At 41.3% G+C, this 72089-nt stretch overlaps 1 protein-coding gene across 2 annotated transcripts; it reads right to left on the bottom strand.

Annotated features, from left to right (window-relative positions):
• Positions 1-25981: 25981 nt before the first annotated feature.
• Positions 25982-70302, bottom strand: flrt2 (fibronectin leucine rich transmembrane protein 2). 2 transcript variants are annotated; one of them, XM_056405834.1, is made up of 2 exons: positions 69359-70302; positions 25982-32969 (listed from the first exon to the last, which is right to left on the bottom strand). In XM_056405834.1, the coding sequence occupies exon 2, from the start codon at positions 32523-32525 to the stop codon at positions 30543-30545; it is 1983 nt and encodes a 660-aa protein (XP_056261809.1). In that variant the 5' UTR covers positions 32526-32969; positions 69359-70302; the 3' UTR covers positions 25982-30542. The 2 variants fall into 2 exon arrangements, with proteins under 2 accessions (XP_056261809.1, XP_056261808.1); XM_056405833.1 differs by lacking the exon at positions 69359-70302 and adding an exon at positions 35333-35970.
• Positions 70303-72089: the final 1787 nt, after the last annotated feature.

Genomic DNA, 72089 nt, shown 5'->3' with positions numbered 1-72089 from the left:
AACATGCTGACGCACACAAAAATCATACCAAGCACATACACACACACACACACACACACACATACACACGCATACGTGTGCTGTATCTGGATGAGCCCATGCTCTTTGTGTATTGTGTCACCTGAATTGACTGTATCCAACTGGATTTTGCAAGGTGTTGTATATTTTCTTTTTAGCCCTTGCAAAACCAAAATCAGAAGAGCAGTAGTGGATTAAACAGTGCTTAAATGCCCAGCACCCTTGTGCTTATATGACTCACAATAAAACACCACCTTTACTGCTTCTTGAATATACACCAGATAATCCTCAAGTATCTCTGTTATGGAGGCCATATGGGATGAAATTGACTAACCATATGTTTTGAAACTGTATACCAATATATCTGATGATTATTTCTGAAAAAAATAAAAATCACTGACAGTGTGCAGCCTAATACAGTAATCATCATGGAACAGCACCAGCTGAACTGTAATAAATCTCAGCTGCGGCATTGAGAGGGCATAGGATGTAGTTGCAGTATTTGTGCCAAAGCAGAAATTAATGGGACCCACATTCTCTGCTGAGTACAAAGTAATTACTGTCTTTTTTAGAAATGTTACCCTTTGGTGGAAAAAAAATGAAGGCCACATTAAAGCACAGATGGGTGATATTTGCATGCAGATAATTACAGAGCATCAGATCTGGGCAGAATGACTCTATCTTCCACTTGTTCCAGTGGTACGGTAAATATCAACCCACTTCTATTCTCATTGGTATCACAATACCACTGAGTATTCTTCAAAGATCGTTGCCATTATCTTCTTTATACAAAAGTTTAAAAATTAAAAATGTAGTTTTATTCATAACAAAAATGAATATGATAGGATGTGCTAATGTCCTTTTTTTTTTGTTTCCCCCGGACAATTCTGTTGATAACTTTAGGATGATATTGGACTCTATTAGTAGAGATGCGGGAGTTTGCACCAAAGCTACCTGCTGCCGTCAGAGATCTTTCATCATGTGTCACAGCGATGTCCCTTCTTTGTTTTCACTCCACTGGTGTCTCCTGGTTGGTATTAGATTTTGCTCATTTAGCTTTTTAAGACAACAATCGTGCAGACATGGTGGGATTTAACAAGTGAGGGTGACAAACCCAGACAAAAATCAGGACGGCAATATGTTTTTTTTTTTTATCATGAAGATGCTGAGACATTCATTATGAAAGCCTTCAGCCGTGATGCACAATACCGCCATCACTCCATCGCGGCAAAGGTGAAACTTAATCCGATTGTAGAGATTACTCAAACATATTTTTATCCTCATCATTCTTGTCAAAGCACCACAGGGCTTGTCAGACGACAAGACCCTTGTCATTTCCAGCATCTCTGATTTATCTGCAGTTCTTAGCCTTTCGTGACACCCCCCTGTTTGAAGCCAGGGGATAAGGTCACCTCAGCAGCGAGGTGTTTGCAGTCTGTGTGTAGTGGGCCCAGGAGGCACAGGGCTTCTGAGGGCTGTGCTCACCCTGTAGGGTTACATGAAATACTCAAGATGTACAGGGTCCCACAGCTGTCAAAACTAGTGTGCCGTGAAACTCAGAAAAAAAAGAAACCTCCGTGTGTTTGTCAGATCTAGACCTTCTGCATGTACTGTATGCCTATACTTGTTATATCACGAGTCAGACAAAGCCAAACTGCACTTGAATTTGAGACACTCTCAGTTCAATTTTTGTTTGATGTGAAACTTAATTCCAAGAGAATTGGACCCTCTGATATAGCTTTATATTTGAAATGAATAAATGAGATGTCATCAGCTGTGAGTGCCACATTTCTGCAGTAACCCCATTGTGGAAGTTAATTAAGAATCAAAATAGTAATAATTAGATATGGGATGTAATTTGGTCAGAATTGTGCCCTCAGCTCTTTCTGCCTTATAAGTGTCTATTAATCCATGTGAAGGGTTTCTTCACTGTCGGAGATGTTGCATGTGTTTACAGTAAGCACAGTAAATCTAATAGTTATTGATTACCAATAGTTCTGTTATGGACAACTTTCGGAATGGTGGTTTTGATGAATAAATGGGGAACTTGCAGTTTGGTTCATTTGGTTGGACCAAGGAAAAATAAACATGATGTTGCCTAAGTCACATCATATGGTCATGATGAGGTAATTCACTGATTGGTACATATATGTCAGGAAATCATATTTTGGTGACTGACAGTCAGTCATGCAATACTTTATTTCAGAGGTTGGCAAGTAAGTTTAGCCTTTTTCTAATCCATTAGATGGCAGGCCAGAGCATAATCAAAGACTAATTTAAGAAATTGATGGATAAAATTGCAACATGCAATTGGAATTTGCTTTGTTACTGTTGACATGTGATGCTGTGGCCCTCAGTCACATTATACGTTTGACTGATTTACTGTGTTATTTTTTACATATCACACATCAAATCTCCACTATTGCAGAGGTTTGTCAAGCAAGCAACAGAACCTTTGGAACTTCCTATTGGGACATTTCAGAATAAAAGCTTACAATAGATTGAAATAAAGCAAAAAACGAACTTTCTTGCGCTTTGATTTTGTAGGTAAAAACATTAAAGAGGAAGGGATTCTGTGGGTAACTTGCTGCTGTGACGGAGATCTATTTTAGCACCAGGCGCTGTGTACTGACAGTGCAGCCTGATGCATGACTGTTTGTGTCATTCACTCTCAACATGGTTAAAACTATAATAAGCATTCATCAGGTGGCGGTAAAATCAGATTATTAAAATAATATGGGGGGCCAGATATGATTGCTGCACCGCCATTTACCAACCCCTGCTTTATTTCTTCTAATGTGTTTACTGGTGTTCCCTGGTGGTCACAAACATCTCACACAGAGATGACAATCTCCACATGCATATGTGTTACCTGGGTTACGGAATGATTTTGTATAAATATAGGCTATATATCATTTGTACGGATCAGGAGATTGCTTTCTTAACAGTTCACAATCATCAGATGGATTCAGTAGCTGTTTAATCACATATAAATCCATGAAAATCCACGGCCCATGAAAGAAGTGAGAAGTGGCCACACGAGAACTTTCTTTGTAACAATATGGTTCTAATGCCTCTTTTCTGTCCTCCCTTTCTGTCTGCTTGACACAATTTATGATAAATGAGCTCTAGTTGCGTTCTCACGATCAAAAGTTCTTTAGATAAATAAACACATACTGTATGGTGCAGTGCTACATGACCTGCTGTTAGTCACTGGAAATTGATTTCCCCATGTGGGTCCATGTGGCACTGATGATGCAGGATGACATCATCAAAACTGTCAAATCAATGACTTCATGTTTATAGCTCTTGATTTGTAAATAAGAAACCAGCATGGACAGGAAGTGGACCAGGACTAGAATGCAACAATGGATCTTAGTGATAGCTCTGCCTTCATTCATGCTTTAATAGTTGACCCAACTTTGTCTATAGAGCCTCATCACAAGTTTTCCCAGCAAATGAAAAAACTAATATTTTTTTTGGCAACTGCTGAATGCGATCAACATACTGTTGATCTTAGCATTCTGTAGACAATATTGCTATAAACTGCAACTAAAATAAGCAATGTAATTACTACATGATCACAGTGCTGGGTAATTACACGTTTTGAGTGTTTGTTTCCAAACTGACACAAGTTAGTTAGTGAGCTCTCTGCCTTTGCTCACTTTTCCAGATCAATGCACCTTCAAAGGGGCATTTGAAGGATTCTTCAAAGACCTCCTTCGGATGATTCTTCACATGACCCTTCTTTCATTCATTTAATATAATATGACAAATGACCACAAGGTACAATGGCCAAAAACACTGCATAGGAAGTCTGTGTAGTTCTGAGCTCCCTGTAAATGAGAGCAAGCGAATATAGCCTCAAGAAATCAGTGGTACTTTTTCTGTTGATTTGAACCCAGGAACCTTACAAAAAAACACACACCCACCATCTGAAGTATCTTTTTTAAATAGATAAATCCCATGTTCTTACCAAGTTATTTTGGTAATTACTGTAGAAAGCTTGCCAAACAGAAACAGAGACATTTAGAAGAACCTGAACGTAGCCAGATCTGTTGAATACAGATCTTTGAAAGGAAAGTTAAAGGCAACACTTTTCTGACCAAACTCTTTAAAAATGGCACACTTTACTTGAAAAGCTGAATAATGCACCACCTCAAAGGCAGCATTGAGAGACATTTTGGAACAATATTTTGTCTGCAGTTCACTTACCACTTTCAATCGGTACTCAGCCTTATCTTTGAAGCCACTTAATTATTTCTGCAAAACAGCAGAAAATGCCAAGGACATGGGCATGTCACATGGTTGCCCAGGACACGATTGTTGTCTTAACCTTATACAACAGGGACTTAAATCAGACTGAAGTGGAAGAGATGCTGTCTCAAGCCATATTCACGTCTTCAGGCTCTCCCATATAAATATGTATATTTATTACTTTATTAACATTAAGCTGAGAAAAAAACAATCTATATACATGCACAATATACAGTTAAGGCTTACAAATAGTGTACAGGAAAATATTGGACAAATTTAAATTTGAACGTAGGCATGACTAAAGGTAAGTCTGCACCAAATTTAAGGAAAATCTATCCAGTAACTGTAGAGATATTTATACTAAAAACCAATCTCAGTCAGGGGATCGCCCAAGTTATTGGGATTCTTCCTCTGAGGGCCATGAATGTCTGTATGAAATTTCATAGTAGTTGTTGAAATATTTTAATCTGGACCAAAGTGTCGAACCAACTAACATGGCCATTTCTACAAAACTGCTGCTGGAGTGGCTATAATGTCTTAAAGTCTTAATGCAAGGTGACTCTGTCGACAGAGAGGAGTCAAGGAGCCCCAACCAGTACTGATCAGCAACAGGCCAGAATCCAACTATTAGATCACACCAGCTGAAGTCGTAGCAACCGTACTAATGAGAGTTGATGATGGTCCATGAACCCAAACATTGCAATTTTAAAAAACTAAGTGATTGTCACTGTGTGGGATTCTATGCTTTTCTGTAACTTTATATCTAAGAATGACAACGGCTTTGTGGAAAGGTCAGGAAAAATGTCCCTAATACATTAGGTGATAAACTAGTCGAACTAATCACAGTGCAGCCCTTACATTGAGTGAAAGGAGGGAAAGCAGGTGGTTGTATCTGCTGATCCCAGGTCTCTCCCCAGTGAACTCACATTGAACTTTCAGCTCATTGGCCAGCTAGTGTTCACTTAACTGATGGATTCTGGGGATTAGCACTTGAGATGACCTTTCTAGTATAGTAGTGGTTCACTGAATACTTGTCACGTCTGTTGAGACAAATCTTGTTGACAGCCCTTTGACCTATTGTAGGAAGTCAGCTTTTGCCTATCAAAATTGCATATAAACAAATTACAGTTACTTCCATGTGACCATACATTGGATTTGTCAATTTTTCTAGCTCCACCTCAGACAGGAGCTTCATCAAATTGGTCAGTCAAACAAGTAAAAACTATTAAAGATGGGTGAAATCACCTAAAGAAGACTTAAAGTTTCAAAAAACTGGTAACGTCTAGGTTCTATGAATACTTCAAAATTGTGCCTGCACAATTTGTACTACTTGGGCCAGCAAAGCTAAGTGTAGCCTAAAAGCAGATTCCCCTTCCAGTCTCGGTATAAGTTTCATCTGTGTGACGGAAACCTTTCTTGATGAGGTTCTTATTGATTAAGGGTGGCCATCACCCTTCTGGGCTCCATCTTAAACCAGGGCCTTGCAGATTTATGTGCTTTTCACAGAGGTTTATCTTTGCCTTAATGCCTCTTTGTTCAGCACTGTATTGGTGTTTCTGTCACGTTGTTAAAATCTATGGTGCAATATCACTCGCTTGGAATGGGCTCATCGAAGTGTCAGCCCTTGCAGATCTATGGCCCAATATGGCAGGGAGAGGAAAAAGGGAGAAAGAAGGATGGTAAACTTATAAACCTATATCTTTATTCTGATTGATGGTGTTCAGTGTCCCTTTACAAAATAGGCAAAAGAGATAAAGAGATAACACACACAAACAGCAGACATTGTGTTGAATAAATCCCCGACATGCTCTATAAAATTATTCCACAGTTTTTTGATGAATGTGATGAGTGTTTCCATTTCCGTTTACCCTGGACAATTTCCTCTGACATCTCAGTTCATCCACGGCTCATGATTGCATGTGAAAGCACTCAGAAGAGTGATTGATATGTGGATGGGTGTCTGCAGTGTTTTTATCTTCTCTGAGTAAATCTTTTTCTGTTGCTGCATTCAGAGACACGCCAGCTGTTCTAACCTGCTAACCGTTTTGGTCAAGCTTCTGAGTCAGCTCCTCTCACTGATTGAGATGCGCTCACTGTGATTATGGCAATCATCGACCCACTCGTGCTGTGCAGTTATACTTCCTCCAGCTGGCCTGTCTGGTCCCGTTCCATGTTGCTGTGGAATTGCAACAAGGTGCTGGTTCTGAAAAGCACTTCCTCCAAATGACCAGGTTCATTATGTGAAATATCATGTTATCTCTGATAACTCAAAGTACAGTCTGTAATTTAGAATTCAGTAATTACGTTTCAGTTAAAGCTTCTTTACTTTGATAAGTTGGAGTTCGGCTTGTTCGCTTTCTTAGTGGGAGTTGGATGGTGGAATAACATTAGCCACTGATAAGTGGCTTCTTCAGAGTTGGAGGGTGTATGAACTTCGCTGCATCACTGTCAGGACAAGATCTTTCTTAAGGTTAAGCTAACATTAAGCTAGCAGTTGGCTGTCTATAAATATTTCTGAACTATATTGTCTTGCTACTTGGTGGGAGCTATTTGTAAGTTTTGCTATTGCTACATAGCTAACATTAGCATTAGCAGCTGTTCACTTACCAGTTGAGAAAAAATATTGTGAGTTCAGTCCAGTGGTCGAAAGCAAAGCCAACAATAACTGTTGTCTCTATCACATCTTCTCTTTTAATGAAGTTAGCATGCTAACCAGCTAGCCCCGGCCCGTATCATCACGTTCCAATAGTGACTCACTATAGCCTCCAATCTGCCCTGAAGACATAGGCGCTGCTCAGGAGGCAAATTATAACCCCTCTTGTATTATAAAGACAACAATGGTGGAAGCTCTTGTCAAGAGACAATCACCACTAGCTGCTCCCAGCAAGTAACCATGTTCAGTAGCAGAGAAAACTTACAAATAGCCCTTTTAAACCAATATCTTGTTTTGTATTTTTAAATACCCAATGTGGGTGTGGAGGCTTTGGGGTGGTTGAAAGGCACCTTTAATAGAGCTGTCCGTAACAAAAGTAAAGTAGCTTATGATAAATATGACTGTTATTTTAGCTTTTGAATAATTAGTAAAGTGATACTAGGTGTGAATGCTAATGTAATCTTTTTCAATCAGCAAAATTCACATATAACAATGAATTAATGAATGAATTGATTGCATCTTGGAGGGTAACCTGCTGAACATCAGTGAGTACATGTCCATTTTTTAGATAAAACTTACCCAAATGCATGAATTCACCTACACAAACAACACCAGCTGTGAATGACTCTTCTTAATCTGCCAATGTTAACCTTGCATCACCAGTTCCTTTTTTCTTCCTGGCACCCACAACAGCTCAAATTGCCCAGAGGAATGCTTATTTTCAGGCATCAGAGCACAGGCCAGACAATGTCTGTCCTTTTCAAAGGGTATCAGGGATTGGCAGGGCCATGATCTCCTCTACTTGCAGGTCTTTTGTGATTCCCTGGAGGGGCTGAGGCCAGGCGAGCTCCCTGGCGCCATTCTGCTCTTTCACCCAGTCAGCCTTCATTAGCCTCCACCGTAACATTCCTTTTGCTGTAGATCCAGAATCCTTGATGGGTTGATTCAATGCAACTTACACTAGAACAAGTTACACAAAATCCTCATCCCCAGCAAGAATGTGTAAAGCATAGTTAAGTAAACTGCTAATTAATGGATATCTCCTGCTAATTAAGGAATACCACTCAGCTACTCATGAGTTAAGTATAAGCTCTATTTTACCAGAGGGATGCAAAAGAATCTGTAACATAAGTAGGCTAAGAAATTACTATTAATATATTTAACCGGAATCTAGGAGGTAATGTAACAATCATATGTCATATGTCTTTGATCAAACTTTAACGTAAACATACCACCTACATTTTAACAGCGGTATAAATACTTCCTGGCATCTTAGAAATTAATAAATGTACGTGTCACATAAAAGGTGCAACATCTCATTTATATAACTTGGTTCCCTGATTCAAAGTATAACTAACACTGACAGCTGTTTGGAGTATCTGATGAATTATTATGTGTTGGAGTGGTGCTTTTGCCCCAAGGCCATCATTTTAGAATGTCATACTGCAGCTGCATTGTCAGAAATTAGACTTTGAGGAAAGGCAATGTGTATTTGATTGCATGCTCTGTACTGAACCTGCACAGTTGAATACTCTCTGTGTGCGCATTTAATGTAAAGGGGTTTTTATTATTTGTAATATGCAAACAACAAAAGAAGTAAATGGAGGTAAATTGGCGAAGATGTTGAGGTATAAGCAGCAGATTTCACCACAGTATCCTGAGGGAGTTTGTTCATATTGCAGTCACATGGCGATTTATGTCCAGTTAGTTAAGTGCCAATGCAGGAAAGTGTTGGTGAGAAGGTTGGGGTAATGGGGTGTGGTGTGTGTGTGTGTGTGTGTGTGTGTGTGTGTGTGTGTGTGTGTGTGTGTGTGTGTGTGTGTGTGTGTGTGTGTGTGTGTGTGTGTGTGTGTGTGTGTGTGTGTGTGTGTTAATCTCATGCAGGTAACTGGAATTTGCATTTCATAACAGACCTGCAGTTCATGTTTGGCTTTTTATTAACCATAACAACCATCTTTACTTAACCTTAACCATTGCTGTCATGTGCAGATATTATAGGAAGTAAGAATTAGAAACACCAAACATTGCCACTGGATATAACAAGGCTGTAAGGCTTACATAATCATCTAATACCACCAATTCCTCTCTGGCAATGGGGTTGCACTAGCACTGTCTGCATGTTTTAACATACACATAGACTAATCTGCTTGACCTTTTCAGTGCCCCCTTCCTTTAATAAAGCCCTAATTAAGTGTTCCCAAATCAGTATCTAAGCCTCTGCCAATGAATGGAGTCTTAAATACAAAGATTTAGGCCATTGAAATTAAGAATCATGAGAGGTAAATCACTACAGAGAAAAAAAAGGGGCTCACTAAAGTAGTTAGGTACTGGCACAAACTGAGAATAACAGCCCTGGCAGACATGCAGCATGTAAAAAACATATTGCAGACAGTTGATTTTAAGGCAAATATCCAACATCGTCTGGTGCTTCAGCAGAGCGATTACCACAACTTTTAATTCACTCCTACCTTAGTTCTTTTCAAATTCACTAATTGTTCAATTTTTTTATTGGAATTTAAAATGAGCACCACGACAATACCTTTCAGTTATCTTTTAGCCTCGTCATTATCTCTGATAACAATAAATACACTTATAAAACTCATCAAGCGTCACAATGACTCTGTAAGGCATTGTGCTGCTGAAGTGAGATCAATACCAGTCAATGCAATGCATCAATAGTTTGTGCTAGTTCAGCACAGAGGCACACTGTACTGACAGGAGAGGACCTCTGAACCTTTAATACAAGCTGTGCTAGCCATGTCAGAGAGTGAGACTGATCATTGCACCGTGGTGCTGTCAGGCGGAGCTCCGCCGTGGGGCTCACATTCAGAAGATTTTGAACTACCAACAGTCATCTGTGCTGCAGGCCATACTTTACACAGAGCCCATCGGTTCATGTTCCTGTGAATCTGGTGATGCCCCTGTTATTAGTGTGTGTCATGAATACCCAGCTATCCTCTGATGCATAAGTTATTAAAGCCCACGGATAGCTGTCTTTCAACACTTTGTGCTATAAGGCTGTAATTAAAGGTTAACTTGGCCCTCTACACAGCAGTTGAGGTGGTCTGAAGCTATTATATGTTGACTGACACAGGACGAAAGTGAAAAATTAAGATGATCATATTGAAGTTTTGTGGTATCAAAGATATATCAAAAAAGATGAATGGAAAGCCATGGGAGTAAAGCAGGACATGGTGGAGCATTTGTTTATCGGCCTCTCAGATGTGGAAAAATACTCCTCTGCATGACTTGAATTATCTACATGCATACTTTTTTTTCTCACTATTATCTGTATAGGAAAGGAGAAGCAGAAAGAATGAGGCTTCCAATTGTTAAACCCTTAAAATTGAAGTATGTTGTTATCTGTCAATGGGATTTCAAGAGGGCTGAAGATAAAAGGTTTCTGTGAGCAAATGTGTGTTGTTGCTTTCAGCTCCTCTTTACTTCCAAGCTTTGAAATGCAGTTCTAAATAAAATGTACGGTATGTGATGTTTTCTCCACAATACCCTGTTGCCAGACTTACCTACTGATTTAATAACTTGCAGAAAATGACTTGACATAAGCTTCCTTTTACTTCAATATCTTTGATTTCTTGCTAAAATGTAAAAACAGAATACATTAATAAGTATTTTAAACCAGAACTTATATGACCCCTTTAAAACCCCTTTTACAGGGTTCTTGTTTTAAGTCATTTTCAATCAACTCATGGAGCTAACAATAGCTGAATTGGCTCCAGCCAAAACAATCTGCTGGCAACTGTTGTGATTTCAGCCAGTAAAACTAAAGAAATGAGAAGCCTGCTTTTGTCTGCTTTGGTCTAAAATCAAGCATTGATTCAAAAGTTTTGCCCATATTTTGTGAGCATTAATTTTAATTTGAATGTAAGATTATATATATAAAGCTATAAAGGCAAAAAAGGGATGTCCAGCCTTGTGTTACCAGGATATCGCTCCACTGCAGAAAGCTATTGATCCAGCTGGTACAAAGAATTTGTTGGCATGGGCATAACTATTGGCTTCACCTTAATTCACTTGTTGGGGAGGTATTTTCATGGTTTGACTGCAAGAACATCTGTCAGCCAACACACACACACATATACAAGAACGATACAAACAGATTCAACTCCCTCGCAGACAGGCACAGGTTGTCTCCACCGAGAAAGAAACACACCCAATACTAATCAAATGAATCAGTTTAAGTGCATTTCTGCTCCCCTATTTATCAGCCGGCCCTGTCTAAACAGCAGCTGATAATGCTGTGCGGTGCACATTGAGGCAGAGGCTAGCATTGACACACAGTGGGCGCCCATTTCACGCCTGCCCAGTTCAGGGGCTAATGAGTGCAGTTAGCATCTCACAAGTGGGCTAGCACAGTAATCGAACATCATTAATTCCAGCGCGATTCATTTTGTAACCAAATCACTGATCAAAGTCCATTTGAGCGAGCCCTAATAGCTCAGATGGAAAAAAAATAGATACCTTGATGATGGGGTCTCTGCATCTCATGCAGTAAACAAATTATGTGCATTCCATGTGTGTCTGCGTCCCTTGATTAAATGCAATGATTATATGTTACATTCAATATTATCTTTCGTTTGTAAATCTAATTATTTTTCTCATTCTATGACTGGCTTAAAGCAACCGCATGTAATGGTTTCACCTTTTCAAATGCACATACTGGAATGCCAAAGTATTGCAGAGCCTGTTGTTGTTTGCTCATATTATTTAACAGCTGCACACCAGCTTGTGCTAAAACCAGTGATAAAAGTAATACCAAACCTGTGCTAATCTCTTTTCACAGGTTAGATCGCTGTATCACATTGCACCCAATGTAACTCATTGTACCTATGATGTACTGGCAGTTACAGCTAAATACAAAGGGCACCTTATGGGATGTTGGTTTACACAGTTATGTTCATACTCATCAAAATACATTACACTTGCATTGCTTGTATCCATATTTGTTTTCTCACAGCCTTTCTTTCATTACAATTATCACCTACTGTCATTAGGTGAAATATTGTGCCTTGCGTGCACTATGCATTTGCATTACCACCTTCTGCAGTTGGCAGGAATGTGTGTTGCGTCACCCTCATGCATTACACAGTCACAGTCACAGTCATTACGAAAGGAACGGCTGTAAAAAAACAAGTATCATTTTTCTTTACATTGCAAATAACCGAAAATATACTATCAGAATTTGAGGCAACCAAATTTCTCAGATTCCAATCAGTTATTTATTTCATCCATGAATGTGGGAGCCAACACGAAGTCAGCCAGCTCAGACAGAGGAAGAACAGTATGTAATGTGCATGTGCTCATCCTGCTCAGCCAGAGAATGACTAATGTGTCTGCTCTATTTGCCCAAATATGTGGAAATCCAAAGAAGCCTGCAAAACTTTTTTCAGCATATTCAGCCACAGTAGGAACAATTTCTCTGGTGTCTTGATGCGCATGCTAGTGGAGCAGGGACCCGCCTCATCAAAACACTAGTGGTCAAGAAATGACACAGGGCAACTTTTAAGAGATCCAATTTATAACAATTTAATTGTAGTGCCTCACATCCACATTCAGAACCCAGAATGTACCAGTAAAAATGCCTTTGATCAAAATTGACCCAAATGAGTTAAAAAAAAAAAAAAAAGCATAGTTACTTCATTAGGCCAATTCTAAATGCTAATAAACACTGAAATGCATTATCTCTCCATCCTCCACGTCTGAGGAGCAGATGGACAGGCACAAATATAAATCATCCAAAAAAAAGAAGAAATTTCTGCTGCAACAAGGACAACAAAAGAAGAAGGCCATCACAGTGCTAAATAGCAAATTTGGCTTAATAATCACAAAGACATGCAATTACACGTGCCCCTCAGAAGCAGAAGATTAATATTAGAAGAATGCAGCCTTAACATTCTTTGGGTCTCGTACAATGGCTGCGTGTGTTCGTCCTGGTCCCGGCCTCATGCATTTTCCAAGTGCATTGATGTGTACGTCCTGTTGCCTGCCTAAGATGACAGAGATGGCACGGTGCCCGAAGACCCCGCGCTGCATTCCAATGGCCATTAATTGAGTACCTGCCCGTCATCTCGTCCCTGATTGATGACATAATTAGAGACGGGCCCGTTTGATGGAGATGCCTGGCAAACTCCTCTGTCTGTTGGCCTTTGTGTGGATGTGAGGCCGAGGTCCCTGGAGCTTTGGTCTGTCGCTAACCTTGCCTCAGCGCAAGGAGGAGTATACCTTCATGTGCCGTCGCCTGTGTGTGTGTGTGTGTGTGTGTGTGTGTGTGTGTGTGTGTGTGTGTGTACATGTGTGGATAGCGATCCCTGGTCCTGCTCGCCTTAACAATGAGCACAGCTTCAAGCTTGGGGAAGCTGATTAAATTAAAGTGCCTCACAGGCAATCATGCCAAGGTCAAAGAGATGCTGTGCAAACTGCTTTTGGCACCAACTTTCCTCGGTGTGTGGATACGCTTATCAGCAGATGTGTGTGGTTTAGGCTCAGGAGTGGCTGAACAGTCATGGAAGGTGGAAAATTGAATTGTCACTGTTGATTTTGCCGCCTGCATATCAGGGAGAAAATGTACTTTCAACAATAGCACAATATGAGGTCCTGGTCTGTGTCTTGTACAACAAAGATCCCATGTAGCCTGAGAGAACGAGATCGCTGCCTGTCCATCTCTGTCACCGAGATTCAGTGAGATCGGCTTTTTTCAGAAGAGCAGAAATTCTTTTGATTAGAATCTCAGCCATATTAATGATTTATATCATATCATTTACATTATTTAATGAGTACAGATGCACTCAGGGGTCACTGACTGGTTTAATGAGGGTAAACTGATGTGAATGGAACAGCGTGTTAGACGGCGCTCTCCAACACCATCATCAAAACACCAAATGAGGTTTGAAATGATGTTGTGTCAACCCTGCAAAGTTCCCAAGACTGTTTGTATGAATAAAAACACAATCATTTTTTTTTCTTTTTACTATTTAGGGTTTTTATTTTTTTAATTACCTTTCTATAGAGTAGTTGTCATTCTTAGTGGTGAGATCTCCTTCCAACACTCAACATGTTATCAAGCTTTACTTTTGGCATTTTCATGTCATTGATTACTGTTTACTGTTACCAAGCTGAGTCACTTTCAGGACCTCACAAAGCTCCTTTCAGAGCCACAGGAGACATTATCAACTGATGTGGGCAGCTCATCCTCAGCTCCTCCTGTCTGGGTCCCTGTGCGAGACGATGAACCCGATGCTGCTCCTGACGGCAGGCGAGCACCTTGCATGGCAGCTCCACTGCCATCGGTGTGTGTGTGACTTGTAGTGTAAGTCGCTTTGAGTGGTCGATCATAATGGAAAAGCTTGATGTAAATGCAGTCCATTTATTCCATTTGCTCTTCAGTGGAGTGCCCCGTTAAGGATAATAAGTTTAATTACAAATATAAAAAATCAAAGACACTGAGTGGATGAGTATTTGCTCCTTTTAGTACAAGTAGTAAATTGAATGTGATCAGCCGTGTGTGAGAGATTTTCGGTTAAATACACCTATCTAGAGGGTCAAACAACTGGTTGGTCTTTTTTTTTTTTTTTTTGTGAGTGTGAATAAGTGTATGCTTGAGAATGACACAAAAAAGTCTGATGGCGGTGACATGGGAGAGACTGCATAGTATAACCAGGGCCTTGACCATTTGCAGCTTTTATTGTGGCAAAGAGACAAAGCTCATATGACAGACCCTTTTATGGTCCAACGAAACATCCAACAATACTAAATGCTCAGTCTGGTGTCAGCGAAAGCACCATCCCCACCATGAAGTCTGGCGGTTGCAGCCCCATGCTACGGGGATGCTTCTCTGTAGAAGGCCCTGGGTGGCTTGTGAAGGAAAAGATCAATTGAATTCAGCAAAATACAGAGAGAAATCATGTGCCGCGAGTTGGCAGGAGACCTTCTGAGAAGATAAACAAAGAGCCAAAGCCACAAAAGAACCGTTTCAAGCATTAAAGCTGCCGTCCTGAAGTAGCTAAGTCAGAGCCCAGACCTCAATCAAATCCAGAACTTGTGGCTGGACCTCATGCAGCTTGACAGAGCTTCAGCAGTTTGGCAAAGAGAAATGGGGAACATTTGCAGTGTCCAGACATGCAGACTGAATCACACCTATCCATACAGATTCAACTGCAGCCAGAAGGTGCCTCGACTAAATATTGACTCAATGTGGGTGAATTATGCCATCAGCTGTTTAGTATTTCATCCTTGGTTTCAAATTAGATCAATTTGTAGAGATTTTCCTTTTCACTTTGAGTTTTGTTTTTTTTTGTTTGTTTTTTTAGCTTTCATCAGAAAAAGCTTAATCACACACAGGGGCAGTCAATAATGAAAACAGGGCTGGGGCCAGAGTGGTGGCCAGGTGGCAGGAGCCTCCTTCTGGAGTCTGATTGGCTCACCAGGTGCCCGATGCCTGATGCCGGAGTCAGAGGGTGATGGGTGGCTGGCTTATTTGTGTTATGGGTGTATTAGGTTACAGGACTACCAGGTAAAGCCTCTGTATGAAGTGACCATGAGCATCTCAAGCACAGAGAGAAGGGAAATGACTACAAACAACACAGCCACATCGTTAGGTAGCTGGCTAATTAGTATCAAGGCCACAAAGACTATGTTGTAGTACAGTTTAAGTATAAATGTATATGTCGACAGTGATGCTACAAATAAAGAAGGGAGAATAAATAAAATCAAAACCAATAATTATTCTAGTCTTTTGAAAGACACCAAATTACCACAAAAAGGCGTAAAACGACCACAAAGAGATGCAAATCAAATGTCTCAAGGTGTCATTTATAGGCGTTTTTGCATTTCTTTCAGGTCAAGTGTCTTCCTCCTCTGTAGGAGCAGTGCAGGGACTTTTTCATGTCTGCGTCAAGGGGCCCATTGCATCTGTTTATAGTCTTTGAAGTTACTAATAACAGCTATTTATTATTTCATGTTAGAATATTTAAAATTGTTTGTTTGGCATTCATTTATTAACTATTAATATTCTACAGTTTATTACTGTGAAGCACCAGGCTTTAAATTTTAACACATTTATACTCAAATGTGCCTCCTCGTCTTTAAAATCATGTCCCAAATGTTTCCAAACTCAGCCCTGATTGTAAAACCATAGAACATGAGAAGCTCAGAAAGGGGATGAATGTATTTATATATGTATATATATGTGTGTGTATATACAGCGCAGTGCTTATAAAAAGTGAGGTATTTTAATAACTGTGGAATTCCTTCCACTTCAGTAATAACACTTTACCAACTTAATGCCACTTTAATAACAAGCCATTCCTCAGCTGCTTGCCACTTCCACAGAATAATTGAAGTGCTAAAGCGCTGGAGTATAGTTTGTTTACTTGTTCACAGGCAAACAACATCATCACCAAGTGTTAGACTAAACAGATGAATGGCGAACAGAGAGACAGTGGTGCTCCGAACAAAACAATAAAACATCGGCAGAGGATGGAGCTGAATGACTGATATCCAATCAGCAGCTGCTTATACTCCTCAGTGGTTTTCAGGGATGTCTGTGGCTAATGACTCACCATTGGAGTGCCTCCACGTCCCATGAAGAGATTCAGATCTGCAGGCCAAGCTTGAACGCTATCAGATGGTTGTGTCTGAACACCAGTGGCGTCTGCAGCATATGCTTAATTGGCAGTTTGAGCCTCTGCTCTGCTGTCTGTGTTCCAAGTCATTAACATGTAATGTGCACTCCGGACCCGGGGCTCGTAAGAACCATTCCAACTCGCCATAACATTTAAACAGCTTTGAGCCACACTTTTCCCCAGCTGCGAGACAAAGGGCTTCTGCTTTTTGTCTCGGATGGACTCCTCTCCTGTGTGAACTGTCACCGCCCCTCCACGGCAGGCCCCTTCTCTCGACGCTTTCTCGTGGGATCTCACTCCCCGTTCAGGCCGCGGCTGGCTTTTGTCTCCGCTACTTACGGTGAGGACGGCAGAGAAAGAGGGAGAGCGGGATAGTGAGAGTTGTTAACAGCTTGTTAAACATGTCTGTTTAATTCAACACCATTCTCACCCCTCTGCTGATCTCAAATGCAACGTTCATCTCCTCTAATGCTAATGCACTCGGCTTTTATCGTCCAGATATAGAGAAAATCAATTCATAATGTCTCGCTTTTCTGTGCTCTCAGCGGTTGTGTGAGACTCTAATGAGCTCCCAATTTAGACTGAAATGTTTGTTTGGGACTGAAAGATTTTGTTCCTTCGGAGAGAAAGCATTAGAGGTTCAGTGAGAAGACATGAAACTGGAAAAGGGAGTTCAAGAGACAATTAAAAAATAAAAAAAAGTCTCGAAAACAAGAGTTTTAGGTTGTCAGCAGGAGAGTAGCAGAAACAGCAATAACATATTTCCTGTTTATATCCTGCAGCCAAGGACGGAACTAAAAGACTAATAATTTTGTGCTAAAAACACTTACTTTAGCGATCATGCACACACACACGCACACACACACACACACACACACACACACACACACACACACATCCCTGCTGTTCTATGATTCTATTAAATCATATAGAGTTTAGAGCTCATTTGAAAATATTGCAAACTCCGGGAGAAAAAAAATAACAATTACATGTCAGAAAATGAACAAAGCTAATATTGTTTAATCGGCATCCAGAAATTACGCTGCTCTTGCAGTTGATATGTGGGAATAATAATTGTTCACATGATTTAGAACCAACATAATTATAAACATGGGAGTTGGAATTAAAATCAACAAAATATTGACACAAGTGTCAACAAACGTCTCTAACATTGTGTTCATGAATTAAGTCAGTCGGAAAAAAAAAACAAATCTCCTCACTGATTGTTTAAGGAAATGTAAGCTTTAATTGTGTTGCTGCTATTGCGCACATTGTTGAGTTTCTCATAAGAGGATAAAACGAATTTACTTGTGGAGACGCTGTCAAAGCTTCATGCTAGCAGGTGCGCTGTAACTAGCAAGTGAAGCTTACTAGCTTCCAACCAGGAAAGTGGAAGACAGTTGTAACGTTTTAGAAAAAAATGTCAACAGCAAAAATGCTTTCAGGCAAAATTATATCTACATTATACTGAATACATTCACTAAGAAGTAAAAAGTGTTTTGGTATGTACGGTGTTTGTATTAGCATAGATAAAAGGTGAACCTAGTTAGCCTCCACTTGGAATGTGGACGTTTAGCCATGCTAGGAATGATTAGCGATAGCTGGTCTCTCTTTCATGGATCCAATTGTGGCAAATGACCAGACCAAACTCACAGGGAGACGCAGAAACCTGTAACTACAACTTAATTAAATTCACAGCAAGTTGCTAACATGCAGAATTGCAAAGTAATATTGGAGGGCTCAAGTCAGCAATGGGAAAAAGCAGCGGCTAACAACATCTGCTGACAGCTGGTTAACTGCCTGTGTGTGGCCGTTGGAAGTGAAGTGATATAAGGAACTATTTTTAGTGCCCCTGACACAGATATTGCACTAATCAAATTATGTGCACCAATATTGTCAGTCACAGTCCACAGCCCTCAGAGAACAGGAATGTAAGGAGCACATATGGTGGAAAAATAAATTATCCTTAAATTTCTTCTTTTCGGTAACAACATCAAAATAACTACCAATGATATATTCCCTGATTTCTTAGCAAAAATGAATTCTAATTTCAGTCTGACTATAAATGAGTGCACATCAAAAGCTATTTTCCAGTGTTACATCAGCTGGCGATGTTTGCCAGGCAACAAACAAACATTCAGCATGTCTTTCCATCACAAATGGGAGAATGTGTTTTGCTCATAAAAAGCCCCGTTTCTGGGCCTGCAGCACCACATATTCTACTTTCACTGAAGTTTGTGTTTTTGACTTCAGCCCAGAGAGTGCAGCTGTGAACGAGGAGTTCATGACTCATGGAGACTTAATGACTCAGGACAGTCCTCACTCTGCTCTAAGATTTCGGTTGCACAGTTTCTCATATGAGGCAGAAGAGATTTTTGAAACAATGGAACAATGTTGAAACTTGAGCTGAAAGCATTCCTTGACCTACATCACCTTACTGCACTGTAAAAATGAAAAACGTTCAGAACAAACTCAAACTTTCAAGGCAAAGACAAACTCAATTTCATTTTAGAATGGATAATTTAAGTGGATATCCACGGCTTTGTCTTTCTTATAAAATATCCACTCATTATTTAGGATATAATGTAATCTTATATTGTCACATATTTTTGTTTGTTTATAAGAAAACTGTGCTGGGCACCTTTAACAAAAATGAACAATCATGTTTGTATTCACAGTTTCTCAACACAGCTCACTGTGTGCATTCTTGAGTTCTGACAATTGGCTTTCCAAACAAAACATTCGGAAAGCTAATTTAAAAAAAAACAATCATTTTAATAAACAAAACAACCATGTAAACCTTCAGAGACATATGCATAAAGCCATAAATAACAAGCCTCCAACATGCAACTTCTGTATGAATTAGAAAAAAGATAAGGATTTCAAGTGATTTTTTTTTTTTTACACTAATTAGCTAACAATGGTGTTTAGTCATTTAATCTGATGAGTAAGTCAACTGAACGTGTTGTCAGCTTCTGATAAGAAGATCTACACAAAGTTGAACTGAGCTGAAATGCATCCAATGACACTGAAACTTTTACAGTGTAGAGGAGTCAGAAAGTGAACACAGAGTCGACTTTCCTGTTTTCCACAGCTGACAACACAAGCCAGGCCTGTGAGGGTAACTTCAGCTTCCTCTTGAAATGCTGAATTTTTTTTATTTTTTATGTCTAAGTCATAACCACCTACTTATTTACGCCAGAGAATATAAAGTGGCAGTTTTACAGTGTGCAGACTTCATTGTCTCTTGTCAAGGTTCCTCATAACTCACATTTGGAAAACTTGACCCTCAATGAGCAAGTCATTGTCGGTGTCATAAATACATCCCATGAGGCCTTGTTGTGACAGGAATTTGTTTTGACTGACATACCAAATAATTGCATTATGTATTCAGGAGGTTCAATTTGAAACTTTTTTGTCATGTTTTGGCGAGCTTGTTGCCATCTAGTTTTTATCTTTTTACTCTCCAGCTTTTTGAAAATGTTTTCATTTGGACAAAAAAGCACCGAAAAAATCAAATTATATAATCTTAAGACTTGAAATTTTCTCTTTTTTTCCCTTAAAAATAAATTTGAATTTGGTAAAAAAAAAACCTGATTAGCCCTGAGAGTAACCTCCTTCTCTTCCTGCTTGTGCCTCTGCAGAGTTTTTGTTATATTTCTGGGCTGAAGCTTTGCACACTTTGAAAGTGTTTTGAACATAAGAAAAGGAGAAACCATTTTCTCAGTTTCCTCCTGGTCACCTCCAGAAAGCCGTGAGCCTTTTGCCTTCACTATTCATCACCGTCTTCATTCATTACGGGCCTTACCAGACGGCGAGTCTCGCTCAAGGTCACAGCTGCTCTGTCCCACCTGGAATTGAGACTCCTCTGACCCACTGGCCGGGCATATGGAGGTGCTGCCGTGCTCCATGTGGTCCAGGGGAGAAAGTTAAACTTTAATCTAGCCAGCTACTGGGGAATTAACTCTAAGTTTCCCTGACAGGTGGTGTTTTAATTATTGAAAATGCTCGGTTCATATTTAGTTTAGCCACGAAAGAGTTTTTCATCAAGAACAACTTGCAGTCGGAGCCATACTGCAAGTGTGCTGTAATTTTGAGCGTTTCTGCCTTTTTCCCTATTGTGCTGTTATGTTCTGTGCGTGCATAAACATCCTCCCTATTAAGCATCTCATCCAGCTCGCCCCTCCACAACATTAATATTGTATATGTTTGAAAATTCAAGTGCCTGTTGGTGGAAGCACGTTTCCTTTCAATCAAGGAAAACAGACAATGAGGAAGTGATGTTTAGATCCATACCAATTATTTGTCTGTATTGATGTGCTTGGAGAAATCACCTTGCGCATGATAACAACCTCTCTGAGGCACCCAACACTGCAATATGCCAATTAACATACACAAGGATGCACAAACTTCTCTTTGTGCAGTGTCATGTGCAAACAACTCAATCTGGATTTTACACCAAAGAAAGAAATGTGTCAGAGACAGTGACGATGTGCAAGTTCGAAACTTTTTTGACGTTTGATAGTTTATGAACCGGGTCTGCTCAGCCACAGTATGACTCAGTTATGGATCCATATAATTAAAGCCCTATACAGATGAGGGAAATTATGCAATATTATATTGCATTGTTACAATTACAGCTTGATTTCCACACACTGTAACAGTCCTGCTCTGTTATCTCTCAGGCATGACAAGCACCACACACATTTATAATAACAGGAATTCATAATGCATATTTAAAGCTGACCATATGGTTGTGTATTTAGAACAATGTTTTTTTTGTTTTTTTAAGGGAATCACTGTATTTCTTGTAAAGCAGATTGTTTTGACTGTATAATGTTCTCGCTACACTCCAGTGGAAACCAACTTGGTACATTTGCTTGAATAGGCTTTTTGAGGTGCTTGCAGTTTACTTGAGTGTTTTCATTTTATGCTAATTCCCACTAAACTCCAGAGGGACTATGTTGTACTTTTTACCCCACCACATTTATCTGGCAACTGAGGTTACAGCTTATTTGGCAGATTGAGATTTTAACAGCATGTTAAGTAGTTAAGATTAGCCTCATCTTCACCAACTAGAAAAAAAAATACTTAAAATACTTTTTTACACATGAATGAATCAGTATTAACAATCCAACAATTGATAACTATAAAGCACTGGAGCAATTTTCCATTTACTTTTACTTGCATTTTGAAAACATTAAAATCATAATACATCTGTACTTTTACCTAAGTAAGATTTTGAATGCAGGACTTGAGTGTTTATAGAATCATATTATTCTTTTCACTTAAGTAAAAGATCTGACTATGTACTTCCACCAGTGCTTCACTTCAATTTATTATCTCAGTCTGTATCTATACTTCAGGAAGTGGAGAGTCTATTGTTAAGACTAGGCCAGCAGGTTCATTCACACACAGGCTTCTTAAAGCAGAAATCTTACACAAATACGTCTGGAGGATAATAAATGTATTTACCTGACTGAGCTTCTTAACGTATTGGCATAATGTAGTTTGTCAAAAGTGAAGTTAGGTGATTAAAATACAGTGAGTGGATAAAATGAACCTGCGCAATCTATTGCAAGATGCTGATTCAGCTCTATTTGATTACATGATATTAAAAAGGGCACAAATTCTTTCGTAAATATTAGGTTCACCTTAGGTTTTCAAACCGTGTGGTGACCTCAGCTGGAAGCGGAGGGAGGAAACTGCACAAGGTGAAGGGAACAGGTTCATGCCGGTGACTTTAAAAGAACAGGAAGTTAGTCATTGTCGTTGTGTCCTGCACCAGCACAGTGAGCAGCAGCACTTTAAAAACCCCTCGCCCCACAATTGCAATTGCAGCAATTTCCATCCTAATTCCAGTCAGAACTCAGTCGAATCTGAACACACCACTATGATACACATATTTTCAATTACACTTTGTGAATAAATGTCCATAAATCAGCTTAGAAAAAGACAGAAAGGGGGTTCTATTTATAACTCCAGAGCTTTCCTGAGGATTTTTAAGTTTTCCAGTGTCAAAGTAAAACAGTGGGGGGCGGGGGGTTTAGTCTGAGGTGAGACCACAGGGTACACTGCAATCCAGACAGTTGTATGAGAGCCTCCAGGACACAGCGACACACACTGACCACCGCACGCTTCACTGTGGTCGTAATCGTTGCAGGACCGTGTTAGCGGCTTGCATCATACTGTAAACAGCAAGGTTGCTTTTATTGCGCAGACACCTGTAATTGCCTCTGGGGCCTGAGAGGATTTCGGGCAGTTAGGCAGCAGTTTTCAGTGTAAAACTCAACTCATTTTGTCACCAATTAGGAAATCTGTACAGCTGGCAAGTCACTTCTCATAAGTTGTAAAGGGGGAGAAAACTGTGTGTGTTGTGTACATTTTTTTTTAAATAAAGTGCTGTGGTTTTGCTGTTTGAAGAGCGGACACTAAAGACTTGTCAGGCAGGATTCAGAGTATTCATTTTGGTAGAGAAAATATCTTGCTTATGTCAAATTTTCTCTGCTGCTGAAACAGAAAAACAGACAATAATTCAGTTTGCATTTTCCTCTCACATGTGTAATCGTTGGCTCAGTCATCTAAAAATGGGAGGACAAATTTAATTTGCATCTCAAGCCAGTCCCCTCATCGATGCCTGCTTAAAATATCCTGTGTTCAATGTTGTAAATGCTGTCGGGGGGATTTCTATACAGCCTGTGTTTTGGTCTCTTTTAAGTCATAACATCAAATTTTAATGACTGGTATCAAATAGAGTAAGCACCTTCAGTAAACAGCAGCGCTCCAGAAAAGAGAAAAGAGAACCTACAAGGCTGTTTTCTTTCACCCATCACACAGGAATAAAAGCAGAGCATGCTGCTCGTTTTGACCAATTTTCAATTCTTTTAGTTTTTCATATAATCAAGCAGATCAAGCAGAGGAAGAGGCTCCTAAATGGATTTAGTTGGCTTTAACTTAATGTTCAGGGCTTTCACTCTTTGCAGCAAATGGGCAGAAATCCAGTGACCCATCCTGACACACATTAACCTGACGTACTGTGAAGGAGGCAAAGGCCTCACCTGCATTCAGGCTTTAATTAAAGGCTACTGAGGGCAATGAAAGATGGGAATAACAACAGAACGCAGCTTTAAACCTGCCAGTTCAATGTTAAGTCTACCAGATGTCGATGTTTGTAATACCTGGAATAAGATTGCTTTAAATTGCATCCTTTAATGACTTCTCCTCCATATTGTGGCTGATTAGAAGGCGCTTAAATGAAAATCACAAAGTGAAGCTGTTAGAGAATATGTAACCAGAAGAGAATTGAATGTTCTTTTGGCAGAGAAAGATAAAAAAATAAAATAAAAAAAAAAAAGCTAACACCTGTTCAGTGAACATTTCAAAGGCAGAAATCCACATTTCATTAGCTCCTGGCATACGGAATATGACAAACACAGCCACTTTCTTTTAGATGAATCGCAACATCCACAAAAGTGAACATAAAATGTGATAGAAAACAGCAGTGCACTGCAACTGCAGATTCTGTTCTTCAGCGTGATTACAATTTACTTAGTGTCCTGAAGCCAACTGCAATAGTTTGAAGTTAAAAATCTGCCTCGTTATAACTTCATTGTTTATGCAATAAACATCATTAATTTAAAACTGGTTGCACCGAACCAATTTGCACTTATATAGAAATATGTAAGAAATATTACCTGATCCCTTACAGAAAAATAAAATAAAAGTAGCAATACCACACCATCACTAAAGTAGTACTAAGTAGAAGTATATACTATATGGAGCAAAATGTACTTAAAGCATCAAAAAGAAAAGCACTTATAATGCAGAATGTTTTACAGTTATATTAATGGATTATCATTACTGCTGTAGATTATGTAAGAGACATTTCACTTTTACGTGTAGCTAGTTTTTTTTTTTTACTATTTGGAAGTTTAATCTATCCCAGTGCATCCATGTTTTGTATGTAAAAATGCAATTTGTTATGACTAACTATGGCTGTTAAAGAAATACAGTGGAGTAGATGTAAACAGTTCAGAAAGTCCAGGTACTTTCCACCACTGGTTGTTTGCAGACTGCTGTGTCAATGACTAATGTAACTGACAAAACAAACATTAGCTTGCTAACATGACGCATTAAATTAAACAATTAAAGGGCTCATATAAATTATGGTTGACAAATCTGACCTGACATTTGATGAAATGCTGATATGATATAAACTGCAAATATTTTGTTTAAATTTCACAACAACAAAAAAAACAACTAAGAATTAGTTCATAATTTAATCTAGGTTATCTTAATGAGATATTTTCCACTCTTTCCAAACTGAAAAAGTCTGAAACACACATTTCTCCAGCTATGCATTTACAAATAAAGCCTACATTTACTACATTGGTAGGTAAAATGTTTAATATATATATATATATATATTTCCCCCTTTTGGAAGTTACAAGTAAGCTACAGTTTGTGCTGCTACACTGGCTTCCTGTTTACATCCGTGTTTAAGATATTTCCTATCCACAAATTAAACCCAGTAAGACATTTCACAAGTTTTAATGGTGCACAAAAGCTGAGTGGATCATTGTGAAGAAGGTTTACACACAAACTAAGTGATGGAGTTACAGCCCAAACCTGATGAATGCACATGGGTGAGATCACATTCTGAATCTTTCATGGTAGCTACTGGTTACACAACACACAAGGAGCAGGGAATAGCAGAGTAGCTGATTTCTTAGTGCCAAAGCCTCATTTCACCTCATTCCCTCTGGCCTGCCCCAGAAAGCCCTACAATTCTGCAATAACAAATTCACATTTTGACATTTGGGTTTTTTGAGAAAAATACCAATTTCCTGCTCAAAATACCAGAATGGAAACACCCTCTTGTGTTTCAGTTGAATACATGTGGTTAATTGTCATAGTGAATTAAGTTTGGGCCAGTGAGGGTTATTTAGCGGGCTGGAGGTTGCAAAGGCAACATTGGGATGTGGTCATGAGGAGGCAAAAAAAGTTGGACTTTGGTAGAACACAGGGATTTAGAGAAGGAACCCATTCTGGGATTTAGTTGTGCCATACACGTTGAATGAAAGAGTATCCTGGATTTTCCCCAGCCGAGCACTAAGCTGTGGTGGCTACGCTAAGATGTCTCAAGCTTCCCATATAGAAGTAAGAGGATAACTTGGAACGGTGTGGCGCAGCACAAATCTTTGACCCAGAATTACCAGTGTCTGACCCAAAAATAGATTTAGCTAGGCCCGTGTTTCTGGACAAACTCTCCCCTTAGATAGCTTGACGGCTCACGCCAGCACACAAAACTACTTTTAAACACAAGGAATGTCGAATCGTTCATCTGAGAAAACAGAAGTACAAACTTTCATTTCTTTGTTAAGGGATTTTTCTTTAAATGAAAAGGAGTGATCGCTCAAATCCAATGGCTCTTTTATTTTCAAAAAGCTTCACTTAAGTATTTACAGTTTGTGCAAAAACATTTAAAGGTTTCAAGGACTTTACATTGTAAGTTCAACCTCAAGGCACATACATGGAACAACATCAATATTTCATCATGAGAACAGAAATTTAACTTTGGTTCCTAAGAAAACGTCCTGGTGTGGATGGCTAATGTAACACTGCGAGGTGTCTCAATGGAGGAGCCAGAATGGCAAAGTATCCCGACACAGCTGTTTTACATGCACTGTAAATTTCCTGCCTACTTCCTCTAAACCAAATGAGAACCTTTCTGCCATGGTTGCTCATACTGTATCTCAACCACCACATGGGGCGATTGCCTGGGAAAAAAAGAGTACGTTAAAGTCCAAAACCTGGTGTGAAAAAAAAAAAAAAAAAAGAAAAAAAAAAGGCTACTAAGCTAAATACAGTACATGCAAAAAACCTTGAATGAGTGTCACTGGCTAAGAGCTATTTGCCGTGAAGGTTTTGCCTACAGGAAGAAAAGATGACTTTTAAACGTATTCAGTTTCAACCTCTCGTTCGTGTGTTTTTGTCTGAAGTGGATCTCAGTGATTAAACATAATTATTTCAATAGGAATCAATGAGCTTTAAGGGAAATTACTTCTCTGCACCCTGAAACAGTAATAAACTGACGCTAGCAGTCTGTAATACATTTTGTGTAATTCCATTGGTCACGGCGCTGCAGCCGCATTCTTTCATCAAGCAAGTAGAAAATTAAGAGTAATGTACGCTGCAAAGCTCCTTCCCCAGTCTTGGTTGAATCATTATCCGTGCACCTCTTAAAGTCTGGCACCATGGATGAACAGTCTCTCATTAGCTACTGTGTGTCATGCTTAGTGTTGTTCTCCCTGTTAATACTGTTATTGTTGCCGCCATGGCTGCAATCTGTTGGAGATATGTGCTTTCTGTTCTGCTGTCTCCTTGTGTCTCGTCTTCTCACTGCTGCTCCTCCTCCTCCTCCTCCTCCTCCTCCTCACTAGATAATCATTCAGTCCAGCATAAAAGGTAAGGCAAATATCTGTCTCCGTTACACATTCACAGACAGGGGAGATACTATATGTTGCAATAGTTTTGACCTGACTTGTCAGCATGTGACCTAAAGATAGGGCTTTTTCATCTATAGCAAAAAAAAAAAAACAAAGTCTAAACAATATCTGATGTAAATGTTCAAGTGTTTCGGCGTGGGGTTTGGGGGGAGGGGTCATGGTCAGCTGGTGCAGCATGTAGCAAACCACACACATGATGAACTGTCGGTAGGTTATAGATGCTCAATCAGTCGGCTTCATGATTGTTAAGCAGGGTAGATCAAAGCGCAGGTCAGGGCAGCCTGGTGCATCTGTGAGTAGTGGGTGTGCTGATATGTGGATATTAGTAGAATAAAAAAAGTGGAGATGCTTTGATAACCACAGAGGATCTCAGTACTGATAAAACCCAACATGAAAAAATTCTATCCAAACAAGTCATGTAATAAAGTGTTTAGTCTTAAAACCTTCTTTTGCTTCAAACAAATGTTCATAATTTACTAGGGGAATGAGATCATTAATTTTGTTGCAATGCAAATTAATTTATTTTAGGATTTTGTTTTTCTCTTCAAGAAACAGTTTGACATTTTGCAAAAAAAAAAAAAAAAAACCCAGACACATTCTCTTTCTTGCCAAGAGTTGAGAGAAAAGTGATTCAACTCTTATGTGTGTATGGTAAATATGAAGCTGTTAGCCATGAGACAGCTAGTTTAGCTAACCAGGCTCTGTCCAAAGGAAACAACATCTACCGACCAGCATTTTTAAAACTGACAAAGCCATACAAAAACCAAAGTGTAAAGCTGACACATGGTTTTACAGAGAGTTTTCTTACCCTTTAAAGCAGAGCCAGCCTAGCTGCTTCCTTCTATTTCCAGCCTTTATGCTAAGATACCTGGCTGGCTATATTAAGCATACAGACATGAGAGTGGTATCCATTTGCTCATCTTCTCAGTAAGAAAGTGAATGAAAGCATTAACTAAAAATGACAAACTATTGCTTTAAAAGTTTCCTGGATAACAGAGATTTTGTGTTTTTTTTTGATATACTGCCATTTAAATAAATCCATCTCCAAAAACTGGGTGAAAAAAAATATGTCAGTTGTCTTATTAGAAACAAGATTTTAAGACATAAAATTACAGTTAAGACAGAAGATTTCACTAATTCACTGTTTGTTGGCTTGTTTAATCGTTTAAACGTCGGGGCTGAGGACGTCTCTGCATCCCTTTCAAATTAAAGTCCATGTGGTCGTGAGCTGAGCTATTGCTGGAATTACAGTAAGTGCAGTTACTTCTGAGATACTCCACGGTACCTCAAAAGTAGAGGTAAATCCTCTCAAGAGATAATCTCGACACTCTGGAATAACTCAAGTACAAGCCCTTACAAATCGTTTGACTGTAAATGTTCGGCCTTTGCTGCGTATGTCCCAGCAGCTGAAACCTGCACGCCTCACAAAGAGTTAACACACTCTCCTTCCCAGCGTGAGCTCCACGCAGCCAAGTGAAAATAAGGACTACATATTTTTCTCCCTTTTTTGGTCGAGGATTATGAAGAGAGGGGGGAAAAGAAAAAAGGGGGAGCGGAGGGGTCGGCGGTGGGAATTCTTTAAGCCTGGCCCCTCAAAATAAAATCTTGTCAAATCAAATAAAGTCTCCTTAAGAAGTGCATAATGAAGACCTCTCACTGGCACCTCACATGCAAAGAGCTGCCACCACGGCCCGTGAGCTGAAGGGCAGGAAAAGTGTTTTAATTGAGCCCATGCAGGGATCAAGAGGTGCAGGGACAGACAGGGAGACGGTGAGACGGAAAAGGAGAGAAAGGGACAGAAAAGACACCGAAAGCGAGGAGAGCGGGGTGAGGATCATCGCCGCGGAAACTAATGTCGCGAAGTGAGCAGGCGCATTATTCAGGTGCGCAAACGGTAAATGAGGGAGACGGCGTGGTAAACGTAGACAAAAGGATAAATGATGAGATGCGAGATGAGCTGCTCAGTCACGACTGTGCACGGCGAGGATCATGGGCGGAGCGCGATCTTATTGTTGTAATTTCCTAATTTATCAAAAAAGCCTAATGAACGCTGGGACAAGGCTGAAATAAGTGGGTGTATAATTAGCATAATGTGTGTGTCTTCTCAAAATTCATCATGCTCTCAACACACACACACACACACACACACACACACACACACAGAGGAGCAGAGACCTCCCGCCATGATAGACCACAGTGGTGAAAAATCCATACAATTTAGCCACCAAACACAGAAAAACACCGTTAGTTTTAAATGATTCCACATCGTCAGGTTGGTCGATGAGCAATAATACTCTAAAACAATGCTGCTTGGGCATGAGTAATGTCGTCTGGGTAATAGACTCCAGGGGAATGGTGGTGGTAAAGTGATCTCTCTGTCTTGCCCTCTGTTCCTCTGTCCCACACATGACGCTGAGGGAAACTGCCCCCTTGTGGCCTCACTCGCCAAAACAGGGAAAACAGGCAAAAAAAAAAAAAAAAAAAAAGGCAAAAGAAGCAGAACAAATTAGGGAATTTCTTCCAAAAGGATCTGCATGTGTCAGCACATCCACGCGCCTCATTAGGGACAATAATCCTTTGTTGCTTTTCAGGCTCATGTTAATAATTGCACCTCATCACTACAGAAAACAAGTGTGGTGAAAATGACATATCCTTTTTTCCAGAGTTTTCCAAAAGCGTCTCTTGACTAAGCCCACCTTTGTTCCACTGTAAACAACAGAACAAAGGTGCTTTTAGTGTTAAGGCACTTTTGGGAAATCTCAGCCAACGACATTCCCCCTACACAACCGGCCGCAATCCCTCGCACGTGATCACCACCTCTGTTCATTTCCTGCCTTGCTTCCATTAATAAGAAAGTGCACTTCAATTCTTTTTTTTACAACATGCCACCAGTGAAGCAGTGCTTTATTTCCACAGCGCTCTAATCAGCAGTGTTTGGATTTCCCCTGTGCTGTGTTGTCTTTACCACTGTTCTGTTGTACTGGGGAGTGTTTGCAGTGTGTCAAAAAAGGCCATATTTTTGCTTCTGTGGTTAGCAAAGGATCCCAGCCCTCTAAGCGCCCCAACGTTTCCAAGGCTGACAGCGTTCGTCAGAAGCTACACCCAGGGTGCCGTGATTGTACAAATCCATGTTCATGTACAGTACTGACCATTAAAACAACTTTCAAAACCCTGCTGAATATAAAAAAAGAAACACTTGTATCTCTTTTTCCTAAGAATAAAAAAGATAGCAGAGAATCCCACATTATTATCCACAGTATAAATTACATTGTAGACAGAACTTGGAAATATATATAGTACAGTTATATTTCACTAGAATTTTTATGTTTTTTGTTGTCTACACAAACAGTGTATGTGTGTGTATTTATGCTTGTATTGTGTCTGGTGTGTGTGTGTGTGTGTGTGTGTGTGTGTGTGTGTGTGTATGTGTGTGTATGTATAAATGCCGCTGTACTGTTTGCTGCTGCATCACGTGTGGCAGAACTCTGTACTGGGCACGTTGCTGCTCTTGCAGTAGGCTATACTGTTGTTACTGAGGTGACAGTCTCTAAATCCAATGCCCCCGTTGGGCGTGTAGATGGGCTGAATGCGGAAATCTCCCTTGAGCAGCTGCTCATTGTTCAGCGCCACTATCTGGAAACTGGTCTCAGTCATCTCCAGAATGGAGTTATCCTTCTTGGTTCCAGCCTCACAGTAGTCGTCTTTTCTCCTGCCCCGGTTGTATTTCCACTTTGTCGAAGACGACCGGCTCTTCCTGTGCATGTGCCAGCAGAACAAGCTGAGCAGCGTTACCAGGATGAGAAGAACTGCCCCACCTATGATCCCAGCCATGAGCAGTGTGGAGTTGATGCTCTCCTGAGGAGCTTGGTCTCTGCCGGGGGGCTTAGTAGACAAGGCAGGCTTGGTCCTGGCCTCGGAGCATATAGTATCCTCTCCGGGCCTGTAGGAGTTAAGGGTGTCCAGAACGTGCACGCAGATCCGATACACGGACCGGGGCTCCAGGTTGGTGAGGCTGATGTGCCGCCGGCCACCGCTCACCGTCCGCTCCCGCATTCCTTCGTTTATTTGGGTTTGGCCCCTTTTGACCCAAGTGACCTTGTAAGCTGTGACGGTGAAATAGGAATCCCAGCTCACCTCGATGTTGGTGGAGTTGACCACGTTGAAGGAGATCTGAAGGGGGTCCTCGTATGGAGGCAGGGGCCCAGGAGGGTTGTTATGGATTGGGGGTAAGGGAGGGGAGGGTGAGTCAAAGTAGTAAGGGATGGATGTGGTGATGACGGTGGAGATCATGGTGGTGACGGGGGTAGTGGTGGGCGGGGGAGGGGGTGTAGAGCGGAGGGTGGGCCAGGGCGGCTGATCGACATCAACCGGGCACTCGATAATATCCAGCGTGAGCTCTCTGATTGCCATGCCACGCACCTTGTCTGGACTCAGGCACACGAAGCCTCGGGCGTTGATGGAGGAAGGCAGAGACTTGAGCCACACCACCACCCACTTCACCGCACAGTCACAGCGCCACGGGTTATTGCGCACCATGAGATGCTTTAGGCTCGACAGGCCGTCGAACACACCCTGTGTCAGAGTCTGAAGCTGGTTGCTTGAGATATCCAGTTTTTCCAGCCTGTTTAGGCCGGCGAAGGCGGCCACAGGGATCTGGTCGATCTGGTTCTCCTGCAGGCTGAGTTTGACCAGCGACTGGCTGGGCAGGAGGGGAGGGGGGAAGGTGAGCGAATTGCGGGCCAGGGCCAGCTCACGGAGGTTGACAAGGTCCTGGAAGGTCCCTGGCGCAATGCCCTCATCCGTCAGCAGGTTCCCGTCCAGCAGGAGGCGCTGCAGACGTGTCACATTCTGAAAGGCCTCCTCTGCAATGACAGCGATGCGGTTCTCATCCAACCGCAGCTCCTTCAGGTCCTCGGGAAGACCAATGGGAACGCTGCTTAAGTGGTTCTTGGTGAGGAAGAGGAGTTTGAGGCTTACTGCCTCCCTAAAGGCCCCTTCCTCCACCCCCACTGTGGAGATGGAGTTATCATCAAGGTGCAGCTCCTCTAATTGAGTCAGCTGGGCCAGGGCTGCCTTGGAGATCGTTTGGATATTGTTCTCCTGAAGATGCAGGACCCTGGTGTTTTTGGGCAGATTAACGGGGAACTCGTCCAGCTGGTTGCCATAGAGAAAGACCGTCTCCACAGAGGCCAGATTGTGAAGTTCCATAGGGAAGCCAGCACTGTTGATCTGGTTGTTATGTAGGTAGAGGACCTTGTAGCCCTCCTCTATCCCCAGAGGCACTGATGTCAGGCTGCGTTCATTGCAGTACACAAACGATTTGTCACAACGACACTCTTCCGGGCAAGAGGCACCCGGGCTGAATTGCATTTGGAGGCTTAGGATGACAGTCAACCAAAATTGCAAGAATGAAGCCCAATCTTTATTCCAAGGTCCAGCCAGAAACTCCATAGTGGAAAAGCAAAACGGGAAAATGGAAACCAACAATAAAAAAAACTGGGTTGGGAAAAAACAAATATGAAAATCAGAAAGGCAATGACGTAATATATCCACAAAAAACTAGACTCATGAAAAGTCCACCTAGGGGAGTTCAGAAATGATGCAGTTAGCTGGGAAAAGAGCAGGAAACCGTGGGAGTAATCCTGTAAATGCTAGTCCTCAGCTGAAGCGCGATGGTCTCATTAGTGGTGGCCAGTCCTCTGACTGACTCCATCCATGCTGAGACATCAGACCATAGCAGGACTCTTCACTCGTAGCTCCATGCAGCGCTCAGCCAGGGCCAATTTGAAGCCACACAGTAGAGAGCCACCACAGGCTCCACTCGCCTGTCCGTCACACACTGCTGGTCCCCGACCGGGGCAGAGTCCAAGGGGGGTGACATTTGGATCCAGAGACCTGTGGGAAAACAAAGAAATGCTAGATTAGTGTTTTCGGGGGTGGCCTGTTCTCGGAAAAAAAGGGCCTCTCTTTCCCCGTCTCCTCTGTCTCTTTATTTGACATACAAACATCCTCACACACACACACACACACACTGTCTTTCCCTCTCTCTCACTCTTTCCTTCTCTCCCAAACAGAAAGACAGTCACAAAACATACCGTTCACTGCCGATTTCACATTATGCGCTGGCTATTTAAAAAAAGAGTCAAACCATCTGATAAATATTCAGAACAGCTCTCTGCACATCCGGTTTCACAGACATAAAGGAGGCTTTTATCCCTTCCGCTCTATCAAAAGAGGGAATGGACCACTGCAAGGACACACACTCATAGATTCTCAGAGGTTCTGAGCAACATCAGTGTTTCTTAATGGAAAACATGCTAAAAAAGAGATAAGACTAATAAGACATCAGCTCTTTGTGTGGCAACGTGGGCGCATAAGATATTTCCTGGAGGAAAAAAAAAAAAAGAAAAAAACAGAACAGAGAACAAGTTACAACTGTCTTGTGGGCAGAGGTGCACGAGTAAACACGCAAGTGCTTACAGTAAACACAGCCAATTGTCTTGCTGGTGGCCCAAGGAGGAGTTCGTTATTACGTGCCGGCTTGAACACACCGCATCATCAAACTCAAAGATTTAAAGAGTGGAATTAGAAAACAAAGGAGGAGGCAGTCGAGGAACAGACACCCCTGCGTTATCAGCTCCTCCTCTCTCTAGAGCGACACACTCAAGATGTCAAATGAGATGGGATTGGAAAATAATTTAGTTCCTCCACCTGCGATAAATGATCAATACAAGTCCATTTTTCAGCGTGGAGAGGCTCGTAGTAAAGCACAAGGCCACTGGATTACAGTAGACCCCCCCCCCCAATCCATTATTCCAAGTTTTATGATCCATCAAACATTTTTTCCCCTACCTCTTCCCCTACATGATTGAAAGATAGCGGTTGTCATCGGTAGCTTTTAGCTTAACTGAAGCTGGGAACGATGGGTGGAATGGAAGCGTGGATTAAGGTGTCCTGCAGGGTTTGCCAGGAGCAGGAGAAGCCACGTAATTCCAGAAAATACATCCAATTCTTGTTATTTCTAGTCCTTTTTCTTAAGCTAAATTTCAAATGTGTAATGTCAGGCAACCATGGCAGGCTATATTTTGTGAAGAAAAGAACAAGATACTAAATTAAGAAAGTTATTATAAAACAAAAATCTATCTACCTGCCTACCCTGTTTGTTGAGGAGATGGATCCTGCATGCATGGGCTCTTTGTGGCAGAGATGGAGAAACAATCCTTTGACACACATCTGTGATCTACTTTTCTAAATTGAAAGAGCTAAATTTAATCAAATAAGCTAAGGGGGGGGGTAAGCAACCACATGAGGCAATAAAATGTGCTGCCACAGCAGCAGAATCAACAGCAGAAGGCAGTAGCATCAAGATTATTATTGCTGCATAAATAAATAAAAAAAATCACTGAGAATCCAAATAATAAGCGAACCTCAAAAAGAAGCACGATATCAAGTCGGTCTGCACTTGTCAGCACTGATAAACTGTGGACATGGATAGATCAAGGAGGGAAAACTGATGGAAAGACTTTTTTTTTTTCCTCTTTTCTTTTGATTTAATTTCCAGCCGAGGGAGCACAGTTTCTCACCAGCAGATGAAGGCTGTGATATGTGGCCAGGACAATCCGATTAGAACTGGATTTAGCGACAGAAACGCAATTAAAAGTTTAAAATGGATAGGGTATTTAAGAGGCGATAAGAGGCGGATCAGGTATACTTCAAAGCCTGCCCAGTGAGCGGTGTTCATTTGAATGAATTATTTCAAAGGGGGGAATTGAAAACCGTGCAGTGCATTGAGAGTGAAAGCCCCTCTGAGAGAGAGAAAGAAAAAAAAAAAGTCAGGCTTTCTCCAAAATGTGGAGCGTTGCGCTTTGTGGTGCTGTATTCTTAAACAGGATGAAACGCCTATCTGATTAACCTACAAATAAACTGGCCAACAATTTTAATTCATCTTTAAAAGTCAGTGGGAATTGGAGAATCAGTGTCAGTTTATGACTGTTTTTGCCTGCAGACGGCTCGGGGCTGTAATAGATGAAAACATATTAGTAGATCTGACTTGTGTTAAGAAAAGGTGCATATTTTATATATATATTTAATATATATATGTGTGTGTATATATATATATATATATATATATATAAAATCATCCTCATTTAATGAGAAAAGTAGTCGATTGATATACAACTTAGGCCTGAGCTAAACCTTGAATTTTTCCTTATTTCTCTCCAAGTCTGTCCAGGGTTATTAAGAAACATCCACTGTACCTTTGTCGAGCCTTTATCCATTACAAAACCCGTTACCGCGTTCAACTTTTCCCCTTTCTTCACGCCTCCGTTCAGGCGGTCCTGCTGTATGACCGTGCGTAAAGGTCCGCTCGGTAACGCTGATGCGATTCGGTTCCGATCAGCAGCGTGAACCCGGTGAGTCTACAGAACAGCATATTTGCCTGCATGGGTTTCCCCCCCCCCTCCGGTTGTGTGCTGAGCGTCCGTCCGCACCGCTGTCCGCACTTTTTTAAATTTTCTTTTTTTGTGTTTTCCAGCTCCCGGGCGCTTCACAACGCAGCCCCACCGCTTGAACTCAACACCGTCTGCAGCGCATGAGGAGCGAAGAAAGCGGCGGCAGGGTGATCGCAGCGTCCACTTCTCCCCTTCCACACTCTGCCCGAACGCTGAGGACGCACTCGCACCCGAAGTGTCCGCTGCCTGTTCCGCCACGGGCCATGACGGCCAGCTGCGTCCGTCCTGCGCGCTCTTTAGTGGGGAGCTCAAACTTGCCTTTAGTGTCTGCGCAGCTCAGACCCGGACTCCCTGCGAGTTGTTTTCTTAGATGGATTCAGTTGATAGTGCTACGTGTGTGCTCTGCTCACCTCTCTCTCTCTCCTTCTCTCTCTCTCTCTCCCCTCCTGTCCCTCCTCCCCTCCTCAGAATAAAGAATGCATCTCCTCCAGCAGCTCCGTGATGGCTGTAAGCCACAGATCCTCCCTGCTGCCCTCACACTGCAGAAAATAGTTTGTCTCTCAACACACTTTGCCCGTGCATACATGCTATTTGCCGGGCCTGTTTTTTACCCCGCGACGACGTCTGAGCTTCCATTTGCATTTTAATCACAAAATCCAGCAGCAGCATTCTCAATGAAAAATCACCACAGGGCACATTCCTTTAATATCCCCAGAGTTAGTTACTGTGGGACTAGCTGGAGTCTATCCTCGGGGTCACAACGTGTCTATGAAGGGTTTTATCAGCTGTGGCCGTGTAGGAATATTCTTCAGCCTGCTGTAAGATTTTTTTTTTTAATGACCACTATAGCCCCATTTCTTTTCAGAAGGGTTTTCTCCTTTTTTAATTACTGCTGGTTAATTAGCCCCCAGTGAAAAGCACAATCTCATCTTCACTTCCCGTACGTTCTTCTAGTGATTTGAAGCATTTAGACACACGCTGACAGCCAAAGTAATTTCATCTGACTACACCGCTTCTACGCGCTAATACTGATTCAGCAGGGCACTGCTGCTCTGCCCACACACTTCAAGCCGCTCACGCGCTCACCTCCGAGCGCGCGCGCACACACATTTGCCTGCATCTAGTTGTATCTATACTCTTCTCACATCTCCCTGAGCGCGCACACATTTTCTTTAACACAACTAAAAATACGCACGCTCAGTCAGACACACACACACACACACACACACACACATATAGGAGATTACCACTGTCACCTCTGTCTCTCACAGGCACAAACCTTCTAAAAGTTTGTAAGAAAAAAAACATCCCAGTTGTACTCTTAGAAATAAAAACTTAATTCATAAACAATTAGAATGACACTCACTAGAGCCGTACCTCCTCCAACATTTTCTTCCTTTCTTCCACCTGATCCATGTGCATCATCCTGTACAAAGTCATAGTTCTCAATATCATACATTTTCTTTTGCATCAAGATCCAAACATTATTTTCAGAGAAACTGAGCAAAATGTTGAAAAATGCCCCCAAAACCTAACAATGTTAAGGAAAGTAATGAAAAAGTCCTGGATCCATCCCTCAGCCAGTCTGACACCAAAATGCAATGTGATCTTCCCCGGGCCCCTGTACCATCCCTCCGCCAAGTTTGGTGCCAATTGGTTCAGTATTCTTTTTGCATAAACTGACAAACAATCAAAAACACAATCCAACATGGCGGAAGTAATAAGTCAAAGCCTCACTCACTAAAACACTTGCGGTATTGCTCTTAGAATTTACTGTGTCTGGACTGAGAGTAGCTGAATATGGTAGCTAATGTTTGCTAATGTTTGCTAATGTTTGCGAACTTGCAACAGATACTGCTCCACATCTGACATGAAGTTTCACGCTCTTACTCAATTCAAAATGAACTTTTACTTAGAAATCAGTGCATTTTTGGTGTTTGATGTTGTGACTTGTGTAATTGGTCAAAAATCAACAAAAAAGTATACATTTTTGTTTTGACTCTATTTATTTATAGTAGCGATAGCACCAGTTCTCCAAGGAATTGAATTTGTATCGACTTACGTGCTGCGGCTAAAGCAACGAAGCCAGACTGACTAGCTTCCATTAGCTTGTTAGCTTCCCCTTCCCTAGTGAAACACAAACAAATGTTGAAACGTAATGGGACAGTCACCTGACAGACGACATTAAGTGTGCTTGTTAAAAAGAGGTGAAAATGAATTATATCAGAGTTTGTAACTATACAGGGCTATGACCTGCTCCAGTCAGTGCACCACAATAGTTGACATTTCTGACTATCAAATGTCTGACAAATGTTGCCATGTCAAATGTTGCCATGTCAAATGTTGCCATGGCAAATGCCCACGTGGACGCTTCAACGCTGTTTCCCCAAAATATGTTCAAAAACAGTTTTATCCTGTTAAAATCTTGAAAACTACAGAATGTCTTGTACATGTTTTTTTACATATGTATTTGTACATATATTTATTTTATATACGTATTGCTATCGTTTATGCTTCCTCACACAGGAAAGGTGATATAAATTACTGACAAAGGAGAGGAGATTTCAAATTTCAGCTTGACCAAAGAAATACTAAAACCGTCATGTTCTGTGTTTACCATGTTAGTTTATAGCCAAAGCCAAAGGGTCATAAAGGCAGGCAGGAGTCACAGGAGATCCCGACAGGTCAGCAGGTGCACATCTGCCTTTGATCTCTACCTTCGGTTGCCAAATAGTTTTAATGTCGCTCTTTGACTCCCGGTGACCCGCTCGAACACACATAACTCAACCAAAACTCTCCGAACAAATTACGTAGCTCCTTTTAAATCATCAGCGTGGTTTTACCCAAATCGTGCCGTGCGCTGCGTGTGCCATCTGAGCCTTCTAATACGTCAACTCGCCGCGAGATGGTTTGGTTGTGCTCAGTGTTTGCCTTTCATGTTTAATTTCAGCTGCCACGTCCCCGAGATGGACGGCCGTTCCGAGGCCCAGTCCACAACATTTAATTCTGTCATAAATCAAGCTTCTGTGCACGGTATGAATTATTGATTGAGTGAATTTAGAGGAAACAGCCTATTTTTATTTTCTCCTTGATGGACATGTTTTGCAGTAGTGTACTCTGTTCCTGGTTGGCGCAGCATTGTGGAGTGTCTCCTTCTTTTTGGGGATAAAATGACAGACAATGAAATGGGCGCATGGGGGGGGGCTATAGGCAGATAAAGCCTTCATACTGCATGTTAATTTGATTTACTCATTGTTGTCAAGCAAAATAACTGAGCAGGAGTCACACGTAAAATAGCTGGAAACTATTGATTGCATTCAATCAAAACTGACTTTAGAAATGAAGCTTAATTGAATTGATTTTAAGCCTTTGTAAGTGAAGAAGTAAAATATCTGTTATGTGCCTTCCTCTGGAGGTTTGGTGAGGACATACTGTACATATTAACGGTCTATATTGCATAAAGGCAGAGAAATATTTCTGTCTACACGCTCTCCTGAAGTGGAAATTCCCCTTCTCCGCCTTACCCAGAGACCTTCCCACAGTTTTTGGTGTGGCATATTTACTCTGCACGCTTGTGTACCTTGATAACTGCAGATACACATGACCCCAGATCACATCAAAGCCTCCTCTGTCCATTCGCTCCTGTTCAGACCCCAAACAGAGCTAAAGGAGGGTAGAGGGGAGGGGAGGGGGGGGGAGAAAAAAAAAAAGTCCACTCAGATATGCAGATATGTTTATCCCTTGGTTATATTCACTCCAGTCCCTGGAGACATCATTAGCTTATCACATTTCTCCCTGCATGAATTTACATCTGGACACTGAAAGGCACTTCAAAGGTGCCAACAACATCAGTGTTTAAAAACCTCCCCACAAGTATTGGCAAGATCTGTGAAAGAACTAACTGTGGGAAACCGCAGTAATATTGCAAATCGCCGAAGCCGTGATATAATCAGGCCCGTCGCTTGAGATTTCAGTGGCTTAAAGAAAAATATGCTGATTATGTTTAGAGTGGGCGATCAATGCGTTCATTAATTTCTAAGGCGATGTAATTATGTTTACCCCCGTCGATTATCAATCTACATGCATCTAATGTCACAGCATAGCTCCCAGAAGAGAACGCATTTCCACAGCTGAGGAAACGAGTCAGCCAACAGCACATACTGTATATTTTACTCAAGGAGTGAGCTGAGAGGAGGCGAGGGAGTCAGAGGATTGCACCAGCTCCTGAGCCCCTCTAGACCAAAATTCATTTTTTTCCTCTGCTTTTTTTTTTTTTTTTTCACACTGCTGTCTCTACGCAAGCACAACATGACAGACAGACAATGAAATATACAATATACAGTCTATACAACAACACGCCATTGTAAGACTGTTATTTCATCATTTGCTATCTCCTACATAATGAAATATCAGTGTAATCGGATGGCAGAGTCGTGATAAACAACATTTCACCTCCCCACCTTCTCCTCCTTCTCAAAGCCGAACACCACCCCCCCTGACTGTCCCGTAAAACAACTCAATCCAGCACCGCATCCATCCATCTGAGCCTCCCTAATGTCATGTGGGGTGTTATATGTGGCATTTAAAATGTATAAAAGATTTATTTGTAAGGCTTGAAGTTGCTTTTATAAGAAGAGTAAAATGGTCTGTCGAGCTGTCAAAAGGCCAGCGACACTCAATCACAGTCGTTCCGTGAGTAGCAGCACGGGCAACGCGCTCTCACATGAGCATGTGAATTATAGGGGAGGCAAAGTGAATGCAGGGTCCTGACTGAATGCTGCCCTGTGCTAATGCCAGGCTGTAAAAACACTGACTTGACAACAAGCAAGCCCCTGTAGTTCTGCTGAGGGAGGGATGGGGTGAGAGAGAGAGAGAGAGAGAGAGAAGCAGGAGGAGGAGGGCAGAGGGAGATAGAGATAGAAGAAAAGAGATAGAGAGGTTTGAAATCACAAAAAAAAAAAAAGAAGAGGAAGAAGGAGAAGGAGAGAGGCAGTGTGGATCACTGCTGTTTTTGACATTTGGCTGCTCCGTCACCCTCGCCCCCCCGAGATTTAATACCTCGGACAACTGCTTAGCAATTGTTAATATATGTGGTGGCCATTTTGTGCTGACATGTGCTGCTCTCTGCTATGAAAAATAATACAGCTTTAAAGGCGCAATCTACCCTTACTGCAAGGTCTTACTTTATTTCGCACCGTCATTCTGGGATGTTGAGAGCGAGTATATTATCAAGTGTTAAGTGTTAAAGCCAGTTTGTGCTTTTCATTCATCATCTTTACATTTCGGTCTCAGAGCTATGTGACTTTATGAAAATAAAAATCTGGCGAAAAACCCAGAAAGTCGTTTAACAACACTTAGCGCTTCTTTGTTGTTCCAAAATCCTCAAAGACTCCTCTAACCGTGAGGATGAAAAATGACTCAGTCTGTTGCACAATAAAGATTCATGACGTTTTTCTTGAGTTGCCTCGTAAGTCTGTCGGATGTTCAGTTCACAGGTTTGGTCCAAACACAATTAGCTCATCAGCTACTGGATAGATTTAGCTGGAAATTTTTTACAGATGTTCAAGGCCCCCAGAAGATCAACCATGACGACATTGCCTGCTGTTTCCTCGAGCAACCAGCAGCCTAACATTTTTGTTTTTTAATTTCTTGAGAACTATTAGATTTAAACAAAACTTTGATTTACAACCAGATTAATTGCAAATGCTAAACTCCAATCCATTAGCATTCAGCTCTAAGCAACACATAGCCTCACTGCTAACATAGCTGTAGACTCTCAGATTGGATATTCCAGTCAGCACAGAGTACTCTGTGTGTACTCTGTGTGTACACAGAGTACACACAGAGTACTCTGACAGGGTAGTGTCGTCTCAAATCAACTTACGTACTTCTAGTGCACTACATGTTGCCATACTTGTCAGTGTAAATGCACTCGTGCACTCAAAACAGCAAACGTTAAGTACGGAAGTTCACGAATTCAGACGAAGCTTCGGTCATGTTCCTGATCTAAGTAAAGATATGGCAGCTGGATGGTAAATAGTAGCTCCTTGCTTAACATTCACGATGTGAGCCAAACAATAAAGAATTTACAGGCAGTTACATTTGTATGGGATTAGGAAAAACACAGACACAACTTGGGAAGCAGGTAAAAACATTGATTTTATCTTGTAACCAGTGGACCATTTTTGACATGGTATGAAGACTGAGCATTCTGGAAATGCCTTCAGAACAATGGGAACTCTTTTTAAACAACCTCTTCAAAGAAAAATATTAAGTTTGAAAACTGTCAAAGTGAGGCATTAGAGGCACAAACTGGGGTTAGGTCGAGTGCTGTCGTTTACGCTTTCGATCAATATCATTTTCTATATTTCCAGGAGTGACATTTTACATTTTATTGGGACTAGATATGTGCGATGTAGACCTATATCTGTGAGGGAGGAGGAGGAGGGAAAAGTAAAAGAGTTGTCGTACCACGCCTGATTGTTCAAATCAGAGAAAAATGTCCTCAACATTTGTATATCAAACACAAATATGCAAATATGCGTCTACCTGTGTAATTATGCAAAACTAGAAAAGAAGCTGTTGAATTTTAATTCTGTTTAATTACTTCTGATATTTATAGCTTCATATTTTCATCTTAATCTTCACCGAGGCTTCGCCTGGAAAAAGTGCTGCGTCATCATGTTGTCTACAGCTGGTCAGATGCTTATGAGAAAAAGCTACAAAACGAGGCTGAAAACTGTGAAGTACTTAAAAGGTTTAAACGTGCGTGTTGTGAGAACCTTACGAATCCCCTGGTTTTTTTCACCTTATTTGGTGAGAATGTGCTGCTACACAGGATTTCCTTATCATTGTCATGCACGGCGCTGGATAACCAACACACAGCCGAAGTGAAAAATGACGCCGCTCTGACTTGGTAAAAAACAGCCGTGCTCTTTAGGAGAAGAAGTAAGAGGACCCGCGAGACAGAAACTTAGAGGAGATCATCAGAGACGGAGGAGAGAAGGAGAAAAATAGACAGATGCCAGGAAGGAGCAGGTCTTGGGGTCAGGCGAAAGATGGGCTTAATCCCACCTCCAATCCCTGCATCTTTTCTTTTGTTTGAAGTCACATCTGGGCTAAATTTCCCCTCCTGACTTGAGCTAAGAGGAAGTCTTCTGGGTGGGTGGAAGGGGGCTCAGGGCCGCTCCTGCCTCCCAGGCTAAACTGTACAAATACTGTAGATCTATGAGTCACTAAAGCAGGAACTGAACAAACATATATCCAGACCCTGATTCAGAGCTCATCATGGTGACTACTGCTATCAGTCATTCACACACACATGCGGGCAAAGGTATGTTTTGACTAAGATGAATCAATCCTGAAGAGGTCAGACGATAATCAGTTTGAATCTAAAAAATAAAACTATCGCACCAGCTCAGATACGACTGCGCATACATAGATGAAGGTGCAACACTGACTTAATTAAACACAGAGGTCACGACAGTCTTGCCATTAAGTATTGTAGAAACTACACATTATTCTGCTGATTACACTCACTTCTGAATAGGCTTTAGATCAGAGGTCCCCAACCTGGGGGTCAGTTTCCCCATGTGGGGTCGTGAGATGAATGTAAGAGGCCATGAGCGGGCCATCAGAAAATAATTACACAAAAGTATTTTTCTAAACCTTTTTTTAATCGTTACCTTTTTGTTATTTTCACTTTCTAGTTTTACCTCTTGGGGCCTGAAACATTTTCAAAATAAAACTGTAAGATGAGAAAATCCACCTCATTCACATACACTTGTTTCAGTTGTAATTGTATATTAATGTATCTGTATTATGATCATTTTGACCAATTAAATGACACCATAAACCTTTGATACACGTCTTCTGGAGTTGAGTAGTATTAAAGTCACACTCCACTGATTTTACAGAGTATCAGTTCATACGTTGTGAAGAGTAAAACAGCTGTATAATGTCGTCTGTGGCCACTGAAGGAGTTTTTCTCATGTAACCCTGATGATGTCATCAGGGTTTTCTCAGCTTAGGTCTGTTGTGTTTAATAGAAAGCCTGGGTTACATTGTTGAGGCATAGCATTTGAAAGACAGGGGTGTTCTAATGAATTATTGTATTGAATTGCATTGTGGGAATTGTAGGATCCACTGTTTTTTTGTTTGGCCCATGCTACAGGATAAAAGTTGTAATATCTAAGCCTTAGCTTTGATTCCAATCATTCTTTTTCAAAAATGTGTTTCTTGTAAGTCTCTCAGTTTTATGGAAATGTAAAACTAAATCACAAAGGTAGAAAGAGCTTGGAAACTACAACTAAACTATTTTGTTAAAACCACTGAATGACTTATTAGAACTTTAAAAACACAAGTATACATGTTTTACAATGACGATAAAATGTGATTTATTTTAATTCAATATTAGATGTTGTAAATTGTATATTGTGTAAAATAAATATTACAATTATTCTGGCCAGTTTAATGGCACTTTAAAATTTATTTATAGCCATACTGAACCAAATCTATTTGATTGTGGTGGGGCGGCAGGAAAGGTATCCAAGCCCCTAAAGAAGTTCCTTCAATTACTATTTAGTCAAAAGAGGCTTGACAGATCAGTAAAAGTTTAAAACAGTGAACGTAGAGGCTATCAAGTGTTTCTCTTATTTGTTTGTTTTATTTCTAAGAATATTCCACATGCATTAAAGCTTCAGGTTCATTTTTTTATAGAGCCTTTGTTTTACATTTAAAAAAACAACAATTAGGTGGACAGGACAAATAAGAGAGAACAGATGATGTAAAGTAAACAAAGGCTGAGAAATGGGTGGTATAATAATAAGACTATAAAAAAAAACTCAAAAAAAGTTTGTCCCAACTTTGCAGCGTTCTGTCCGACAAGCCACCAGCTTGATTTGATCAGGACCTCACAGCTGTGGACAGCTGTTTAAAGCCTCTTCCTGTGCTTGAATGACAATCTGTGTTTATCTTCGGCTTTCCCCTCCAACTAATTAACTAAGCCCTGAAATACCAAAACACCACGGTCCCCTGAACCTTTTCCTCTCTGACAGCTCCTCCCTGCAGCTGATTTATTATTGCACAATTTCAAATTAGTGCTGAGTGGAGAATGTCTCACAGCAATTTACACACACATGACCTGAGACACTTATTAATTACTATATTTTAATCAGAGATAATTACAATATAGTGCATATAATGTAATTTCATATGGACCGATATAATTGTAAATCTTGCTTATTTACTAAACACTGAATACAATAAAGAGGAGATAATTATTATTATCGTCGTTTTTTAATTTAGTGACTTAGATTATCTAAAACACACACACACACACACACACACACACACACACACACAAACACACACACTGAGAAGATGAGGCATGGAGGTTGTTCATTTTCACTCTTCTTCTATACTCCTGTGTCTTCACTTTCAGATTAAATGCTATGCCAATCTCTATTCCTCGTGGAAAATTTTAATTGCCTGGGAAGCAAAGAGGCGTTTTAGCTCGCAGTTTGTCTGAAAGCATACATTGTAGTGGATGTTTGAAAGGCTTCTTATTATCTGTTTCAGCCCTCGCTTTGTCTTTTCAATGTGAAAAATCCCCCTGATGCATGAGGCAGGAATTTGGATAAATCCAGATTACATCAGAAGCCAGGTGAAACAGCTCACGAAACAGACGGATGAAAATATAATTATGCCGTCAGACACCGCTAAGCTACAGTGTTTAATCGTTTGCCATACTGATGCCATTGCTTGTCTTTTAACTATTAAGTGACGTAATTTCATATTCTTATCCTGTGTCTTAATGCGCGTTTCTTTTCCTCTGGTTAATTCATCATCATCAACATTTTTTTTTTTTTCAATGTTATTTATTCTACAACAATCACTGTGTTGGCCTTGGCAAGCTCGACTGTAACTTAATGCATTACGACATTAAAGCCTGGCATGTGTTCATTTGCTCTTATTTTGGAATATTCCTCACAAGTTGAAATAAAACTTCTCACCACAACACACCCCGGAGATATGCAGATGCAGATGAGGCAGCTGGATTTTTTTATTTTATCCCCCCCCCCCATCATGCGTTGACAGCGTTAGTACTTTATCTTTTGTTTACAAGATCCTCCAGTGCTGCTCACCATGTCGTGAAAAACATAAATGAGATTTCGATAAATAGCATTTTTGCCCCATATGGTTTTGCTGAGGCAGTAGCCCCTTTAAAACAATCTGCGGTTCCATCTGGGCACTGTGGTTTTTGCCCCTCACCAGTGTGCCCCCCCCCTTTGCTTTCACTTACTGCCGCAGCATGCCGCCCCAGTTTGAGAATAGTCTCACAAAACATCCTGAGGGTGCCTCTAGGTGGACGCCTACATGAGAATTACAGCTCCTCTCCGGGTGCTTCAGGGACGCCTGATGAATCAGAACGCCTTGTTCAGCCTTTATTGGCCTCATCTTTATGTTCCATGAAAAGGGAGAACAAAGAGGCTTGGAGAGGAAGAGAGGATGAGGAGAGGGAAGTCAGGGGGATGAGTTTGGTTGCGAGCAGCAATATAAGTCGTATCAGTTCAGAGGGATCTGTTTTCATTGCTCATCCCTCACCCAGCAGCAGCTCACTCTTCCTCTCTCGCTCAGGTGGCATGGGGCCCAACCCTGGCGCCTGCCACCCTGCCCAGATTAATTGAAGCATGCTGTTGTAAATGAATCGCATATGGCTAATATCTCCCCACTTTCCCCTCTCCAGCGCACGCTAGCCTCACCTATCCTCATTTGTTTTCTATTTTGGGAACAGATGACTTCAATCATGCCTCTTTCCTTGTTTGGTTTTTTTTAAGGAAGTACAGCTCAACACAAAAGAGAAACAGGAAAGAGAGAGTGTAACGGTAGCCGTGGTCAGGTGTGGCTTTGAGTTCACTGTAAAATTCATGACTTTCCCTTTTGGTTTTTCATTTGTCTCTTTCCACAGTCCACTCTTTGCTCTTAACTTGGTACAAAGCAGATTAATTGCGCTGTCGTACAAAAGGTAGGAATAAGCCAGCGCACCTGTCCCTGATGCCACCTAGCATTAAGATGAATGCGTCATAGCTTTGGTCTTTATTAGTTATTTATAAGACCCACTGCCCAGAATAACAGCACTAAAAGAAGGAGACAGAGCGAACAGTCGCTAACGACGTTTTTGGCACCAACACCCACAAGGTAGAAATATATGAGAGTGATGAATGTTGATCAAAGTGACATTAACTACAATGTCAGGCCAGGCAGCTCCATCAGGTTGTCATGTCGACACAGCGTGGTTGCCATGAAAGCATCATACATAGTTGGAAGCAGTGAAAGCAACACACATGAGGAAGATTTGTTTGTCGTAATGAATCTTGATATGATTTGTTGTAGCTCTTTAATGGTCCCACACAGAAAACAGCCATGGAACAAGGTCTAGTTCTTTTAGGTGCCGAGAAACCAAACAACTGTCTTATTTCTCTTTCAGCTGACCACATTTTTGTAACTATGAGCATCATGTAAACATTTCAGATTTAGAAATACAGTTACACCTTCAGCAACCTTTATAGAGTTTTTTGAATTAAAGTGAGATTTTAAATGGCCCATCTTTCTTTATGCACAAGGGGAATGTGTAAAGAAATAAAACTATTGACATGCAATTCTAAAAGGGAACTAAAGGGAAAAAGTAAAAGTCATAATAACCATTAAATTTTTTTGATTGTTTCTGCAAACTATTACTGATTGATTGATTTAAATAAGAAAATATATATTTTTATTAAGTTTCTAAAAACTTATCAGACTTTTCTTTCTTCTTCTTTTTTTTGGGGGGGGGATCTATCTTTTGGGGATCACGAATACCTGCACAAAATTTAATGGCAATCCATCCAACAGTTTTTCAGTCTCCACTAAAGTGGTGCAGCTACAGCTTGACGCTGCCATCCCTCAAGTAGTTTTACCTACAAGAACTCCACCATAAAGAAGCTAAGCTAACAGTTAGAATTTTCTGCCACTAACTTCCTGGAAGGACGCCACAGAAAAGGTAATTTCTCAGCAAGACATCACGACTCAAAATGTGCTCTTCCGAACGCATGAGGAGACCATTACGGAGAGAGGAGAGTGGACTCTGTACCACTCGTGAGAATACTTTGTTCCCGTCAAATGAGATTTTGGGCAACACAGGAGGCGTTTACAGGCTATGAGCTAATATCCAGTCCTGCTTCAAGACGTCTGATAGTTAACCAGAACGCAGCATTTCACAAAGCCGCAGTGCCCCGTTGGTCCCCTCTTATCGTTGACTGATCAGGGTGTACTCACTAACTTGGCAGAGCCCCTGATTGCATGGTTAGAAATCCAAGGGGTAGATGTATCAGGTTTGATATGAATATTATGTGGTTTGCCCATGGGGACAATTCCATTTGTAATATCTACCCCCTTCTTTGTCTCAGCCCTTTTGGATTTGTCACTTCGCATTTACTTTAAAGGTAAACCTTTTAAACAGTCGTAATAACGGGAAAGCATGCTTTGGTGGTGACACCGCTATGATTTGTATCAAAGCCATCTGGAAAATAAAAGTCCCCAGCTTGTCTTTTAAAAAGCGCGTTCGTGCTCTTTAAATCCCGCGTCTTGAATTTCCACATTACATCCTGTGTTGAGAGAGAGCAAGTTAGTAAATCAGTTCATGCAAATGTTCTATGTGATTGCACTTCAAATGGTTTGAGGATGATGACGTTAAAATTCGGATGCAGTAAACTAAACCCTCGTCTGTCTCCATGGTTGTGTTCACCCCCGAACGCCCTCGCATTTCCTGATCTATGTACGAAAACAGATGGTAACAACACGGCTCTTTACGAGTGCTTTCTGGTGTGCCGTGGCCTCACATTTAAATGCTGACCTGTATTTTATTAAATACAGCCTTGATGTATATGATTAATTTCCACACTAAATGCTATGTTTTGGCTCCCAGCATGCACTGCCCACATGCATTTGTCACGCCAAGCCACTTGTTCGACCCACTGTTGTGATTAATTGTGCGGTTCTGCACAGATTTACTGTCATAGTCCCTTTGCTGTCAAAGAAGGGGAGCGGGCCGACCGGCTCTGAAGCTCACGCCCGGCGCTCGCAGTGGTCTGCAGCGGTTAAACACACGGACGGGACGCAGAGCGTGCAACACATGCTGGAGCAGTGGCGTTTGTAGGTGCTTACTCCGCACACTGAACCTCTTTGTTCTCCCGCCGACCTTCATCTAGACACTTTTATGTGACAACGAGGTGTGCCCCGCAACAGCCGATTGGAGATGATGTCCCTACGCAGCCGCCAGGGGTGGTGATTATGACTGTCATAAAACAACCTCGGCTCCATCTCCCTGGTGTATAAGAGGAGGAAAACAATAGCTGGCACATGTGCAAAAAGAATGAAGACCAAGGGAATGGCAAAAATTCCCCCTCTTGTTATTTAAAACTGGTTAGAGCTAGCAGGTATTTCTCATGACTATCTGCTTTCCCCTGGGTATCGGGTATCTTCAGGGTGAGTCTCAAAATGCCTCAGAAACGTAGCTGGAATGCGGAGACTGCACATGGAAGCATTTTAGACGACTGCAGAGCAGGCGGCCACTAGAGAGATGTAAGACGAAACATTGCTCAATGTCCTCTTCAATGTATCTCTTGGAAAGAGAGTGTTAACACATGTTTCGTTCCTGGGCTATCTAGCCCTGTGTGTGTGCGTGTGTGTGTGTGCGTGTGTGTGTCTGGTGCTGCAGAATAGTAACTGCCGTGTCATAGCAGGGGTTGTATAGAAATACGCCCCTGGGAATTCAGCTCTGGCTCAGGACCAGCTCTACTGATACGTTAACAAGAAGAACTTGTTCTTATCAATGGGGTGCTTTATTCCTGCTGTACACACACACACACACACACACACACACACACTGAAACATCAACAGACACACAGACTAGAGAGACAGAAACGCAAACATCAAACATTCCAATAAAATCACAGACAGACACACATCTACACACAATCGACTGACAGACAAGCACACACACACCCCCGAATGCAAACACACTCACTAACCAATAGACATGCACATAAACCAGTCTCAGAGACCAATAAACACACACAGATGCATAGAAAGACTCATCCACACACACACACACACACACACACACACACACAAATAGCCTATGGGTACAAAGGCAGTTTTGACATCAGGAATGCCTTTCCAGATCCTCATCGTAGCACCTCACACACACACACACACACACACACACACACACACACACTGCCCACTTGTTATTATGCCTTGTAAGAGGAAACTGAATCTTTCAACCAGGAGGAATTATGCAAAAAAGACGGGAAAGGAAAGAGAAGGGGGGGTTGGAGGGGAGAGAGAGATGCGGGTGATCTGTGTATGTAGGTATGGGTGTGCGCCAGTGGTGTCACGGTAGGTGTGTTTACAGTTCCCCGTGTATTTAATTCAAAAGTAAAAAATACCAGGGGTGAAAGACACCACAGACTTTAGTTTTGATTAGACAGAGTAATACCACAGCCAACATCAGTGATAATAATACTTTTTATAATAAGAAATGGCTCATGTACTGTGATGTAGGTAAAAAAAAAAAAAAAAAAAAAAGCATGTGCCATGAGGTGAATGCATTAATAATTGTAATTCTTAATCATTACCACTAAATAATTGGCAAGAATTAAGCATTTATTTTCACTATTCTCTTTTATCTACTCAATCCCATGCATGTTAAAACACAAGACTTAAACCTGCATTAACACTGGTCACTGCAGGGAAATGTGATCATGGGACTAACCTATAATCACTCTATAAAGTTGATATGGTGAACTACAACTTCAAGTGTTAGCAAACTGTTGCTTATTTGGACATCCAGCAGACATTAGCATTCGTTTAGAGTCCTGCTTCTGGCCACCTGGTCTAATGTACAGTCCAATATTCATTCATTCAATATTCAATATTCAGCATTCTCCCTTTAGCTCAGTTTGGCTTTCCATCAGCTCCTGAGTGATATATCTGGCTCTTTAGCTGCTAAATGCTCCATTACGTTCACCATCCAGTCGTTAACTGCATCTGCATGCCATTTGGTGCTGGAAAGGTTGTGCACATGGGGGATTATCGCAGATTTCTCACTGAAAACAGCTGCTGCCGGAAACAAGGCTTGAGGACAGCGGTGGTGAGACCAAAGCACAGTGGAGTTTTGCTGTTTGTAAAACCAAAACAAAGAGCTGAAAGAGGCCCAAACGTGTAGTGCAGCTTTAAGGTCGCAGGGTGGATTTTTTTTTTTTTTTTTGGGTGGTGCTTACATTAGCCTGGGAGGAGGCAGTGAAAGACTCCTACAGATTACAATGAGAGATTGCGACATGATTGGCGATGTGCCACATTAAGAACAAATATCAGGCTATTTTTATACCTGTGTACAAGGTGTGTGATGGCCGGGATGATGGCTGATGGGAGTAACAGGAGTAAAAGCGGGACGAGACAGGAGCGCCGTCACCTCCTTGGCTGCTGCTCCCGCCGACTCCGGGGTGAAGCAGAGCAAACACAGTGCAGTGCCCAGTCATCCCCTCTCCTGCTAATCTCTCAATGTGGCCTACATAAATGAAAAGGCTTTTTGGCAGAATTCAATTACAAACAGCATTAGGTACTTGTCTCTTCTCTTTCTGTTTTTGTCCTTTGCTTTCCGCCTCTCATACTTCCTCTTCCACTGAAATTACACCCCTTCACTCATGCCAGCAAAAAAGGCCTTGGTTTTTCCAGCTCGGGCTGTGGCACACACACAGTACAAACACACACGAACACAAACACGCGTATACGGCGTGCGTAAAATAAAGCTCCCACTCTCATGTAGTGCCAAGACCAAGTGCCGCATTACTCACGCTCCCTGTCACGTAACTAAACAAAGAGCACAGGTCTGTGTGGAGGCAAGGTGTTAAGAGTCCCCCCCCCCGCCCCCCCCCCAAACTCACTGTTATTGCTGGAAAAGTCTAAAAGCTCTGCCATGTGTTTGCCACTGTCAGAAGCTTGTTCAGCTGCTGCTTTTTGCTTTACATCCCGGAAGTCACAAGATCCTGTTGTTTTCAGAAATCTATTGAAAACAGCTTGCAGATCATGAAGCACACTGCTGCCGTGACTAACGCACCCTATCGTTTTTTAAACAACACATGTATTGTATTTTTTTTTTTTTTTTTTCCTCATTTTTTTAATCATGCAACTCATTATCCTGTTTAACGAGGGACTATTTTCACTTCTTCCATTACTGAGCACTTTTTTTTTTACGAAACACACTTTCAGTACTTTGAGTGAAGAGATAGAATGAAACACTGAGTGGGAGGCAATTACCCAGTTTCAGTTCTGTCTGGTCCCTGTTATTTTCTAAGTTAGGAAACTTTTCTAGTGATGGTATACTTGAGTATGTGTATATATGTACGCCGTAGGCCTATATATATGTTGATGTGTAATGCGTATGTATGTATATTTGTTTTTGTTTATTTGGTGTTTCCCTGGGTGCATGCTGTCAGAGGGGAAAGGATGGGAAATATGAAGACACTCAGCGTACTATTAGTGAACGTCCACATACGTGCATGTGTATGTACTATGTGTTTTCACATCAGGATGCGGGACAATTACTTCAGTGCACGAGCGCACCTTTCAACACCATGGAGACAGGAGTAAGCCTCCTGGAGCTGCGCTGAAAAGACTGACCGTCCCTTCAGCCTGACACTGACCGGTTCTGTCAGTAAGAGAGCCGCCAGCGTCACAGCCTTTGACGCTCGCCTATGACTCATAGGTTAGCAACAGCCTTGACAACGACACACTGATTGATTGACGCGCGCGCAGACCAATCAGTGTTGAATTCAGATGTGCGGTGCATTGTTTATCTTTTTATACTGGTGGTGAAAACTGGGATATTTTAGTTTTACAGATTTTCTGTCAGGACTCCCAGCTTGAAACCAGGACTATCCCAGACGAACCAGGACATCTGGTCTCAGTATGGAAGAGTGAAGCTACTGAGTTTTGAGTTATTTAGCAGAGGTGTTATCCTAACAGGGACATGTCCCAGTCCTTGTTGTGACAGCAAAGATATTTGATAAAAATCTGTTTTTAACTTCCTTTCCTTATGTGAATAAGAGTTTTCTGTCAACTTCCTCTGAAGCAATCTGGTACTGGTTTCAGAAATATGAAATATTATATTCATGTTTTTAATTATTTGAGGGCTATTTAAAAACAGAAGGGAAAGACAGAAGCTGGAGTGATGGAATTAAGCTAAAAAAGAAATCACGTATAATGAGGTTTAACATCTGTGTAAAACTACGTAGCATTTTAATTATTCCAACAGCACAGATAGTCTTAGTCTATAGGGGTATAAAAAAAACAAAAAAACAAAGATGAATGAATCGTCAACCTTATGTTTGTTTAAGTACGACTCCAATCAAGTTCTCTTCTCCATGGTAATTTAAGGCTTTTATAAAGGCAAATTCTCACTCCCTAATGCCTGTAGTGCTTATGGGAAAAAAACTCCCCAAACTTTATTCTCCCTTGAAACAGTTTAGTGATCTCTCTGCAGCCGAGTCAATAAATAGGAACACTAACTTCGTTTTTTTTCCCCCTCCGCTCTGCTCCCACAGCTCCCCTCCTCCGTGCACGATCCAATTTCAGGCCGACAGAGGTGATCCTTCCCCGGGACTCATTCAGATGGAGGCCGCTGGGCCGTTTACACAGCGGAGTGAGAATGAGGGATTTCTAATGACGCCGCACTCTGATAGTCTTCCAGTGAAGCCCAAGGCCCCTCGCCAAGGACCTTCCAACTCGACACAACTACTCACCAACCAGTCACATAATTCTGGAGCGTCGGCAGAGCGTGTGGGGCCTCTGAGTCCAGGAAGCCCAGCCGAGTGTTAGCAGATGGAGTCCATGCTGATCTGATTTTTTTTTTCTTCTTCTATTCTTTCTCCCTTTACGCTCAACTCATCTCTGTGAGAAGTCAGACATCTCGTTGTGCCGTGTGTTTATCAAGTCCACTCATTACTACCTTTAATGATTATTTTTGAACATTTTGACCTACAGCCTGATGATTCTCCTGAGGGGCAGCTTCAAAGGAAAACAGGCTTTGCCAGTTTACCAGGTTTTCACATGTTAATGCTAATGTGAACCCTGAATAATGAATGCCGTGTCAAAAATATTAATGATCCCCTTTAATTGAGTAATTAATGGTGAAGCTGTCCTGCCTTATTAAGTAACCTCAAAGCTTTCTAATATTTTTCAGAGAGGTAAAGCGAGGTGGATGTCTCCATTCTGCCAGGTCCAGTGATTAATTTCTTAAAGAAGATCTAGTCCTGCTAGATTTAGCACCCGATTACTCTCTAAATTTTCTTCCAGCAGTTTGCACCTGCAACAATGCTGCATAACCGCAGAAACGTTTAGTTCGTCATTTAAATCATTTTCGCTCTTGTTTTAAAGTTCGTGTGATATTTCCCTCTCTTTTTCTTTCGTGCAACTTTCTTTGTCACAAAGCCGTCCAGTCTTTAAATTAAAGTGAGGCAGAGCAGAAGTGTTCGGTGATTCATTTCAGGACACTGTTCACTTTGATTTATGTTCGGTTTGGTCTCAAAACTAACGCAGATGTAACAGCCATCAAAGTTGTGCTCAGTTTTAAACAATGGACCATGGCGCTGCATTGACAGTGCCTGTCAATGAGACGTCTGATGGATTCTGACACAATTTCTAAAATAATGATCCTTGTTTTTGTTTTTGTGTTTTTATTTTAGTAATATCTTTGAAGAAACGCTGCAATACCCCGGAGAACGCTTGTCAATCAATCATGTGTGTCCAATACTGTGTCTTGGTGTGTCTGCGTCTTTTCTCCTTGGATTTTGTGTTTCTGACGGAGTTTTGTATTTTGTGTTGTTTCATTATTTTGTCTGTTCCATGGTTGTCATCACCACTGTTTCCAGCCACATCAGCTCTTGTTCTTCTCCAGATGGATGGATAGATAGATAGATGCTGTGTTTTCATTACTAATAAGTACTAATTATATTATTCCATTGTATTTTAACTCCAGGAGTTACATTTCATCTCATTTTAATAAATGTGTACATCTGACAGCTGATGCTCAGGTGTCAGATCCTCACATACCTTTCAATCCTTTCATTTCATCTATAAAGTGTTTCAGCTGCAACTTTTCAGCAGTGAGCAGATGTAAACTTTCCTAACTTTTGGTAGTTATTACTTACAAAAGTCTTTTTGATGATCATTTAACTATTATTAGAGCTGAAATGAATGATTCTTTTTTAATATCAATGAATCTGCCAATTATTTTCACAGATTAACAATTAATTGTTTTGTGTAAAAAAAAAAAATGTCTTGTAATATTTTCCAGAGCCAAAAGTGACTTATTCAAATGCCTTATTTCGCCCAATCAACAGCCCAAACACAAAAACATTCATGTTACTGTCACACTACAGCAATGTTCCTCAAAGTGGGGTCGAGGGACCCCCGGGAACCCCTTCAAGGACCCCTGGGGGTCATGGGTTTCAAACACTTTCTGTAATAAAACATCTTGAAGCAAAAACCTTATCAGATGAGGATCCTGGCACAAAATGTTGTCAAATGGGGGTCTGTGCTCTCATTTGTGTCAGGGGTCCTAGATGTGAAAAAGTTTGAGAACCACTGCACTAGACGAAGAAAAACAGCAAACCTTCACATTAGAGGAGCTGGAATCAGCGAATGGTCGACATCTTGAAACATTGTCAGAGGAGCTGTAGGTTCATTTTGATCCACTACCTGATTAACTGACCCATTGGTTTTTGCTAGAACTACCATTGTTGTTTGCTTTAAAAGGTAAAGTTGTATGTGTCACTGTAACACATCCAATAAGTCATAGAAACAACAAGCATCACCACATTAAGGCCTTCTTGTCTCGCTGTGTTTACATCAGCAGGAAAAAGCTCTATGCAAAACAGGGCAGCAAAATGTACAGCACGTCAAAGATTATTACTTTAACATGATTTAAATGTTACAAGCATCAGAGGGCACGGTAATGCCACTTTGAACCACATGTCTGATGGTGTCAGCGGACCTGAAGCAGCAGAAAAATGAGAGAGATTAACAAAAAGGTCAGTCCCACAATTCATTTCCCTTAACCTGCATCAATTCTGAAAGTGGTTACACTCCCAGGCTTATTACAGGCGCCGCAGGGGAGGCGGGTGTAAAGTGGCTCCACAAGGCCAGGAACCTCATCCATGTGTCCCTGAATGGGTGTTATGTATTAGAATGCAAGGAATATAAGGAGCACTTGACCTCTATTGTCTCTGTGTTTGGTCACATTTTCCTGTCACAGTCATGGGCCTGAGCTAAACTCCATTTCCTTTAGCATGGCAGTGTGTCAGACACAAATCATAACAGCACAGGCACACAGGAGCACACACTTGCAATGTCACCGCAACGTGGGTTCATCACCCCCATCAAAAAATGCTGCCTTCCTTTCAGGAAGGGAGTAGAGACACGCACACACACGCACACACACACACACAAAAACACAGCTACATTTCTGTTTTTTCTTCTGGGCATACAAAGATGTGCATGTCTTAGCAGCGTTCTTCCCTTGACAGTGTGTCTCCTTTGACATTTAACCAAAGCAAAACAAATTCCACTCATGAGTGCGTCTTCAGTGCGCTCACACACAAAAAAAAAGAAAAGAAAAATGTGTAAAACAACACCCAGAATAATCAGAGTGTAGAAAAATCCCCTGATAATAAATAGAAGGAGGATGGATGCAGCAGAACAATGCTTACTCATCCACTGGCTGCTTGGATTGGTGTATGTAAATGAGGCCCTTTTGTCACAAATAATGATGTGGCTTTACACAGTTTATGAGTCAATTTAAAAAGGGGACCATTCTGAAGTTTGACCCAGTGGGAACTGAGTGGTTTTTATTCCTCGTCTGAGCTCTGGTTTTAAAGAAATGGCCTCACTAAACCGCTGTTACTTTTACACGTCTGGGTCCATTTATGTGAACAGTCCCCGTTGTATCATTTCTCCCCCGTGTTAGCAATACTCGACCAGCTCCCTGTCCCCCACCCCCCACCCCGGCCCCCCTTCCTTCTTTCTTCGACACCATATGGGAGACAGATATGCAGCGTGTTTCAGAATGGAAAATTGATTATAAATAGACGATGTGAGGGATCCACGGTAGTGATGGCGGAGAGTGCTCTGTCCACACAAGCTATCAGCTGCCCCGGTGCTGCGCTTTGATGCTGCCCGGTGCATATTCTTATGCTTTGACGCTGGTAAGCCTATATGCCTCAAGAGAGCTCGCCTGGGGGTCAACTAATGGGACCACTGCCATCTTCCCTCTTTGCTTTGGAAAAGAAGCAATTCCTTCTCTCTCTCTCTCTCTTTTTTTTTTTCCTCTTTCTCTTTCCTGAGGACTTGGTTACAATAACTTCAGCTCTCACAAACCCAGATGGGTGACGAGCCCGAGCTCTGGCCATGTAAAGACATGGAGAAAAAAGGAGTGTAAGTAACCGGCCGGCGCATTCAGAGCCAACACAAACTGACTCACACCTTGGAATCTTTCAATTTGCCTGTAATAAATTGCAGTAGGAAGCAATTGCATCGCTAAGGTGCTGAGGGGGTTGAAATTTAAACCCATGCAGGGACAGTGGCACGGTCTCAAAGAGAACAGCGCCATATAGTCTTCCCTTTGACTGGTTGAAGGAATGGAAACAACGTACAATTGCTGAATTTCTCTCTCTCTCTCTCTCTCTCTCACACAGACACACACACACACACACTGAAAACGGCTGAGCACGAAAGCTGAGCAGATATGCCTGTACGTTAATGTGTCAAGTTGCTACAGCGGCTCGCATATTTTCTCACAATAAAAAAAAAAAAAATACAGTTGACAACAGCAGCACCAGTGGCAGCATCTAGTTGGGCAATTAGGGAGGCAACAAAACAGCTTTCAGAGGGAAATATGGAAGTCTTCCTGCAGTATAAAGCAGCCACAGGACGTCCTTACAGTATTATACATGCAGTATATATGTATAGACATATCCTCAGCTAAGTGACTTGGGTCAGTGGATGTGGTAATACAGCCCTAATGCTCTAATGTCTCCTCTCTTTCTGCTGCATTAGTGCCCAGCTGCGTAGTGGTCAGCTCTGTTAGCTCTAACTGCAGGTGGCATCAGTGACATGCATTAGTCGCACCCCCCACCCCACCCCTCCACTCTGCCCCTGTAACGGTAGAGCAAATGTGAGCTCCCCGGACCCCCAGACGTAACTGGATGAAGGCCGTCGGGATGAGGGCCCCATCCGAGCCACAAGTGGAAAACGCAGGACGAATCTAATACGAGTCCAACCCACAGCGATGTAGACTGTATCAAAACAAGGGGCTCTGAGTACAGATTACTCCGCGCAGTTAATTTGGTCTCGGCTGGGCCTAAACCCGTGTTATTCTGTTACATTCCCTCACGCTCCCTGTTCTCTGCTCCGTCTTGCTCTGGTTCGGTGCTTTTACAAGAGAAAAAGTATTTGCTGACCTCACAAATTACATTCTCTTACAATGATGTGTAGCCTGCGCAGACAGCTGATTTGAAACTAATAATATATCGTCAGTGACATCTTGTTTTCCCGTGGTTTTTTTTACATGATTAAAAAAAAAAACAAACAAAAAAACATCTCAGTGCTAATAAAGGCTTGTTTGGAAAAAAAAAAAAAAAAAAGAGGCAGAGAAACAGAATGAGATTGGCAGAGCCTTGTTTGCTCGCAGAGTGTGTGGGTATCAGATAACGCCGTGCGTGTTTTATTGGGTGACGGACAAATAAAGAATAGCAGAACAACGTGTGGGTAGACAGACACTGGTCTAAAAGCCTCTATTCATCCCTGAGTCATGTTTCACCAGGGCCGCAGTGTCAGGTTGGACCCTAATCTCCTCCAGATGCCCTCACAGGAAAACAACATCTCTTCCCTGCGCCGCCACAGAACAAGAACAGCACGGCGAACATTGGTAACATAATTGATTTGCTTTTCTGTTATACTTGTTTTGACTCTGTAGTTGTTTTGTATCTACGAGGTCCAAAAGTCTGAGACCACTTCCCCCGTCCGCTTGAATGGGACCCGGCTGTATGTATTTAGCCATGTATGCTCTCTGTTTGGTTTTGTCTATCCTCACTTTCTAGTCTTGATCAAAACAGTATCTCCTTCCATTCATCAGCTGTATTTGTGCGCTCGTCTGTTCCTGCTGGAAGAGAAGAACAAGGGAAATATATGCATAACCCTCCGCTGACATGTCGTCTCGTTTGATGTGGGATTCTCAAACAGATGCCCCGTCTCTCAAACGTTATTGGGGATATTAGAGCGATGCGTGGCTCTGTCTCTCTGACTCCTTAATGGAAACACACATGCACCATCATTTGCAAAAGCCAATTCTATTTCCTGTTTCTGAAGCTAGCTTCACATGTGTCCTCTGTTATTCAGAAAATAAATGAAAAGTGAGATCAGGAGCTGCAGAGTTGACAGGAGGTTACTGGTGCATTCGGCATTCGTTGTAAGTTTGCATATAATGATCATTTTCATCAACTATTAATCTACTGAATAATGTTTCCACTAAACCGTTTAATCTTTTGAATGTCAAGAGATGAAAGTGAAGTCTTCAAATTCTCTGTTTTATGTCCGACAGAATAAGGTATTTAATTTTTAAAACCTCACATTTGAGAAGCTAAAGTCTTTTTGTCTCATGAACCCCTTAAAAGAAGAGTTTGACATTTAGCAAAGGACACTTATTCACTTGCCAAGAGTTAGGTGAAAAGATTCATCTCTTAATATGAAGCTAATGCCTGCAGCCAGGTAGCTTAGCTTAGCATAAACACTGGAAACTGTGAGAGAAAAAATGTGATTACTATGACTACTGTTATTTTTATGTTAAACCAACGAAATATAATAAGTTAATTAGCTACTTGTAGGTGAATTATTTTTACTTTTAGACAGAGCCAGGTTAGCCGTTTCTCCAGCATTTCTGCCAAGCTAACAAACTGCTAGCTGTAGCAAAGCTTATCAGCTCCTGATGTTAGCTTCATGTTTAACAGACAGATAGAGTGGTGTCATCAAACTCTCAGCAAGAAGGTGAGTGTGTGTATCTCCTAAAATGTCAAGCTAATCCTTTAAAGGTCCCATGTTGTATAAAGGTAGATTTCCATGTCTTCTTTGATTATAAAGCAGGTTTAGGTTCTATATTAATACTGTCAAAGTATCAAAGCACTCAGTCCACAGAGAAACGCAGACAGCCTGTATTCAGAAACTGAGCCTCAAAACAAGCCGTCAGGACTTCTGGAACTTTGTGATGTTACAACAAAGCAGTCAACGCTCCAAGCCCAGCCCACCTGGACCCACCATTTAGCGTCGGAGGATTCGGTTTCTCTGTGAGTGTTTACAAGAAATTTGCTGAATTTCTATTTTATCACCCAGAAAACCAATCAGAAGAGAGGCTCAGAGACTTCTGATTGACCTGTTGGTACTAGATCTTTAGAAAGAAGCCTGAGAGAGGAGATTTAAAACTACAATTAGATGATTTTTGGTACTTAAAACTACAAAAGTAACTTTTTATGTATCAATACTTCAAATAAAACAGAGGAAAAGTGTAAAATATATTACCTTTAAGCAACTAATCAATTAAAAAAAAGCAATGGTTGTTTCAGGACTAGTTGATTGATTGCTAACATTAGCGCTGTCCGAACATAGCGCCTGCTTGTACAGACAGACAGACCATTGCCTGTCACAAAGGCTTTAAGTGTTTGAGAGGGGATGTATCTGTCCTTGTAAAACAAAACTGTAAATGAAATTTACAAGTCAATTGCATCTCTGGAGTTGAGTCAAGCTTGTAAACTGTGACGGGGAGGAGGAGGAGGGAGGCAGAAGAAGAAAAGATAAGCAGGCCCTGAATTATCTAGGCCAGTCAAACGGAGGTATGGTCAGGGACGGACGGTGCAGCTCTTGCTTGGGGCCAGGTCTGCGAGAAGGTCATGTGAAAGTGGAATGTGGCCGAGCTGGATGTTTGCCAGAGGCTGTTTTCAGTCAAGAAAGCTTATTTTTCTTAAGACAAAGTGAAAACTGTACGCCACCTGGGAGGGATTATTCCTCCCTGTTCCAATACAGTCCAGGTTATTTGAATAATTGGGTTTTTAAAAATGTGACAATATTTTTGCCGCGTCGCAGAGATCTTAGATGTCTCTTTTTTACCTTTTTTTTTTTTTTTGACGTTATATTGTTTTGACAAAACTCAACAGACATAATGAGAGACTGGGCTTTGGCATGCTGCATTACTGGACAAACAATTACCCGGCAATTACCGTGACGCTTTTGAGATAGAGGGGAATGCATCACTCAGCAGGCAGCTGACAACATGAGCTAACTCAGCAAGTGACATGCAAAATAGGAAAATAATGGTGTAGAGTGCCAGAAGTGAAGAGCGTCCGTTCAATGCGGAGGCATAAAATAAACAAGACGAAGAAGGCAAGACATAGATGCCTGAAAAAACTAATTTATGTAGACAGGTGAGAGGAACGTATACAAACAAAAAGACACACATCCAAAGAGAAGTGAACATCCACACGCGTATTCACACTCTACAGTGAGGGCGGAGCCTGTGTGATTGAAAGCTGGACAGGTAGAGAAGCCTCCGCCTCCACAGGTGTGTTCAGAAGAGTTTTATTGAGAGTGAATCATGTTATCAGTTCGTATTAAAGCAGCACATATAAACAAAATGATTAAATGTGTTCCCATATGAAAGGATTACTTCATTTCGTGAAATGATGCTGTATTTTTTTTTCATTGTGGGTATGAATGTTTAATAAAGAAAAACTTGAAGGTGAGCAATAACAGGAGGGCCAGGGAGTTGCATGATGTCTGCGTGGTGTTTAGTTTGGAAGAGAAGCATTGTGTTGACGAGACCTTTGATCCAACTCGCGTCTCTGAGTCATACGTTTGGGTGGTGAAAGAACAAAAAAAGTGAGGGGTGATGTCACCACGTCTGGTGAGAGAAAGAGTGAGGAAACCTTGAAACACAGAGAGATAAAAAAAAATGGGGGATAAGAGAAACAGAGAATATGGGTAAAGACAGGCGCTGGGCTTGAGACAGGCAGCCTAAATCAGATTCTCTGTGTATCCAGATTGGAATCAGATTGCTTTTATCGAGTGTGGATGGCAGCAAACACGTATGAGTCGTACTGTAGGTGGTTTGAAATCTGATTCAAATCAAATTTTAAAATGACTTAGCCATAGCCACTCAAATCAGATTTCAGACTGTCCTTTACGTCACTCGCAGAGCGTAACCCAGAACACATGATGGTGACATCACATCTGGCCATGACTGCCGCACAGCCGTGTAAGAAGTACTCTTAAGATCCCTAAGTAAAAGTACCACGTATAAATATTCAAGTCCTGCTTTGAAAATAGTACAGAAATTTTATCAGCTAAATCTACTTCTTGTAGTTAGTTGTTGTTAATATTTTCCCAAATTCGCTCCTTCTCATGTTCCTCTCGGTTCCTGGGATTTGGTTGATGTTGCTGTGAATGCGTGGTTGTATGTATTTGTAGACAGACTTGTTTTTATTTGCTGTGTGAAATGGCTGATGAATGTCACTTGGCGCAAACTTAGTTATAATAGTAATCGTTGGTGTTGACAACGAGTGGGATTTCCTTTCCTGCTTCGTTTTTCATCAATCTGAAATAACAACATAACCTGAAACCCTGTCACAACTGGATTATTACTTGTAAAATGAATATGCATTTGGCATTCAAAACCACAACGGATATATTATTAACTAACGCATAGTGGCATGGAAATTCAAAAAGAGAGAGTAGACTGTAACAGTTTGAACTCATAGTTTTATTAGGTGGTTTTCTCCACTGTGTACTGAGTAAAGGTAACTGCTAAAAGCTAACTTTATTGATCCAGTGATTTTTAGTGTCTAGGTAAGGTAAGTTTCTGCTGTTTTTTGGCCTTTTCTCCACTCCACTCCACTCAGCAGTCTTTGTTGAAGCTGGTAACAACTGATAGACATCTGAAACATGACAAGCAGCTGAGTCTAGCTCCATCGAGGAGTTACATCCCAAATGGGTGAGATCTTAATGTGTAAAACACACATATCAAAGAGCAAAAAGCTGAATATTTTCCCCTTAAATAGTGAAGTACGAGTAGAAATCAAAAGATTGAAATACTCAAGTAAAGTACAGGTACCTTAAGTTTACTTAAATACTTTCTACCACCGTCACTATCACATCATGGCTGCACATATGAACCCTCCTGCACCGCCTCTACAGCTGTGGCGCCACAGTGTGAGAGGACACATCTCCAATCTTCATCTAATCTGCATCGGGCTGTTTTGGTTTCACTCCTGAAAAACGCTCCATGTCGTTACCCTCAAAGACTTAAAGCCGATAGCTTTACGGCGCCCGAACACCAAAAGCAGCATCGTTTGTAAACGACAACAATGATTTGGGTTTTAAAGATCGACTTTGAGCAGCAAATTGAGTTTTTATGAGGTGTGAGCATAAAATCTAAGATAAGGGTGGGAGATGAGGGTAGAGGTGAGGGCGGGGGTGGTAAGTGTGGCTGAGTTCGAAATGCGTCATCAGCATGAAAAGCCTGCTGAAAGTTCAGTGCGGTTGGAGCAGAAAAACCAAGGAGCAGGGCTCTGTGTTGTGTGCTGTACGCCTGCTGGCAGCCGCTTTCTCTGGCATTCACAGATGCCTTTTTGGCCGCTTTCAGAAGGCTCCAAAGCAAACAGGAACGGCCTCGCTTACAGGCCGTAAAACTTGTGGGTCAGCCTCCTCAATCACACACAGCACTGGTCTTGACAAAATGGCAGAGAGGTGTTTACGTTTTGTTCTCAAGCGGATACGAAATATTCAGGTGAATTCAAACTATGATAATACAGAAGTTATATTTAAGATTTTTTTTGAAATCATGCTAAAATTGGAAAATGTCTCCCTTTTTTTTTTTTAAACAACAAAACTATGCTGATGCTGCAGCTATTGTGCACATTTTTCCATTTTTCAAAGAGCGATTAATCGTTAATGACAGTGAAATCTTTTGATATATTTGTGGAAACAAAGTCTAAGCTTCAAGCCTCTGGGTGGGCGTTTCCCACGGCAGCTGTTAACTGACATTTGAGAGCCGGTATTGCTAGGAGATGCACTGCCAACCGTTGTACACTAGTGACTGGAGCTCATCATAGCCTACAAACATGGAAACAGCATGATTTCAGTCTCTTTATAACATCATAACATCTTGGAGGAGCCGTTGGGCTGTTAAATGACTTGAAAAGTGGAAATGAGAAAACTACAGTATGTAGCTCCACTCAGAAAGTGGAAGCTAGTCAACCAAGCTTGTTAAAATTAGAAATGATGATTCCCACTACTTTTAGATTTATTTCAACACCTGCCGAGTCATTGGCAGCTCCCACTCACTGCTGTGTTCCTCCACCATTACAGAGAAGAGCAGGGTCTGGCTAGAATTTGCTGTATTTATTTCGTGGGTTCAGATGAAGCCCCCAAAGACCATCGCAGGGCTGTGAGGTGATTGTGACGTGGCGGCCACACTCGATACTGCATCATATCACACACGCACACCGACCCAAGAAGCATTGTGAAGATATGAAATGGTGAATAATTTTTTCTGGACGCAACAAACACTCGAATATGACTTATCTGTCTCAAACAACTGTATGATTTAATAATTCATTTGTGTGCAGGCAGCCAACAGGAAATTAGTCTGCCTGCAGAGGTCCCGAACACACATGCTCCACCAGCTTGGCTGGCGTAGGACTGTAGTGCTCAGGCTCTGTGCGTCCAGAAATGTGGAAGCGTAAGCAAACCTGCAGGGAGTTTTTCTGCGCATGTGCTCAGTGAGCAACTTTCATAGGAATGACTGGGAAGCCATCTTTGAACACCGTATCCAGTTATCCTGAAAAGAGGTAAACTCTAAGCTACAGCTAATCCAAAAAGGTATAGGTGTAGGAAATGAAATATTACAAACTATTTTAAGTGCCACACAGATAACGCAGCAATAAAATGACAGCAACCAAAACAAAAAAATCAAACCCCGTGGAGAACCCTAATGTAGGGGACACTATCATGGCTGAATGATAAATAAGAATAATGTTGTTATAGCGTTTGACTGATAGACTCGTATGTTCTAGTCACGTTTACCATTAATGTTGCTGTAAACTTTACTTTGAAGAAACCCAGTTACGTGCCAGTGTAATAATGTCATTTGTTATTCACACAATGGATGCAGAGGAGGGCATGTTGTGTTTCTGGGGTTCCTTCATCCCAGTCGGTTTGAATTGCAGGTCTTTTCAGAACATTGTTACTGCAGTAATCAGAACTGTGATTTTCCTTTTATACTGCTCTGTAAAGAACAATCAGGTACCTGACTGCTGCTGATTCATTTGGGGAAAGATAAAAAAAAAAAAAAAAACTTTTGTCATTCTGAGGTGGATTTACTGTAATAGCGTGAATGTCAATGTATGTGCCAAAACAGGCTGAGGTATGACAAAAGTAAGTCGTTTCTTCTCCACATATTTAGCTCAGGGCGAGTTTTTTTAAAGGTCAAGGTTGAATTCTGCGGCGAGGCATTTTTATCTTTCCGAGGTCTGTCTCTGTGAATGACAGGTCCCAAATAAACGGGGCACGAATGGTCACAAGTGGAAGATTATGAGTGTTTGATGAAAACAGCTATAGGTGGGATTTATCACGGGCGGTGTCGCTTCGTTTTCTGCTCGACCTCCAGACATGAGGCACTCGTAGTGAGGTCACTGCAGCAGCGTAATGTTTTTCACATAAGTCTTCATGTTATTCTAATCACATATCTACGCCATTGACTATAATCTAATGATTGGACCTCATATATCCAGGTATTATCTTCAGAAAATATACATTCACAACATTCTTTCTAAACTATTGAATTATGTGTTTATTTTAAAGGCAGCAGTAAGAATCCAAGCCCTGCTGGCAGAATATAGGTTGACTTTCAGATGTATATATAGGGTCGTTTTTTATGGACACTTAACTCCAATTAACCTTCATTCTCCTATTTGCCTGTAATCACATTATCCTCTGGTATTTGACTCTATTTTTCTTTCATCCAAGAGAGGCCATGTCCTCCCGCTACATGCCCAGAGAACGGTGCGGTGGTGCAAGAACAAGCTTCTCCTTGTGTTGTATTTCCCAGTTGGCCAGGGAACCAGTCTATGGTCTGCCCTCCCTCTCTCTTTCGGGTCTTTCTCAATGCTCTCCTCATGCTCTCTTTTTAGCTCTCTCCTTCTGCTCCCTCGCTGCATATCTGAGCTCTGCCCCGGGGCCATGTCCAGCGCCAGACAACGTCTGATTCATGCCTTCAGTTGGCTGCTGCGGTCAGCTGACGCTATAGTACAATAAGACTCGGATTGTTGAGGATTGATTCCATATCCTACCAGGACACTGATCAATTCTATTGTACTGTGTGCTAGCCTGAAGAAGAAAGTAATTTAAGAGAACAGTTGAATAATTAAAGGACAGAAATTCTATCAAAAAAGACAGTGTTTTTTATCCCTAACATATCCTATACCATTATATATATATACAGAATATAATATATCCAGACATATCATATTATTCCTACTGTCAAAATAATGTCAAATGATTTTAATTCCTGCTACTAAATGACTTGGAATGGACAGTTTGAAACAGAGCCTTGCCTCTTTCTTCCCTCTGCACTGTACAAAAACACATTCCAGCTGTCAAATATGTTCATTCATGTCCCTATGTATAAAACCATTTTTGACTACCTGCCTGTCGCCTAAAGCAATTATAGGTGAAAGAGTTTACTTTCAGCACCTCAACCCCTGCACTCCAGAAGGTGCATGTTGAGCTGTCAGCTGTACTGACACATTAGTGACATATTTTCAGAGCTGATGCCTGAAATTTGTAGTTGAGTTTGAAAGATTTTGAAATGTCACCTCACGCTGGCTCTACTCCACCACAGCTATCTGAAAGCTATAGTTACCTGTAACTTTATAGATTAGCATTCCGTATGCAGGGTTAGGGTTTCGTCTCACAAAGGAGTGCTGTGACTTTCCATGTCATTTAATCTAACAATAATTCCTTTAATTAATCAATTATTTCAAGTATTACATACACGATTTGCGGTCTTCAAATGTCTTGTTCTATCTGAGCAACAGTCCAATAAAACAAATGTAATTAATTTACAATCATATAAAACTGGAAAGCAGCAGTTTGACATTCTGCTTGAAAAACGGCGACTAACTGCAAATAGAATAGAAGTAAAAATAGCTCCACCTCCGCCAGCTGCAACATTAAGGTGCTGCTTATGTATTGATCCATCAGTAATACTTACTTAATAATAATGTATAGAAAACATATTGACAGGGGCCGTTCTACCCTCATAACAAGTGCCTTTACTGTCAATACTTTGAGTCCATTTAGCTACGTACTTTCACTTCAGTGACACTTTGAATACAGGAGCTGTAGTGGGAGGATTTTCACATCACTGTGTTGCTACTTTTAAGTAAGCAAAGGTTGTGTGACACTGCTCTTTAGTAAATGTAAAAATCACAAAGCTACCAGCTACAATAGGATGAGTGCACAGTACACACCTCCTACCAGACTGAGTCAGTGTAGCACCTTAAAGCCTCATGTTGCCACAGCGACAGCATGAGAGCTAGTTAGCAAGTGAGAAAAGAAGTCAAAAAATGCAGTTAGAAGTGATGGATAAATGGTTTGAATTGTTAGTTAAGGCAGGAAAAACGTCTGAAAGCTAAAAGTAATGGAAAAACAGTTGGAACATCCAGCTCCTGCCACTCCAAATGGTAACTGAAAACTTAACTAAACCAACTACAACTATTGAAAAACAGTATTTAAAACATATTTTATGTTTCATATAATGCTTTTTATCCACTTTAAATCAATTGAGATAAATATATGTGGAATATGGGTGGGGCCGACTGGTGTGATATAGCTCTGAGCTTTGACTTGTTTTCTGTTTGATGACTATGTATGTACATAAATAATAATAATACACATCATGGATCATTTTGGAAAAGAAGTCTATTAAAGGTCCTATATAGCATAAAGGTAGATGTCCATGTCTTCTTTGATTATAAAGCAGGTCTAGGTTGTATATTAATACTGTGAAAGTATCAAAGCCTCAGTCCACAGAGAAATGCACACAGCCTGTATTCACAAACTGAGCCTTAAAACAAGCCATCAAGACTTCTATAACTTTGTGACGTCACAACAAAGCAGTCACCACCCACAGCCATGCCCCAAGCCCCGCCCACCCAGACCCACTGTCCAACCTTTCAGGATTTGGTTTCTCTGACTGAAATCTGCTATATTTTTTATTTGATCACCAGTCACCACCACCAGAGAAAGCCAGTCAGCCTCTGAGCCTCCTCTCTTCTGATTGGCTCATTGACCTGTTCACTAACTCAGAAGCCTGAGAGAGATGTAAAACCACACTGAGATGGTTTTTGGTCCTTAAAACCACAAATATATCTTTTCATGGATCAACACTTCAAATAAAACACAGGCAAAGTGTAAATAGGACCTTGTTTTCCAAGCAGTAGTTGATGCTGGGAAAGCTACAGCAAATACCCATGACACCTCTGTAAAATACAGAATAACTGTATTCATTAGGATAATTGAATGTTGGGTTGTATGTTGATGTATGATGTGCTGTTATTCTCCAGAAGTTGTAATGTTTACTCATTAATCAGATCCATTGGCAGTCATGGTCTGGGATTTGGTGTGCTGGCCAGCGGTGTGTTAAATAAAACCCGTGAATGAAGCAGCTTTTTAAATTGAGTGCATTCAGGGCAGCTTTCCCTGGCAAAAAATAAATAATAAATAATAATAATAATAAAAAACAAAAAGGTTTTTGATCATAGAGATGTCATTATTTCCCAGGAAGCGTAGTGTGTTTACCTGTGAGGAGCAATGGAGCACTTCACACCCATTTAAATAATGAGACCATTGCAAAAGATGCGAGAGATAATTGTTACTGTTTCACCTCAGACATTTTTAAAGTTATTGCTGGCAACGCTCACAATTATTTTAAATTACTTTCTGCTAGGAGAGGAAGAGCAGGTGGCAGACTCCAGAATGTAAACCTTACACTGTTCTGAATTTTTAAAACAGTCCCTGAGAGAGAGGATGTGAATGCGCTCTTTTATTATGCTTTAAAAAAAAAAAAAAAAAAAAATGTGTACTCAACCTTTTATTTAGTGTCTCCTGTAGGGCACCCATTAAAATCATCAACCCTGTTTAAAAGTTTGCTTCAGAGGGATTTGTCACCCCAGAGGTTGACAAGACAAGAGCGCGAGGTCACGGAGAGACACAACGAACAACAGGCAGTGAACTAGAAAGAAACATGGCAGCCATGAATAATGCATGGATGAAAGGTTTATCTAATGGCACTCTTGAAAGTTTTAAAAGTTCATGTCTACTTCCTGCTGGAGATGCTCTTGGCTAAAAAGCTCCTTTCTCCAACCTAGTGCAGTCATCCTCCCAACTCAGCTTGAGAGAGACAGGGATTGGTTTAATTATGTTTGCAGTGATTAAGCATCTTAGTGGTGCTCATCACAATATGAGCCATGAATCACAATCAGTCTGAGATGTGACATTCAGAGTAAGGTTTTCTTTTTTCTTTTTCTGTTAGTAACACTTAACACCAGCCCCAAAGCACACAGGCAGGCACACACACACGCACACGCACACGGACTCTGGAAGACAATTTAAAGGGGGACACTTACTGTCTTTGGACACTTGGTGGTCATGGCAGGGTCAGAGAAGAGGAGAGAGTCAGAGAGAGTGGAGAGCACGACCTCGCTGCATTACACTCACATCTCAGCCCGGCTCCCAGACACGAGGACGAGACCGACGGGGCTCGTTAACTTGAAAGCGCGGATGGAGGTCGGCGGGCTCGCTGGAGTGTGTCAAGAGGAAGCTGCAGGCACCAGTCGCTCAGGCCGCGGAGAAACAGACAAAAGCAGAGAGAGAATTCAAAGACGCCAGCAGTTTCTCCTTCCTCTTCCTCCTCGCTTTCTCTGGTGTAACTTAACCCCCCCGAGGAGCCCCGGCGAGCAGACACACAGAACCAGTTCCAGACCTGTCCTGCACCAGCGGCTGCCTCTCCCCCTTCTGTCTCCGTTTTCTCTCCTCTCTCTGTTTTTTGGTATCATTTAACTCTTGATTCCCGTGGCCACGGCGATGAGCTCACCGCGGGCTCAGGTTTCAGCGCCTTTACTGGAATGCGAGGGCAGCCGCGCAGAGAGAGGCAGAGGTGCTGGGGAGGTCAAAGGCTACTGGGGTAGTGTGGAGGAACGGGAGGAGAGAGCGGTGTCTGTCATCTGGGGGGAGTTCCAGTAGAGGGATATCTGAGGGGCCTGGAGTGCCGAGAACAAAACAGGAGTTACAGGGGTCACAGGCTACGGATGTTGTGGGGCCAGACAACATTTGACAGCTCTGGAGGCTATGGACTTGAGGACACTCAGTACATTTACACGCTACAAATACACACACACACACACGGACAACCTCTCCTAAGTGCCAGATTTATTGCTCACTTAGAGAGTGGGGTGTTTTCCTCAGGGGAAAAAACTTTCTTTTCTTTTTTTTTTCACCTTTGTGGAGCTGCTTTTTTCACATTGTAGCAGAGTTTAGACTCCTATAGGGATGTGTATTATGTAGTAAAATGAAGTACATAAATAGGGCGACCACAATCACAAAAATAATAATACTTTTATTTAAATAAAATGCGTTTAGTACCACTTGTGACCAGGTGCTTTACAAAAATGATTTAAAAAAAAAACAGCAAAAAAAAAATGGAAATAATTACATTAAAAGCATTTTTTTTAAAGGAATAGACTGTTAATAAAAGCAAGACTGTGTCAAGGTCTTCAACAACAGAAAAAGTACATGGACCAAAAAGCAGGAAGCAAAAGAGAGGTTTTCTAGATGTTCTGAATGGGCAGACAGGCAGTGAGGGACCCTGTTATGAAGTCTTATCCGGTTCATTTTGGTTTCATCATACTTTTATTTTTATTTTTCACACTGTTTGTATTTTACAATCTTAGGCTTCAGTAAAGCACATTCTGCCCCTTCACCTTTCAGTACAGTAACCAGTTACACTTTTCCTGCTGTTCACAATAGTTGTGCATCTTTCTCTGTGGGACATTTCCAGAATCATAACACTGCCAAGGTTCCTCTGAAGTAACCAGCAGGCTTTTTCTGTTAACGCCGGCTCTTTTCCTTTGACAGTGGAGTTAGCATCACCCTGACGAAAAAACAGTGGGATTTTTCTATTGGATTAGTGCAGAAGATAAGGTTCATGACAAACAAGAGTTTATGATACTCACACGTTTTGTTCAGAAAGATAATCTTCACAAATGAACCACTTTTATTAATTTTGAAGCCTAAATACAATCACCAGAAGTAAAAAGCTAATGTTAAGCTATAAACCGACTACTCGATGGTCACATGACTTGAGCGCCACCAGCACCGTTACTTCTTCTACATAAGGCGGTCCTCTCAGAGAGTTAGTAATAGTTTGCAGAAGCGTGAGTATAAACACAACAAGGCTGTAAAGGAGGACTGGTGAGTAGATTGATTTTCAGTTTAATGATGTTTAACATCCCAGACAACCTCAGTAGTCTCTTTTGGCCACTTGTTAGTAATCACCTTATTTAGGACATGCAAGAGCTTAAAAACTAGCGACTGGGGTATTGAATACTGATGTTTTAACCACAGACCTTATTACAGGCATTTAACCAAAAACCCATTCAAAGACCCATCGACTTCAGTACATGTGCATTGGATGTTCTAAACTGATATCTAATTTACGAGTTTAGGGCTCGTTGCTGCAGCAATCTATGATGCTAGTTGGAAATCCAAGTTTAGCTTAGCATCTGTAGCCATGTTAAGCTACATAACGCTAGAGGCTAGTGTGTGTGCAGTGTGTTTGAAGTGCATTATACTGAGTAATGTTTCCAAAATTCAGATTGTCCTCATTAATACAAATGGGGTGAACTAAATATTAGAATCACCTCTCAGTTTACTGTACATCACAAACTACAGCCCACAGAATGACCTTAAAGGTGAATGTACTGAACATTATTTTTGTATAAGACTGTTGACTTTAGTTAGCCGGATCTAAAAAAAAACTGGCAGAACTGTTTGTTGTAACTGAGTCAGAGAAGTGTTGAACACGCTGTTAACAGTTTTCACGGGGGCTTTATTTGGTAAAAACTGCCTTTTCCCAATAGAAACTGTTGACAGTGTGCTCTGTGGATTATCCAGAGTAACAGGGGCACTGTTGCTGGAAGGAGGTGTTGCTGTTTAATTTTTTTAATGTAATTTTTCAACACTTTGAGCATCTCATTTTCATTCACCTCCATCGTACCAGAGTGGAGCGAATCTCAGTGACAGAAATATCAAAACTTATAGGTGTTGTGTTGTTTCTTAGAACATTCATGAGTCAGGCCT

The sequence above is a fragment of the Seriola aureovittata genome, chromosome 19, assembly GCF_021018895.1.
Source record: "Seriola aureovittata isolate HTS-2021-v1 ecotype China chromosome 19, ASM2101889v1, whole genome shotgun sequence".
Classification (NCBI taxonomy): Eukaryota; Metazoa; Chordata; class Actinopteri; order Carangiformes; family Carangidae; genus Seriola; species Seriola aureovittata.
The sequence above is the reverse complement of the archived record's forward strand: the minus strand, read 5'-3'. Positions and strand labels throughout refer to the sequence as shown.

Bases quoted from the DNA above. Each gene is read 5' to 3' on its own strand.
- flrt2 (XM_056405834.1), bottom strand. From the start codon at position 32,525: ATGGAGTTTCTGGCTGGACCTTGGAATAAAGATTGGGCTTCATTCTTG.